Consider the following 72089-nt stretch of genomic DNA (forward strand, 5'->3'; position numbering starts at 1 on the left):
CATGGTTCAAATCTCTGTATAATCCAGCTTTTGCCATTTTTTCCGTAAAAAAATCAGTAATAGTGTCTCCCTGACTGTTCAGACACAAATATATCTGTTTAAAAGATTCTGGTGTAGGCCAGATAACTAGAACTGTGGTTTTGCAGTTCCACGGTTCAAATCTCTGTATTATCCAGCTTTTGGCCTTTTTTCCATAAAAAAAACATTAATAGCGTCTCCCTGACTGTTCAGACACAAATAGATCTGTTTAAAAGATTCTGGTGATGGCCAGATAACTACAACTGTGGTTTTGCAGTTCCACGGTTCAAATCTCTGTGTTATCCAGCTTTTGGCCTTTTTTCCGTAAAAAAAAACAGTTATAGTGTCTCGCTGACTGTTCAGACACAAATATATCTGTTTAAGAGATTCTGGTGTAGGCCAGGTACCTAGAACTGTGGTTTTGCAGTTCCACGGATCAAATCTCTGTATTATCCAGCTTTTGGCATTTTTACTGTAAAAAAAACAGTAATAGTGTCTCGCTGACTGTTCAGACACAAATATATCTGTTTAAAAGATTCTGCTGTAGGCCACATAACTATAACTGTGGTTTTGCAGTTCCACAATTCAAATTTCTGCATTATCCAGCTTTTGGCCCTTTTTCCATAAAAAAAAAAAAAAACAGTAATAGTGTCTCCCTGACTGTTCAGGCACAAATATATCTGTTTAACAGATTCTGGTGTAGGCCAGAAAACTAAAACTGTGGTTTTGCAGTACCACGGATAAAATCTCAGTATTATCCACCTTTTAGCCTTTTTTCTGTATAAAAAACAGTAATAGAGTCTCCCTGACTGTTAAGACACAAATATATCTGTTTAAAAGATTCTGGTGTAGGCCAGATAACTAGAACTGTGGTTTTGCAGTTCCACGGTTCAAATCTCTGTATTATCCAGCTTTTGGCCTTTTTTCCGTAAAAAAAAACAGTAATAGTGTCGCGCTGACTGTTCAGACACAAATATATCTGTTTAAAAGATTCTGGTGTAGGCCAGGTACCTAGAACTGTGGTTTTGCAGTTCCACGGATCAAATCTCTGTATTATCCAGCTTTTGGCATTTTTTCCGTAAAAAAAACAGTAATAGTGTCTCGCTGACTGATCAGACACAAATATATCTGTTTAAAAGATTCTGGTGAAGGCCAGATAACTAGAATTGTGGTTTTGCAGTTCCACGGTTCAAATCTCAGTATTATCCAGCTTTTGGCCTTTTTTCTGTTAAAAAAAAAACATTAATAGTGTCTCCCTGACTGTTCAGACACAAATATATCTGTTTAAAAGATTCTGGTATAGGCCACATAACTATAACTGTGGTTTTGCAGGTCCACGGTTCAAGTCTCTGTATTATCCAGCTTTTGGCATTTTTTCCGTAAAAAAAAACAGTAACAGTGTCTCCCTGACTGTTCAGACACAAATACATCTGTTTAAAAGTTTCTGGTGTAGGCCATGTAACTAGAACTGTGGTTTTGCAGTACCATGGTTCAAATCTCTCTATTATCCAGCTTTTGGCCTTTTTTCCGTAAAAAAAAACAGTAATAGTGACTCCCTGACTTTTCAGACACAAATATATGTGTTTATAAGATTCTGGTGTAGGCCAGAGATATAGAACTGTGGTTTTCCTCTTCCATGGTTCTAATCTAAGCTATTTTACGTCATTTACTATGGGCAAGGTGCGTGGCAAGGGACGTGGAACTGGACGTTCTGGTGATGGTGCGTGTAGAGGACGGGGCCGTGGCCAATGTGAAAATGTGCCGCAACAAACAGCCACATATTCTCGCTCCCACTTCTTGACCGAATTACTAGGGAAGCACACAACAACACGAGTATTGCGAACCGATCAGTGTGAACAGGTTATTAATTTGGTAGCTGATAATACTTCCAGTTACCTGGGCACCACCACCTCCGGTCTGTCTTCCACACGGTCAAGTTTTAGTAGCCATGAGTCTCGACCGCACCCTGATGCTCCTTCCTCCCACCATGCCGAGTGTCGTCAGACAGCAACTGATCCCACACTTGGACACTCTGAAGAGCTGTTCACTGGTCTATTTCCATATTTTTGCCCCTCGCCTGCTCCAATTGAAGTGGTGGAAGAGGAGATCCCATGTAGCGATGCCCAAATATTTGAACAGCCACGGCCACAGGAAGTCGACACTGGCAGTTTGTCACAAGAGGTGGACGATGACGAGACACAATTGCCACGAAGTGAGGAGGAGGATCGTTGTGTGCAAGTGGAAGAGGAGGAGGTGGTGGATGATCTAGTAGCTGACACAATGTGGCAGGAGGGCACGCAAAGCGTGGCCAGCAGCACACAGGGGGAGGGAGGCAGAGTACCCCAACAGGCAGGAAGAAGCAGTGTGGTGGCCGCACACAGAAGGCGGGCAACAGTTCCCCGTAACACCAACACTAGGGACGTTGCCAGTACAACTGGTAGGTCTTCCAGTGTCTGGAATTTTTTTAAAGACTCTGCTGATAACCCCAAAAAGGCCATTTGTACCACCTGCCATGCCAGCATCAACAGGGGTGACAAAACTACAAGCCTGACCACCACCAGTATGATCAGGCACATGTCAGCAAAGCACCCGACTTTGTGGGGCGAACCCCAGGGTCCACGACCAGTGTCAGCAGGTGTCACCACTGCTTCTTCCGCTGTAGTGCATGCAAGAGAACCCCCTGTTGTGCGTGCAAGGCTATCCCCTGTCCATACTGCATGCAAATATGCCCCCTCCTCTCAGTCTTCACTTGCTATGGCAGTTTCTCAAGAAACAGCATCAACGTCCACGTCCCACCGCAGCGTTCAATTGTCCATATCCCAGACGTTTGAACGAAAGCGCAAATTCGCAGCCAACGCCCCACAGGCCACAGTCCTAAATTCGCATATTTCACAACTACTTGCGTTGGAAATGCTGCCTTTTAGGCTGGTGGAGATGGAATCCTTCCGCAACCTTATGACGGTGGCCGTCCCTCGGTACTCGGTCCCCAGCCGACACTATTTTGCCCGGTGTGCCATCCCCGCACTACACATGCATGTGTCCCAAAACATCTGCCGTGCCCTCAACAACACAGTTACTGGGAGAGTCCACCTGACAGCGGACACATGGACAAGTGCTTGTGGCCAGGGATGGTACATCTCCCTGAAGGCACACTGGGTAAACATAGTGGAAGCCGGGACTCAGTCGGACCTTGGGACGGAACACATCCTCCCCACACCGAGGATTGCGGGCCCTATGTCAGTCAGAGTTGCCCCCACAGTGTGCAGCTCCTGGGCATCATCCTCCTCCTCATGTTCAGCCTCCATCTCAAATATCACCACATCAGTTACAAGCTGGAAGCACTGCAGTACTGCCTCAGGCAAGCGGCAACAGGTTGTGCTGAAACTCATAAGCTTAGGTGATAATTAGTGTTGAGCATTCCGATACTGAAATATCGGGTATCGGCCGATATTCACTGTATCGGAATTCCGATACTTAATTCCGATACTTTTATAATATCGAATACCGGAATCAGAAGTTCCCATAATGCCTGCGCTCTGCAGTGTCTGTGAAGGATGACAAGCTGGATGGCAGCGCTCAGCTGCGATCCAGCTTGTCATCAGAATGCCATCCCAGCGTGGGAGAATTCTCCTGATTGTTTAAAAGCCGGCGGGCGGTAAAAAGCCGCCGGCTTTTAAACAATCACACAGCCCCATACTGCTTCCCCGCAGCCTCCCACCCCGATCCTCCGCTCCCCTCGCCACCTCCAATCCCAATCGTAAATTAGGACCGGGCGGGGAGCGCAGCACCAAGGAGCGAAGGACCCGGGCGGGGAAGCCGGCAGTGAAAAGACTTCACCGCCGGCTTTCCCGTTCTGTGCTGCGCTTTCCCGCCGGTTATTTCAAATGAACAGCTGAGGTATCAGGTGATGCCGATCAGCTGTTCATTTGAAGTAGCCGCGGTGCCCTCAGAGGGTTCATGTGAGTTCATGCTTGACTGCATGAACTCACATGAACTTTCCCACGGCCGCACAGGTCAGCCTCACCTCCCAGACCCGTCATGATTAGTGTGTGCGGGGTGTGTGTGTGCGGGGTGTGTGTGTGTGCGGGGTGTGTGTGCGGGGTGTGTGTGTGCGGGGTGTGTGTGTGTGCGGGGTGTGTGTGCGGGGTGTCTGTGCGTGCAGGCAGACATAGGCCGATGTGACACTACTACTCCCATCGGCCTATGTCTGTCCCCCGTCCACTCGTGCCAGCAGGATCAGCTCGATGGGAGCAGTAGTTCCCATCAGCCTGATCCTGCTATATAAATTGCCCTACTGTGTCCCCAATAAATGTTAGATACATGTCATTGGTGGCCAGTGGTTACCTAAAAGAAATTAGTTTATACATTACCTGTCCCCGCCGATCGTCACCTAAAATAAAGTAAAAAATAAAAAACTACACCTATACTCACCTAGACACCTAATTCCCCGAAGCCATCGATCTCCTGTAATAAAATATAAAATAATAAACCACAACCTTATCCTTACCCCTCCGTAGCAGTCCACGAGTGTCCCACGAAGATCTCCAGTTCAGAGCAGCCACATAGAATGTGACCGCTCTGAACCGCTGCCGCCGCTAGAATGACGGGGCCGTAAGGGTTCACCAGAGTTAAGGCAGCGCTGCTCCGGTTAGCTGCTTTACGGCACTGCTGTATCGTGAGAAATTCCCACGGTACAGCACTGCCGTAAAGGAGGTCTCCGGAGCTGCGCTGCCTGAATGCACTCCGGTAACTTCAGTCAGTGGCTCCCGCTGCCGGGAGCGGACGTGTTCCCGGCAGCGTGAGCTTACAGCAGCCATGCACAGCTGTCACCATCTCCAGATGTGACAGCTGTGCATGGGAGATCAGCGCAGGAACGTGGACAGGTAACTATTTTTTTTTAGTAAACTAAGAATTAAATAAAATGGTGTTTTATTTCAAATAAATTATTTTTTTCTGGGTGTAGTGTGTTTTTTCTTTTTAACACTTTGTAGGTTAGTAATGGGGGTGTCTTATAGACACCCATCATTACTAACCTGGGCTTCATGGCAGCTGGCGCTGACATGAACCCCACCACTATTACCCCCTGCCACCGCACCAGGGCAGCGTGGAAGAGCGAGGCTAAGTGCCAGAATTGGCGCATCCTATGGATGCGCCATTTCTGGGGCGGCTGACGGCTGGTGTTTCTAGCCTGGGAGGGGGCCAATATTCATGGCACCCTTCCTGAGCTATTAATATCAGCCCCCAGCTGTCTGCCTAGCCTTTGCTAGCTATTAAAATAGGGGGGACCCCACGTCATTTTTTTTGGGGGGGTCCCCCATTTTAATAGCTAGTAAAGGCTAGGTATTCAGCTGGGGGCTGATATTAGTAGCCTGGGAAGCTCCGTGGGTTTTACCCCCTTCCCAGGCTTCAAACATCTGCCCCAGCCGTCTGCTTAACCTCCGCTAGAGACTAAAATTATGGGGGATCCCACGCCATTTTTTTTTAAAATAAATCCTTTATTTTAACACTAAATGACATTTGAGGACTTAATAAAGATGCAGTCCCTAAATTATTATTTATTTTTTAATAAATTTTTCCCAAAACTTTTGACGTGGGCTTCGCCATATTTTTGTATGCCAGCCAGGTACAGCATCCAGCTTCTATGAACGCGCCATTTTCCGGGGCGGCCGCGGACTGCAATTTTCAGCGGGGGGCAGAAAGCTTGGGCCTCCCTGCGCTGCAGATTCCATCCCCCAGCTGCCTAGTTGTACCTGGCTGGACACAAAAATAGGGAGAAGCCCCACGTTTTTTTTTTTTTAATTATTTCATGAAATTCATGGAATAATTAAGAAAAAAAGGGCTTCCCTATATTGTTGTGTCTGGCCAGGTACAAATAGGCAGCTGGTGGTTGGGGGCAGCCCGTTCCTGCCTGCTGTACCTGGCTGGACACAAATATAGTGTGAAGCCCCACGTCAATTTTTTTTTAATTATTTCAGGAAATTCATGAAATAATTAAAAAAAAATTATGTGGGGCTTCGCCCTATATTTGTGTCCAGTCAGGTACAGCAGGCAGGAACGGGCTGCCCCCAACCACCAGCTGCCTATTTGTACCTGGCCGGACACAACAATATAGGGAAGCCCTTTTTTTCTTAATTATTCCATGAATTTCATGAAATAATTAAAAAAAAATTGACGTGGGGCTTCGCACTATATTTGTGTCCAGCCAGGTACAGCAGGCAGGAACGGGCTGCCCCCAACCACCAGCTGCCTATTTGTACCTGGTTGGACACAACAATATAGGGAAGCCCTTTTTTTCTTAATTATTTCATGAATTTCATGAAATAATTAAAAAAAAAAAATACGTGAAGCTTCTCCCTATTTTTGTGTCCAGCCAGGTACAACTAGGCAGCTGGGGGATGGAATCTGCAGCGCAGGGAGGCCCAAGCTTTCTCCCCCCCCCCCCCCCCGCTGAAAATTGCAGTCCGCAGCCACCCCGGAAAATGGCGCGTTCATAGAAGCTGGATGCTGTACCTGGCTGGCATACAAAAATATGGCGAAGCCCACGTCAAAAGTTTTGGGAAAAATTAATTAAAAAATAAATAATAATTTAGGGACTGCATCTTTATTAACTCCTCAAATGTCATTTAGTGTTAAAATAAAGGATTTATTTTAAAAAAAATTGACGTGGGGCTTCGCCCTATATTTGTGTCCAGCCAGGTACAGCAGGCAGGAATGGGCTGCCCCCAACCACCAGCTGCCTATTTGTACCTGGTTGGACACAACAATATAGGGAAGCCCTTTTTTTCTTAATTATTCCATGAATTTCATGAAATAATTAAAAAAAAAAATGCTTGGGGCTTCGCCCTATTTTTGTGTCCAGCCAGATACAACTATGCAGCTGGGGGCTGGAATCCGCAGCGCAGGGAGACCCAAGCTTTCTGGGCCACCCCCGCTGCAAATTGCAGTCCGCAGCCGCCCCAGAAAATGGCGCGTTCATTGAAGCGCCATCTTCTGGCGCTGTACCCAACTCATCCAGGGCCCTGGTGCGGTGGCTCACTGGGTAATAAAGGGGTTAAGGCCAGCTTGGTATTATCAGCTGGCCCTAAGCCCAAAATTCATGGGGTCACGCCAATATTAGACATGACCACCATGAATTTCTAGTAAAGTATTTAAAAAAACACAACACCCAGAAAAAAGTCCTTTAATTGAAATAAACACACAATTCTTTATTGTTCTAAATTAAACCATACTTACCATCACGCCCATTCCAGCTGAAGCCAACGATCTCCTGCAATAAAAGTAAAATAATAAAGCAACCTCATCCTTACCTTTCCATGGCTCCCACGACAGCTTCAGCTCTGCTACATCGAGATGACAGGCTGGACCGCAGCAGAACGCTGCCATCCATCCTGTCATCCCGCAGACACTGAGAAGCACAGGCATGCTTGTGCTCCTCAATGTCTGGCTGTGACGGCATAAAGATGAGCCGAGGTCATGTCCAATGAACTCAGCTCACCTCATGTACGTCACTGACAGCGTGGGAAAATTCTCCTGCACTCAGCACTTCAGCGTGAGAATTTTCCCACACTGTCAGTGACGTGCATGAGGTGAGCTGAGTTCATTGGACATGACCTCACCTCATGTATGTCACTGACAGCGTGGGAGAATTCTCACGCTGAAGCGCTGAGTGCAGGAGAACTTTCCCACGCTGTCAGTGACGTGCATGAGGTGAGCTGAGTTCATTGGACATGAACTCGGCTCATCTGGATGACGTCACAGAGAGACACTGAGGAGCGCAAGCATGCCTGCGCTTCTCAGTGTCCGCGGGATGACAGGCTGGATGGCAGCTTTCTGCTGCGGTCCATCCTGTCATCTCGATGTAGCAGAGCTGGAGCTGTCCTGGGAACCATCGAAAGGTAAGGATGAGGTTGCTTTATTATTTTTCTTTTATTGCAGGAGATCGTTGGCTTCAGCTGGAATGGGCGTGATGGTAAGTATGGTTTAATTTAGAACAATAAAGAATTGTGTCTTTATTTCAATTAAAGGACTTTACTCTGGGTGTTTGTGTTTTCTTTTAACTTTGACTATGGGGTTAGTAATGGGGGTGTCTTATAGACGCCTCTCCATTACTAACCTGGGCTTGATGTCAGCTGGCATTATAAGCTGACATCAACCCCAACCCTATTACCCCCTGCCACCGCACCAGGGCAGCGTGGAAGAGCGAGGCTAAGTGCCAGAATTGGCGCATCCTATGGATGCGCCATTTCTGGGGCGGCTGACGGCTGGTGTTTCTAGCCTGGGAGGGGGCCAATATTCATGGCACCCTTCCTGGGCTATTAATATCAGCCCCCAGCTGTCTGCCTAGCCTGTGCTAGCTATTAAATTAGGGGGGACCCCACGTTATTTTTTTGGGGGGGTTCCCCCATTTTAATAGCTAGTAAAGGCTAGGTATTCAGCTGGGGGCTGATATTAGTAGCCTGGGAAGCTCCGTGGGTATTACCCCCTTCCCAGGCTTCAAACATTTGCCCCAGCTGTCTGCTTAACCTCCGCTAGAGCCTAAAATTAAGGGGAACCCCACGCCAATTTTTTTTTAAATAAATCCTTTATTTTAACACTAAATGACAAGTACAGTAATCAACACTGTCACTGTACTTCATATATATGTGACTGACATGTTTCTATCTATCTAATCTATGTGTGATTCCCTATTCTGTCTGTTATAAATTGTCGGGTACCGCTGCTGAATTGCCGGCCGGCTTTCTTAAAGAGACGGTGCATGAAAACACTATTATTTTTTTAAATAAATCCTTTACACTAAATGACAAGTACAGTAAGCAACACTGTCACTGTACTTCATATATATGTGACTGACATGTTTCTATCTATCTAATCTATGTGTGAAGCTCTATTCTTTCTGTTATAAATTGTCGGGTACCGCTGCTGAATTGCCGGCCGGCTTTTTTAAAGAGACGGTGCACGAAAACACTAATATTTTTTTTAATAAATCCTTTACACTAAATGACAAGTACAGTAAGCAACACTGTCACTGTACTTCATATATATGTGACTGACATGTTTCTATCTATCTAATCTATGTGTGATGCTCTATTCTTTCTGTTGTAAATTGTCGGGTACCGGTGTATGCCGCTGATGAATTGCCGGCTTTTCATGTCATTCTACATTATTCTTAGTTGTTTTACTTCATGTAGAATTAACCTACAAGGAAAGAAAGGGTTTATTTTCATTCCGATATTTGTGTCCCATTGACTTGCATTGGTTTCCGGTATCGGAATCGGCGATATCCGATACTTTTTGGGTATCGGCCCGATCCAATCCGATACGATATTTCCTGATATCGGAAGGTATCGCTCAACACTAGTGATAATCATCACACTGTTTGTGAGTTGTGGACAGCTGTGAAAGAGCAGGCAGATCTGTGGCTGAGATCGCTGAACCTACATCCAGGCATGGTCTTGTGTGACAATGGCCGTAACCTGGTGGCGGCTCTGAGGCAAGGCGAGATCACACACGTGCCATGCCTGGCTCATGTGCTTAACCTCGTGTTTCAGCGGTTTCTTAAATTGTACCCCGAGTTGCCAGATCTGCTCGTCAAAGTACGCCGCCTGTCAGCTCATTTTCGGAAGTTGGCTACAGCTTCCGCCGCCCTTGCTGTGTTGCAGCAGCGTTTGTAGCTTCCGGCACACCGACTGGTGTGTGATGTCCCCACTTGTTGGAACTCTACCCTCCACATGTTGCAAAGGATTTGTGAGCAGAAGAGAGCAGTTGTGGAGTACCAGCAGCAACAAGGCCATCGATATTCAGGTCAGACTCCACACATAAGACCTCAGGAGTGGACCTGGATGTCTGACATATGTACCATCCTGACAAAATTTGAGGAGTCCACCAAGATGGTGAGTGGCGATGATGCCATCATTAGCGTCAGCATCCCACTTGTCTGTCTTTTGCAACGCTCTCTGCAGAGAATTAAAGAGGAGGCATTGCAGCCAGAGTATGATGAGATGGATCAAGAAGCCATAACGGGTGATTACACACAGCCCAGCCTCATCTCATCCCAACGTGCATTGGGGGACAATGAGGGAGAGGAGGAGGAGGAAGAACAGGAGCTGGTATCATGCGCTGTAGATGGTAGTACCTGTACAACTGTCATACTGTCGGTTCAGCGTGTGTGGCCTGAGGACAGGGGGGAGGAGGAGGAGGAGAAGGAGAGCATGGTCAGTCGTCATCTTGGTGAGGACACGGAAGTCTTGCCTGTTACCAGTCTGGCACGCATGGCTGACTTTATGTTACGCTGCCTTAACCATGACCCTCGCGTTGTCAAAATGTTGGGTGACAGTCATTATTGGTTGGTGACACTTTTAGACCCCGCTACAAGGAGAACTTTCACTTTCTTATTCTTGCGGTGGAGAGGTCTACAAAAATGGGGCAGTGCCAGAAGGCCCTTGCTGCAGAACTCTTAAAAAAATTCCCATCTGAACACTCTAGCGGCAGAGGACACAGTTCGTTGCCCAACCAAGGTGTACAGGTGAGAGAGACGCAATTCCAATCCAGCTGAGGCAGGGGAACACTGTCAACGTGCTGGGACAGTTTTCTGAGACCCGCCCAGCTTACTGGCCCTATGGCGCGGGGTACTCTCACAAGGAGTGGAAAGTTTCAAAAGATGGTGAGGGAGTACCTTGCCGACCGTACCAGCGTCCTCCGTGATTCCTCTGTGCCTTTTAATTATTGGGTATCCAAGCTGGACACTTGGAATGAACTCGCTCTGTACGCCTTGGAGGTCCTGGCCTGCCCTGCCGCTAGCGTGTTATCGGAGCGTGTTTTTAGTGCCGCTGGGGGAATTATAACTGAGAAGCGCACTCGCCTGTCAACTGACAATGCTGACAAGCTGACCCTTATCAAAATGAACAAGGGCTGGATTGGGCCAGACTTCTCATCACCACCAAATGACAGCAGAGTAACATAAAGTCAAATCCACTGTGTTATTTCGGGAGGTGTATTCCCATGCACCACTTTACACCCACACATGGGTATATGCTTCCTCATTTTGGCTGTATTTTGCTTTTCTCCTTATCCTCAGCCTTCACCACCACTATACCACCAGTGAGACCGTGGTCCGTGTTGCCAGCATTGCAAGATCCTCCGTCCTAATTTTTGGCAGCTTTTGCTTCGAAGACATAGGCAAAGACTATGGGAGACCCACTCCCCAATAATGGGAATAATGTTTTTAATATGCTGTACTGCATGGCTCTTGTAAGGGGCATGAAAACTGTCTTGTTAAACCACTCTGAACTCCACAGCTCTTTCAAGGGGCATTAAAACCGTCTTCTTAAGCTACTGTGACCTCCACCACTCTTTCCAAGGGACATTGATATTGTCTTTTTATTCCACTGCGACCTCCACCACTCTTCCAAGTGGCATTAAAACTGTTTTGTTAAGCTACTGTGACCAACCCGTCTCTTCCAAGGGGCATTAAAACCATCTTGTTAAACCACTCTGAACTCCACAGCTCTTCCAAGGGGCATTGAAATGTTGTTTTTAATTACCTCTAACCTCCACGACTGTTCCAACGGGCATTGCCTTTCCTCCTAATTTTAGTCAGCTTTTGCTTTTCAATGCATAGGCGAACACTAAGGGCGACCCTCTCCCCAATAATGGGTAGAAGGTTTTTAGTACGCTGTAATCCACGTCTGTTTCAAGGGGCATTGCAGTTCCTCATAATTTTTGGAAAGCCTTCCATTCACTGCTTAGGCCAACAGTGTACAGGAGACCCAGTTGCTTTAAATGGAAAAAATGGTTTAGTTAAGGCCCTCTGACCTCCATGTCACTTCCAAGGGGCATTGGAGTGCCTCGAAATTTTTGGTAGGCATTGCACTCACTGTATGACCTATAACTGTGTAGCCGAACCGCTCCTTTTGGTACAGAAACATATCCTACAAGACATGTGTGGTTGACTGGCCTGATATTAATGTGAATGGTCCCTGTTCCTCCTGCTGTTTCTCCTTTGCCACCACCTCATTTATCATTCATCACCTGAAGCTTTGTTTTAACGGGAGTCATAGAACTGGGATAGTAGCAGGAAAACATCCAGCAATCCTCGGAGGAGGTAGGATATGTGCCAAAATGCTGACCACCTCAGGCCTAGCCGCTACTACATACATGCGCTTGCATTCCAAGGAACAGAAAGCTAAGGAGATGGATGGCCTCATGATCATGAATAATTTACTCATTGTGTAGGAGGCCGACCACTGCTGCTGTCTACCTTCTGAACTTTGTGTTGAAGTCTGATTGACTCAGGACCTGCAATCCTCTATGTCTGGAGGATGTGTTGCATCCCAGTGTCCAACTGTGTCCCTGCTTCCACAATATTAACCCAGTGTGAAGGCGTCAGTCAGATGAACCATCCCTGGCCACATTCACTTGTCCACATGTTTGTGGTTAGGCTGTCCTTCAAATAGGGGCTGCTGGGGACCGTTTATGGACACCCGGCTGCCCCCTGGCGGCTGGGGACCAAGCGTGGACACCCGGCCGCCGGGCGACTGGGAACTGAGTATGTATACCAGGCCGCCGACGCTGCCATGACGTGGTGGCCAGATTCCGCCTCCACATACCTAAAAGACTCAATTTCAAGTGCAAGCAAGCAGTATGGTATTGCAGCCTGGGGGTGGGTGGGTGGCAGGCTGCATACTTGCGCTTGCATTGCAAGGAATGGGGGAGGTACAATTGAACACTGCCCTGGGACAAGGACTTGCACGGGGATAGTTGCAAGTCTGCATCTTCTGATGCGGCAAGGATCACTTCTGATGGGCACACTTTTAGGCAGTGACCTGGATGTCAGAGATGCTTCCAGGGGTCTTCCCCATGCTGTTCCCATGTCTTTTCAGCACTGTATTCATGTGTCACGCAGCACATGGCCAGATAAGGCTGTAAAATGTTAAAATGACATTTCCCGGTGAATGCATTTGTCGCGGTTGAAAGCAATACAAAAGTGCAAAAACACATAAAAAATGCTACTTGTGAACATAGCCCAAGGTGTAGAGGAGTATTTTTGTTTTTGGTTATTTATTTTACCTTATACACAAGTCTTTACCCTGGAAAGGAAGTTCCTTAACATATTTCACAGGAAAACCGTTTCAGTTTCATTTTTGAACATTTTATTGTGAGCCCGTAAGAGTGGCTTAATACCTCTGACCACGTTGTTGACAGCAGTGACCTGGGGGTCAGAAATTCTTCCTGGGGCGATCCCCATGCTGTCCCCATGTCATTTGAACACTGTCACTATCGTTTTGGGCACTTTTTAGGCTTTCTACAGACTGCCGGGGGTGCCGCCGCAAAAATGCTCGGGTCTCCCATAGACTAACATTGGGCTCGTTGCTCGGGTCGAGCACCCGAGTATCACGGTGAGCTCGGCCCAAGCCTCGAGCACCTGAGCATTTTAGTGCTCGCTCAACACTACTTACAGCCAATGAAAACACAAAGGTCATTATCTCAGTAAATTAGAATAATTAACAAAAAACATCTGCAAAGGCTTCTTAAGCATTTAAAAAGGTCCCTTAGTCTGTTTCTGTAGGCTTCACAATCATGGGGAAGACTGCTGACTTGACAGATGTCCAGAAGGCAGTCATTGACACATTCCACAAAGTCCCAGAGTTCCAATTTTCATTTGGAAATCAAGGTCCCAGAGTCTGGAGGAAGAGTGGAGAGGCACACAATCCAAGCTGCTTGAGGTCTAGGGTGAAGTTTCCACAATCAGTGATGGTTTGGGGAGCCATGTCATCTGCTGGTGTAGGTCCACTGTGTTTTATGAAGACCAAAGTTAGCGCAGCCATCTACCAGGAAATTTTAGAGCACTTTATGCTTCCCTCTGCCAACAAGCTTTTTGGAGATGGAAATTTCATCCTCCAGCAAGACTTGGCACCTGTCCACACTGCCAAAAGTACCAATGACTGGTTTAAAAACAACAGTATCACTGTGCTTGATTGGCCAGCAAACTCGCCTGACCTTAACCCCATAGAGAATCTATGGGGTATTGTCAAGAGAAAGATGAGAGACATCAGACCCAACAATGCAGACGAGCTGAAGGCTGCTATCAAAGCAACCTGGGCTTGCATAACACCTCAGCAGTGCCACAGGCTGATCGCCTCCATGCCACACCGCATTTATGCAGTAATTGATGCAAAAGGAGCCCCGACCAAGTTTTGAGTGCATTTACTGAACATACATTTCAGTAGGCCAACATTTCGGATTTTAAAAACATTTTTCAAGCTCTTGTTATAAATTATTCTAATTTACTGAGATAATGGCATGTGTTTTCATTGGCTGTAAGCCATAATCATCAACATTAACAGAAATAAACACTTGAAATAGATCACTCTGTTTGTAATGACTCTATATAATATATGAGTTTCACTTTTTGTATTGAAGAACTGAAATCAATTAACTTTTTGATGATATTCTAATTTAGTGAGATGCACCTGTATCTGACATCGGCTTATCTCTTAGAGTAATAAGCTGTGGTACAAAGTTTGAAATGTCAGATCATTGTCTCCCTTGACATCATCAATCAGAGGCACCCATACCATCTACATTAAATTGTCGGACGAAACCATCGATATTGGTGGGTTCACCTGATATTAGTGTAACATGTATGGGTGCCATAACTACTAGTTAAAGGGTATGTGCACCCCCAGGGTATCTGCACACCTGGCAATTTTTTCAGGCAGAAGACACTTCAGGAATGCTGGCATCTTTTGTCTTAAAGCATCTTCTTTTGGGTCTTTTCGGCCATTTTTTAATACCTCTTTTCGCCGCCTGCTTTTAATTTAAAATGTAAAGAATAAACTATTGAATAGCTTACAAGCTCAAGCCACCTTAAGAATGGACCGATCACTTCTTTTAACCACTTTGAGTCTTTGGAAACCTGAAACTGACACTCAGAAGACTGAACACATGCACAGCAAGTCATTTTTACATTGCAGTGCTCCTGCAGTGTTTTTCTGAAGCATATTTCCTGACATCTTTTAGGATATCTTTTGCAGTTTTATTTTTAATTGTATACAGTATATAACATAGTGGCGGCTTCTCAGCCACCTGAAGACCAGATTTCGAAGCCTAAGGAGGTTAAAAGAAGTTACAGACAGAAGATGGAACATATTCACAGTAAGTCGTTTTGACATTGCTGTACACATGTTCAATATTTTTGCCATGTTTAGTGTTTTTTCAGGCAGATTCCAGACAAAATCTGTCTGACAAGGATTATGTGTGCCCATACCGTTAGTCTGACTTCCCAGTAGGGAGTGTGACTACTTAAAGTTCCCAGGGCTTGCATGAATGCTAAATATGGCCCTGGCTGCAGACAGACTCATTTTTTAGTTTAATTTAGAAATCACATGTAGAATGCTTAGAGACTCCATGATATGGTTTAATTGAGAACTAAAACTTTTCTAACAAAGCACAAGCCCTCACATGGATTTGTTGAGAGAAATTTTTTTTATAGCTGCTGGAAGAAGAGGAGGAAAAGTTTAGAGCACCAACAATTCAATTTGCTCAGTCTGGAAGAATTCAAAGCTATCTAAATGGAAAAATCACCACCCAGATGTTTGTAAAAAGCGAATACCTATCTATAAATCAAATTACTTTACTTCCTGTTTCAGTGCCAAGACGTCTATTCTCCATAAACACCAGTTATGACCATAGACTATAAATTTAATATGGTCTACCGCCTGGGGGAGAAGAAAACCGAATTGGTTCCAGTCCTGAGCTATTTTTTTGTGGCTAATTGGGATACTTGATTTGTTAATTATTGGTTTCATTAATCAGATGTAAATCTATAGAAAGTGATTAATAATTTTATTTTTTTTATGATTTAGCTTTTTTATTCTTCTTTTAGGTGGCCATATTGGAAACATATCCTTCGTATTAAAAATAGTAACACAAACCAAAGTTAATGCCTTTAATTGAAAGTGAGGACAATTTTTAAATTGAGATGAACGACTGCACAGGAATGTATTTCTTATTTTTCAAGCATGAGGACAGTACATCCTGTGCAGTCTGGATTTCAACATACAGCTATGTCGCGAAGGTCAAAGCGTAATGAGACAGTATGTTGTAAATTATATAAAAACTTGCTCCAGTCTAATAAAGACAGGACACTTTTGTAAAAGACTCTATGTGGTGTGGCCCCTGATCTATGTTATTTACAGACCAGAAATTCTCCAAGATATATGCTACCCATGGAGTCACATCAAATTGCTATGACACCTTCTTTTCTGTATGAGGTGTGTGCTTTATCAGTATGATTGAAAATTAAAGGGAATGTGTCATCAGAAAAGGACCTATTGTTTAATTTGTTTTAAATAAAATGATGTCTAATCTATTTTTGAAACATTTTGTATATTTTTTTTACCTTTATTATCACTCTGTTAAAATTAAATGCAAAAATCTTTACTTTGTCCACTAAGACTGACATTAAGCTCTTACTTCCTGTATATTTGCCCAGAGCACTCTCCTATAGAAGTCAATAGGTCAGAGTCTGTCTATTGCTGATGATAGAACATGAGGCTACGGAAAAGCAGTTCTCTGCATGCTGTTTACAGCAACACAGGCAAGGAAGCCCCATAATCATTTACAAAAAACAGAATAAAAAAATCTACAATCATTAAATAAAAACAGATTAGAAATATAAGAAAGCATATCACTATCTGGCTTTAATTATTAAAAATATTGCAGTTGATAAATTCCATAAATGTGTTGGAGATTAATATACACTGTGCTCCAAATTATTATGCAAATAATATTTTCTCAGATTTTCCCAATTTACCTATATGAATTGCAGTCATTGTAATTTTCCAGTCAAATAACTATTAGAGTCCAATTGAAAGGTTTTTGTACAAACTGCCTATGATAACAGTATATTTTTAAAAAAATAAAAAACTCAAACTGCACTCAAAATGCATGTTCCAAATTATTATGCACAGCAGAGTTTTCAACCTTTTCATTTTAATAAAGAACAAAAAAATGGTCATTTTTGAAATTATAAGCATTAGCAGGTTATTACAAACTGAAATCAAACAGTTTTCAACTCAAAACTTTATTCTAAGTGATGTTACATTTGCACATAGGACCCCTTGTTCGAAAGGAGCTTCTGAACTCTCTCGTCCATTGAATTTGTCAGGTTTTGGATGGTTTCTGCTTTAATTGTTTTGCATGAGGACAGAATACCCTCCCAGAGCTGTTGCTTAGATGTGAACTGCCTCCCGCCATCATAGACACTCCTTTTGATGATGCTCCAGAGGTTCTCAATGGGGTTGAGGTCAGGGGAGCAAGGGTGCCACACCATAAGTTTGTCCCCTTTTATGCCCATAGCAGCCAGAGATGCAGATGTGTTATGTGCAGCATGAGACGGGGCATTATCATGCATGAAATGATCTCGATGGTCCAGATGGATGGAGTGTAGGATGGCTGGTTGATGGACACCCCATGCAAACACAGCTATGGCGCTAACAAGGAGGAGATGGAGTAATGTTTTGGGCTGGAATCATGGGGAGAGAGATTGTCGGCCCTTTTAGGATCCCTGAAGGGGTAAAGATGAACTCCATAATGTATGTTGAGTTTCTCAAACAGCACTTCCTTCCATGGTTCAAGAAGAAGAACCGTGCATTCCGCAGCAAGATCATTTTCAGGCATGATAATGCCCTGTCTCATGCTGCACATAACACATCTGCATCTCTGGCTGCTATGGGCATAAAAGGGGACAAACTTATGGTGTGGCACCCATGCTCCCCTGACCTCAAACACAGACAAACACAGACACAATGAAAACATTGAGTCAACTTCTCTCCTTTTTATCTGTTTTCAGGTGTGATATTCATATTTCCCACATCTGTTACTTGCCACAGGTGAGTTTGAACAAGCATCCCATACTTGAAACAAAGTTGTTTAACCACAATTTTGGAAAGGTGCCAACAATTTTGTCTGGCTCATTTTTAGAGTTTTGTGTGAAATTATGTGCAAGTTGACTTTTTTCTCAGTTTTTTTGTGTTGTTCCAATACACACAAAAGAAATAAACAAGTGCATAACAAAACATTAGTGTTGAGCGAACATGCTCGACACTGCTCGGTACTCGCCCGAGCATCACGCTAATTGGGATGTTCGGCGAGCACCGAGCATTTCCGGGTTACTCGGGCGGGAGCTCGGGTCTCCGCCCTGCATGTTTGGCGCTCTTTACAGAGCCAATGAACATGCAGGGATTGCCAGCCAGTCACTGTAATGCTGCAGCCATGTTGGTTGTGGGCATTACAGTGATTGGCTGGCCGCACAGCGTCACCTCGAGTATTTAAAACCGGGCGCCGCCATCTTGGACACAGTCGCTCTGGATTAGACAGTGTAGGGACAGCGCGGCTGATTTAGGGAGAGATATAAACTGCGAAATAGTTAGTGTAGGGTATGTAAAGGCTGCCAGAACAAACAAACAGTCCTTTTCAGGACTAATATCCATCCCAGATACCAGGCAGGCATGCTGTATAGGAGACACAGTGGTTATACCAGCAAAAGCTGCATTACAGTCCTGTGTGCTCCTGTTGCTCAAATTGCTGGACTTAGCACCAGGTGTCGGGGGCCAGGAAAAATCCTTTTTTTTCACTCTAAATTCTCCTTTTTTTTCCCTCCTTCACACTGTACAAATACCCGTCTTATTAACATTTTGGTGTGTCCCCCCTCCCCCCACAAAAAAAAAGCGTGTCTCTGATTTTTCAGACACAAATATAACTGTTGAAAATAGTCTGGTGTAGGCTAGAGAAACAGAAGTGTTGTTTTGCACTTTCACGGTTCAAACCTCTGTATTATCCATTTTGGGCCATTTGTATCTAAAAAAAAAAAACAGTTTGAGTGTGTCGCTCACTGTTCAGCCGCAAATATCTCTATTTAAAAAAGTGTGGTATACCCCAGTAAACAATGACTGTGGTTTTGCCATCCCACGGTAAAAAATCTCTATTTTTCAGCTTTTGTTAGTTTTTTCCGTAAAGAAAAACAGTAGTGTCTCCTGACTGTTGTGACACAAAAATATATCTGTTGAAAATAGTCTTGTGTAGGCCCGACATCCCAGTGTGGTTTTGCAGTTCCACGGGTCAAATCGCTGTACTTTCCAGTTTTGGGCCTTTGGTATCTAAAAAAAAAGCAGTTTGAGTGTGTCGCTCACTGTTCAGCCGCAAATATCTCTATTTAAAAAAGTGTGGTATACCCCAGTAAACAATAACCGTGGTTTTGCCATCCCACGGTAAAAAATCTCTATTATTCAGCTTTTGGTAGTTTTTTCCATAAAGATAAACAGTAGTGTCTCCTGACTGTTGTGACACAAAAATATATCAGTTGAAAATAGTCTTGTGTAGGCCCGACATCCCAGTGTGGTTTCGCAGTTCCACGGGTCAAATCGCTGTACTATCCAGTTTTGGGCCTTTGGTATCTAAAAAAAAAAGCAGTTTGAGTGTGTTGCTCACTGTTCAGCCGCAAATATCTCTATTTAAAAAAAGTGTGGTATACCCCAGTGAACAATAACTGTGGTTTTGCCATCCCACGGTAAAAAATCTCTATTATTCAGGTTTTGGTATTTTTTTCCGTAAAGAAAAACAGTAGTGTCTCCTGACTGTTGTGACACAAAAATATATCTGTTGAAAATAGCCTTGTGTAGGCCCGACATCCCAGTGTGGTTTCGCAGTTCCACGGGTCAAATCGCTGTACTATCCAGTTTTGGGCCTTTGGTATCTAAAAAAAAAGCAGTTTGAGTGTGTCGCTCACTGTTCAGCCGCAAATATCTCTATTTAAAAAAGTGTCGTCTAGCCCAGTAAACAATAACTGTGGTTTTGCCATCCCACGGTAAAAAATCTCTATTATTCAGCTTTTGGTAGTTTTTTCCGTAAAGAAAAACAGTAGTGTCTCCTGACTGTTGTGACACAAAAAATATATCTGTTGAAAATAGTCTTGTGTAGTCCCGACATCCCAGTGTGGTTTTGCAGTTCCAAGGGTCAAATCGCTGTACTATCCAGTTTTGGGCCTTTGGTATCTAAAAAAAAAGCAGTTTGAGTGTGTCGCTCACTGTTCAGCCGCAAATATCTCTATTTAAAAAAGTGTGTTATACCCCAGTAAACAATAACTGTGGTTTTGCCATCCCACGGTAAAAAATCTCTATTATTCAGGTTTTTGTAGTTTTTTTCGTAAAGAAAAACAGTAGTGTCTCCTGACTGTTGTGACACAAAAATATATCTGTTGAAAATAGTCTTGTGAAGGCCCGACTTCCCAGTGTGGTTTCGCAGTTCCACGGGTCAAATCGCTGTACTATCCAGTTTTGGGCCTTTGGTATCTAAAAAAAAAGCAGTTTGAGTGTGTCGCTCACTGTTCAGCCGCAAATATCTCTATTTAAAAAAGTGTGGTATACCCCAGTAAACAATAACTGTGGTTTTGCCATCGCACGGTAAAAAATCTCTATTATTCAAGTTTTGGTAGTTTTTTCCGTAAAGAAAAACAGTAGTGTCTCCTGACTGTTGTGACACAAAAATATATCTGTTGAAAATAGTCTTGTGTAGGCCCGACATCCCAGTGTGGTTTCGCAGTTCCACGGGTCAAATTGCTGTACTATCCAGTTTTGGGCCTTTGGTATCTAAAAAAAAAGCAGTTTGAGTGTGTCGCTCACTGTTCAGCCGCAAATATCTCTATTTAAAAAAGTGTGGTATACCCCAGTAAACAATAACTGTGGTTTTGCCATCCCACAGTAAAAAATCTCTAATATTCAGCTTTTGGTAGTTTTTTTCGTAAAGAAAAACAGTAGTGTCTCCTGACTGTTGTGACACAAAAATATATCTGTTGAAAATAGTCTTGTGTAGGCCCGACATCCCAGTGTGGTTTTGCAGTTCCACGGGTCAAATCGCTGTACTTTCCAGTTTTGGGCCTTTGGTATCTAAAAAAAAAGCAGTTTGAGTGTGTCGCTCACTGTTCAGCCGCAAATATCTCTATTTAAAAAAGTGTGGTATACCCCAGTAAACAATAACCGTGGTTTTGCCATCCCACGGTAAAAAATCTCTATTATTCAGCTTTTGGTAGTTTTTTCCGTAAAGATAAACAGTAGTGTCTCCTGACTGTTGTGACACAAAAATATATCAGTTGAAAATAGTCTTGTGTAGGCCCGACATCCCAGTGTGGTTTCGCAGTTCCACGGGTCAAATCGCTGTACTATCCAGTTTTGGGCCTTTGGTATCTAAAAAAAAAGCAGTTTGAGTGTGTTGCTCACTGTTCAGCCGCAAATATCTCTATTTAAAAAAGTGTGGTATACCCCAGTGAACAATAACTGTGGTTTTGCCATCCCACGGTAAAAAATCTCTATTATTCAGGTTTTGGTATTTTTTTCCGTAAAGAAAAACAGTAGTGTCTCCTGACTGTTGTGACACAAAAATATATCTGTTGAAAATAGCCTTGTGTAGGCCCGACATCCCAGTGTGGTTTCGCAGTTCCACGGGTCAAATCGCTGTACTATCCAGTTTTGGGCCTTTGGTATCTAAAAAAAAAGCAGTTTGAGTGTGTCGCTCACTGTTCAGCCTCAAATATCTCTATTTAAAAAAGTGTGTTATACCCCAGTAAACAATAACTGTGGTTTTGCCATCCCACGGTAAAAAATCTCTATTATTCAGGTTTTTGTAGTTTTTTTCGTAAAGAAAAACAGTAGTGTCTCCTGACTGTTGTGACACAAAAATATATCTGTTGAAAATAGTCTTGTGAAGGCCCGACTTCCCAGTGTGGTTTCGCAGTTCCACGGGTCAAATCGCTGTACTATCCAGTTTTGGGCCTTTGGTATCTAAAAAAAAAGCAGTTTGAGTGTGTCGCTCACTGTTCAGCCGCAAATATCTCTATTTAAAAAAGTGTGGTATACCCCAGTAAACAATAACTGTGGTTTTGCCATCGCACGGTAAAAAATCTCTATTATTCAAGTTTTGGTAGTTTTTTCCGTAAAGAAAAACAGTAGTGTCTCCTGACTGTTGTGACACAAAAATATATCTGTTGAAAATAGTCTTGTGTAGGCCCGACATCCCAGTGTGGTTTCGCAGTTCCACGGGTCAAATTGCTGTACTATCCAGTTTTGGGCCTTTGGTATCTAAAAAAAAAGCAGTTTGAGTGTGTCGCTCACTGTTCAGCCGCAAATATCTCTATTTAAAAAAGTGTGGTATACCCCAGTAAACAATAACTGTGGTTTTGCCATCCCACAGTAAAAAATCTCTAATATTCAGCTTTTGGTAGTTTTTTTCGTAAAGAAAAACAGTAGTGTCTCCTGACTGTTGTGACACAAAAATATATCTGTTGAAAATAGTCTTGTGAAGGCCCGACTTCCCAGTGTGGTTTCGCAGTTCCACGGGTCAAATCGCTGTACTATCCAGTTTTGGGCCTTTGGTATCTAAAAAAAAAGCAGTTTGAGTGTGTCGCTCACTGTTCAGCCACAAATATCTCTATTTAAAAAAGTGTGGTATACCCCAGTAAACAATAACTGTGGTTTTGCCATCCCACGGTAAAAAATCTCTATTATTCAAGTATTGGTAGTTTTTTCCGTAAAGAAAAACAGTAGTGTCTCCTGACTGTTGTGAAACAAAATTATATCTGTTGAAAATAGTCTTGTGTAGGCCCGACATCCCAGTGTGGTTTTGCAGTTCCACGGGTCAAATCGCTGTACTATCCAGTTTTGGGCCTTTGGTATCTAAAAAAAAAGCAGATTGAGTGTGTCGCTCACTGTTCAGCCGCAAATATCTCTATTTAAAAAAGTGTGGTGTACCCCAGTAAACAATAACTGTGGTTTTGCCATCCCATGGTAAAAAATCTCTATTATTCAGCTTTTGGTAGTTTTTTCCGTAAAGAAAAACAGTAGTGTCTCCTGACTGTTGTGAAACAAAATTATATCTGTTGAAAATAGTCTTGTGTAGGCCCGACATCCCAGTGTGGTTTTGCAGTTCCACGGGTCAAATCGCTGTACTATCCAGTTTTGGGCCTTTGGTATCTAAAAAAAAAGCAGATTGAGTGTGTCGCTCACTGTTCAGCCGCAAATATCTCTATTTAAAAAAGTGTGGTGTACCCCAGTAAACAATAACTGTGGTTTTGCCATCCCATGGTAAAAAATCTCTATTATTCAGCTTTTGGTAGTTTTTTCCGTAAAGAAAAACAGTAGTGTCTCCTGACTGTTGTGACACAAAAATATATCTGTTGAAAATAGTCTTGTGTAGGCCCGACATCCCAGTGTGGTTTCGCAGTTCCACAGGTCAAATCGCTGTACTTTCCAGTTTTGGGTCTTTGGTATCTAAAAAAAAAAGCAGTTTGAGTGTGTCGCTCACTGTTCAGCCACAAATATCTCTATTTAAAAAAGTGTGGTATACCCCAGTAAATAATAACTGTGGTTTTGCCATCCCACGGTAAAAAATCTCTATTATTCAAGTTTTGGTAGTTTTTTCCGTAAAGAAAAACAGTAGTGTCTCCTGACTGTTGTGACACAAAAATATATCTGTTGAAAATAGTCTTGTGTAGGCCCTACATCCCAGTGTGGTTTCGCAGTTCCACGGGTCAAATCGCTGTACTATCCAGTTTTGGGCCTTTGGTATCTAAAAAAAAAGCAGTTTGAGTGTGTCGCTCACTGTTCAGCCGCAAATATCTCTATTTAAAAAGGTCTGGTATACCCCAGTAAATAATAACTGTGGTTTTGCCATCCCACGGTAAAAAATCTCTATTATTCAGCTTTTGGTAGTTTTTTCCGTAAAGAAAAACAGTAGTGTCTCCTGACTGTTGTGACACAAAAATATATCTGTTGAAAATAGTCTTGTGTAGGCCCGACATCCCAGTGTGGTTTCGCAGTTCCACGGGTCAAATCGCTGTACGATCCAGTTTTGGGCCTTTGGTATCTAAAAAAAAAGCAGTTTGAGTGTGTCGCTCACTGTTCAGCCGCAAATATCTCTATTTAAAAAAGTGTGGTATACCCCAGTAAACAATAACTGTGGTTTTGCCATCCCACAGTAAAAAATCTCTATTATTCAGCTTTTGGTAGTTTTTTTCGTAAAGAAAACAGTAGTGTCTCCTGACTGTTGTGACACAAAAATATATCTGTTGAAAATAGTCATGTGAAGGACCGACATCCCAGTGTGGTTTCGCAGTTCCACGGGTCAAATCGCTGTACTATCCAGTTTTGGGCCTTTGGTATCTAAAAAAAAAGCAGTTTGAGTGTGTCGCTCACTGTTCAGCCGCAAATATCTCTATTTAAAAAAGTGTGGTGTACCCCAGTAAACAATAACTGTGGTTTTGCCATCCCACGGTAAAAAATCTCTATTATTCAGCTTTTGGTAGTTTTTCCGTAAAGAAAAACAGTAGTGTCTCCTGACTGTTGTGACACAAAAATATATCTGTTGAAAATAGTCTTGTGTAGGCCCGACATCCCAGTGTGGTTTCGCAGTTCCACAGGTCAAATCGCTGTACTATCCAGTTTTGGGCCTTTGGTATCTAAAAAAAAAGCAATTTGAGTGTGTCGCTCACTGTTCAGCCGCAAATATCTCTATTTAAAAAGGTCTGGTATACCCCAGTAAACAATAACTGTGGTTTTGCCATCCCACGGTAAAAATCTCTATTATTCAGGTTTTGGTAGTTTTTTTCCGTAAAGAAAAACAGTAGTGTCTCCTGACTGTTGTGACACAAAAATATATGTGTTGAAACTAGTCTTGTGTAGGCCCGACATCCCAGTGTGGTTTCGCAGTTCCACAGGTCAAATCGATGTACTATCCAGTTTTGGGCCTTTGGTATCTAAAAAAAAAGCAGTTTGAGTGTGTCGCTCACTGTTCAGCCACAAATATCTCTATTTAAAAAAGTGTGGTATACCCTAGTAAACAATAACTGTGGTTTTGCCATCCCACGGTAAAAAATCTCTATTATTCAAGTTTTGGTAGTTTTTTCCGCAAAGAAAACAGTAGTGTCTACTGACTGTTGTGACACAAAAATATATCTGCTGAAAATAGTCTTGTGTAGGCCCGACATCCCAGTGTGGTTTCGCAGTTCCACGGGTCAAATCGCTGTACTATCCAGTTTTGGGCCTTTGGTATCTAAAAAAAAAGCAGTTTGAGTGTGTCGCTCACTGTTCAGCCGCAAATATCTCTATTTAAAAAAGTGTGGTGTACCCCAGTAAACAATAACTGTGGTTTTGCCATCCCACGGTAAAAAATCTCTATTATTCAGCTTTTGGTAGTTTTTTCCGTAAAGAAAAACAGTAGTGTCTCCTGACTGTTGTGACACAAAAATATATCTGTTGAAAATAGTCTTGTGTAGGCCCGACATCCCAGTGTGGTTTCGCAGTTCCACAGGTCAAATCGCTGTACTATCCAGTTTTAGGCCTTTGGTATCTAAAAAAAAAGCAGTTTGAGTGTGTCGCTCACTGTTCAGCCGCAAATATCTCTATTTAAAAAGGTCTGGTATACCCCAGTAAACAATAACTGTGGTTTTGCCATCCCACGGTAAAAAATCTCTATTATTCAGGTTTTGGTAGTTTTTTTCCGTAAAGAAAAACAGTAGTTTCTCCTGACTGTTGTGACACAAAAATATATCTGTTGAAAATAGTCTTGTGTAGGCCCGACATCCCAATGTGGTTTCGCAGTTCCACAGGTCAAATCGCTGTACTATCCAGTTTTGGGCCTTTGGTATCTAAAAAAAAAGCAGTTTGAGTGTGTCGCTCACTGTTCAGCCACAAATATCTCTATTTAAAAAAGTATGGTATACCCCAGTAAACAATAACTGTGGTTATGCCATCCCCCGGTAAAAAATCTCTATTATTCAGCTTTTGGTACTTTTTTCCGTAAAGAAAAACAGTAGTGTCTCCTGACTGTTGTGACACAAAAATATATCTGTTGAAAATAGTCTTGTGTAGGCCCGACATCCCAGTGTGGTGTCGCAGCTCCACAGGTCAAATCGCTGTACTATCCAGTTTTGGGCCTTTGGTATCTAAAAAAAAAGCAGTTTGAGTGTGTCGCTCACTGTTCAGCCGCAAATATCTCTATTTAAAAAAGTGTGGTATACCCCAGTAAACAATAACTGTGGTTTTGCCATCCCACAGTAAAAAATCTCTATTATTCAGGTTTTGGTAGTTTTTTCCGTAAAGAAAAACAGTAGTGTCTCCTGACTGTTGTGACACAAAAATATATCTGTTGAAAATAGTCTTGTGTAGGCCCGACATCCCAGTGTGGTTTCAAAGTTCCACGGGTCAAATTGCTGTACTATCCAGTTTTGGGCCTTTGGTATCTAAAAAAAAAGCAGTTTGAGTGTGTCGCTCACTGTTCAGCCGCAAATATCTCTATTTAAAAAAGTGTGGTGTACCCCAGTAAACAATAACTGTGGTCTTGCCATCCCACGGTAAAAAATCTCTATTATTCAGGTTTTGGTAGTTTTTTTCGTAAAGAAAAACAGTAGTGTCTCCTGACTGTTGTGACACAAAAATATATCTGTTGAAAATAGTCTTGTGAAGGCCCGACTTCCCAGTGTGGTTTCACAGTTCCACGGGTCAAATCGCTGTACTATCCAGTTTTGGGCCTTTGGTATCTAAAAAAAAAGCAGTTTGAGTGTGTCGCTCACTGTTCAGCCGCAAATATCTCTATTTAAAAAAGTGTGGTGTACCCCAGTAAACAATAACTGTGGTTTTGCCATCCCACGGTAAAAAATCTCTATTATTCAGCTTTTGGTAGTTTTTTCCGTAAAGAAAAACAGTATTGTCTCCTGACTGTTGTGACACAAAAATATATCTGTTGAAAATAGTCTTGTGTAGGCCCGACATCCCAGTGTGGTTTCGCAGTTCCACAGGTCAAATCGCTGTACTATCCAGTTTTGGGCCTTTGGTATCTAGAAAAAAAGCAGTTTGAGTGTGTCGCTCACTGTTCAGCCGCAAATATCTCTATTTAAAAAGGTCTGGTATACCCCAGTAAACAATAACTGTGGTTTTGCCATCCCACGGTAAAAATCTCTATTATTCAGGTTTTGGTAGTTTTTTCCGTAAAGAAAAACAGTAGTGTCTCCTGACTGTTGTGACACAAAAATATATCTGTTGAAAATAGTCTTGTGTAGGCCCGACATCCCAGTGTGGTTTCGCAGTTCCACAGGTCAAATCGCTGTACTATCCAGTTTTGGGCCTTTGGTATCTAAAAAAAAAGCAGTTTGAGTGTGTCGCTCACTGTTCTGCCACAAATATCTCTATTTAAAAAAGTGTGGTATACCCCAGTAAACAATAACTGTGGTTTTGCCATCCCACGGTAAAAAATCTCTATTATTCAGGTTTTGGTAGTTTTTTTCGTAAAGAAAAACAGTATTGTCTCCTGACCGTTGTGACACAAAAATATATCTGTTGAAAATAGTCTTGTGAAGGCCCGACTTCCCAGTGTGGTTTCGCAGTTCCACGGGTCAAATCGCTGTACTATCCAGTTTTGGGCCTTTGGTATCTAAAAAAAAAGCAGTTTGAGTGTGTCGCTCACTGTTCAGATGCAAATATCTCTATTTAAAAAAGTGTGGTATACCCCAGTAAACAATAACTGTGGTTTTGCCATCCCACGGTAAAAAATCTCTATTATTCAAGTTTTTTTCGTTTTTTCCGTAAAGAAAAACAGTAGTGTCTCCTGACTGTTGTGACACAATAATATATCTGTTGAAAATAGTCTTGTGTAGGCCCGACATCCCAGTGTGGTTTTGCAGTTCCACGGGTCAAATCGCTGTACTATCCAGTTTTGGGCCTTTGGTATCTAAAAAAAAAAACAGTTTGAGTGTGTCGCTCACTGTTCAGCCGCAAATATCTCTATTTAAAAAAGTGTGGTGTACCCCAGTAAACAATAACTGTGGTTTTGCCATCCCACGGTAAAAAATCTCTATTATTCAGCTTTTGGTAGTTTTTTCCGTAAAGAAAAACAGTAGTGTCTCCTGACTGTTGTGACACAAAAATATATCTGTTGAAAATAGTCTTGTGTAGGCCCGACATCCCAGTGTGGTTTCGCAGTTCCACAGGTCAAATCGCTGTACTATCCAGTTTTGGGCCTTTGGTATCTAAAAAAAAAGCAGTTTGAGTGTGTCGCTCACTGTTCAGCCACAAATATCTCTATTTAAAAAAGTGTGGTATACCCCAGTAAACAATAACTGTGGTTATGCCATCCCACGGTAAAAAATCTCTATTATTCAGCTTTTGGTACTTTTTTCCGTAAAGAAAAACAGTAGTGTCTCCTGACTGTTGTGACACAAAAATATATCTGTTGAAAATAGTCTTGTGTAGGCCCGACATCCCAGTGTGGTTTCGCAGTTCCACAGGTCAAATCGCTGTACTATCCAGTTTTGGGCCTTTGGTATCTAAAAAAAAAGCAGTTTGAGTGTGTCGCTCACTGTTCAGCCACAAATATCTCTATTTAAAAAAGTGTGGTATACCCCAGTAAACAATAACTGTGGTTATGCCATCCCACGGTAAAAAATCTCTATTATTCAGCTTTTGGTACTTTTTTCCATAAAGAAAAACAGTAGTGTCTCCTGACTGTTGTGACACAAAAATATATCTGTTGAAAATAGTCTTGTGTAGGCCCGACATCCCAGTGTGGTTTCGCAGTTCCACGGGTCAAATCGCTGTACTATCCAGTTTTGGGCCTTTGGTATCTAAAAAAAAAGCAGTTTGAGTGTGTCGCTCACTGTTCAGCCGCAAATATCTCTATTTAAAAAAGTGTGGTATACCCCAGTAAACAATAACTGTGGTTTTGCCATCCCACAGTAAAAAATCTCTATTATTCAGGTTTTGGTAGTTTTTTCCGTAAAGAAAAACAGTAGTGTCTCCTGACTGTTGTGACACAAAAATATATCTGTTGAAAATAGTCTTTTGTAGGCCCGACATCCCTGTGTGGTTTCGCAGTTCCACAGGTCAAATCGCTGTACTATCCAGTTTTGGGCCTTTGGTATCTAAAAAAAAAGCAGTTTGAGTGTGTCGCTCACTGTTCAGCCACAAATATCTCTATTTAAAAAAGTGTGGTATACCCCAGTAAACAATAACTGTGGTTATGCCATCCCACGGTAAAAAATCTCTATTATTCAGCTTTTGGTATTTTATTCCGTAAAGAAAAACAGTAGTGTCTCCTGACTGTTGTGACACAAAAATATATCTGTTGAAAATAATCTTGTGTAGGCCCGACATCCCAGTGTGGTTTCGCAGTTCCACGGGTCAAATCGCTGTACTATCCAGTTTTGGGCCTTTGGTATCTAAAAAAAAAGCAGTTTGAGTGTGTCGCTCACTGTTCAGCCGCAAATATCTCTATTTAAAAAAGTGTGGTATACCCCAGTAAACAATAACTGTGGTTTTGCCATCCCACAGTAAAAAATCTCTATTATTCAGGTTTTGGTAGTTTTTTCCGTAAAGAAAAACAGTAGTGTCTCCTGACTGTTGTGACACAAAAATATATCTGTTGAAAATAGTCTTGTGTAGGCCCGACATCCCAGTGTGGTTTCAAAGTTCCACGGGTCAAATCGCTGTACTATCCAGTTTTGGGCCTTTGGTATCTAAAAAAAAAGCAGTTTGAGTGTGTCGCTCACTGTTCAGCCGCAAATATCTCTATTTAAAAAAGTGTGGTGTACCCCAGTAAACAATAACTGTGGTCTTGCCATCCCACGGTAAAAATCTCTATTATTCAGGTTTTGGTAGTTTTTTTCGTAAAGAAAAACAGTAGTGTCTCCTGACTGTTGTGACACAAAAATATATCTGTTGAAAATAGTCTTGTGAAGGCCCGACTTCCCAGTGTGGTTTCACAGTTCCACGGGTCAAATCGCTGTACTATCCAGTTTTGGGCCTTTGGTATCTAAAAAAAAAGCAGTTTGAGTGTGTCGCTCACTGTTCAGCCGCAAATATCTCTATTTAAAAAAGTGTGGTGTACCCCAGTAAACAATAACTGTGGTTTTCCCATCCCACGGTAAAAAATCTCTATTATTCAGCTTTTGGTAGTTTTTTCCGTAAAGAAAAACAGTATTGTCTCCTGACTGTTGTGACACAAAAATATATCTGTTGAAAATAGTCTTGTGTAGGCCCGACATCCCAGTGTGGTTTCGCAGTTCCACAGGTCAAATCGCTGTACTATCCAGTTTTGGGCCTTTGGTATCTAGAAAAAAAGCAGTTTGAGTGTGTCGCTCACTGTTCAGCCGCAAATATCTCTATTTAAAAAGGTCTGGTATACCCCAGTAAACAATAACTGTGGTTTTGCCATCCCACGGTAAAAATCTCTATTATTCAGGTTTTGGTAGTTTTTTCCGTAAAGAAAAACAGTAGTGTCTCCTGACTGTTGTGACACAAAAATATATCTGTTGAAAATAGTCTTGTGTAGGCCCGACATCCCAGTGTGGTTTCGCAGTTCCACAGGTCAAATCGCTGTACTATCCAGTTTTGGGCCTTTGGTATCTAAAAAAAAAGCAGCTTGAGTGTGTCGCTCACTGTTCTGCCACAAATATCTCTATTTAAAAAAGTGTGGTATACCCCAGTAAACAATAACTGTGGTTTTGCCATCCCACGGTAAAAAATCTCTATTATTCAGGTTTTGGTAGTTTTTTTCGTAAAGAAAAACAGTAGTGTCTCCTGACTGTTGTGACACAAAAATATATCTGTTGAAAATAGTCTTGTGAAGGCCCGACTTCCCAGTGTGGTTTCGCAGTTCCACGGGTCAAATCGCTGTACTATCCAGTTTTGGGCCTTTGGTATCTAAAAAAAAGCAGTTTGAGTGTGTCGCTCACTGTTCAGCTGCAAATATCTCTATTTAAAAAAGTGTGGTATACCCCAGTAAACAATAACTGTGGTTTTGCCATCCCACGGTAAAAAATCTCTATTATTCAAGTTTTGGTCGTTTTTTCCGTAAAGAAAAACAATAGTGTCTCCTGACTGTTGTGACACAATAATATATCTGTTGAAAATAGTCTTGTGTAGGCCCGACATCCCAGTGTGGTTTTGCAGTTCCACGGGTCAAATCGCTGTACTATCCAGTTTTGGGCCTTTGGTATCTAAAAAAAAAACAGTTTGAGTGTGTCGCTCACTGTTCAGCCGCAAATATCTCTATTTAAAAAAGTGTGGTGTACCCCAGTAAACAATAACTGTGGTTTTGCCATCCCACGGTAAAAAATCTCTATTATTCAGCTTTTGGTAGTTTTTTCCGTAAAGAAAAACAGTAGTGTCTCCTGACTGTTGTGACACAAAAATATATCTGTTGAAAATAGTCTTGTGTAGGCCCGACATCCCAGTGTGGTTTCGCAGTTCCACAGGTCAAATCGCTGTACTATCCAGTTTTAGGCCTTTGGTATCTAAAAAAAAAGCAGTTTGAGTGTGTCGCTCACTGTTCAGCCGCAAATATCTCTATTTAAAAAGGTCTGGTATACCCCAGTAAACAATAACTGTGGTTTTGCCATCCCACGGTAAAAAATCTCTATTATTCAGGTTTTGGTAGTTTTTTTCCGTAAAGAAAAACAGTAGTTTCTCCTGACTGTTGTGACACAAAAATATATCTGTTGAAAATAGTCTTGTGTAGGCCCGACATCCCAGTGTGGTTTCGCAGTTCCACAGGTCAAATCGCTGTACTATCCAGTTTTGGGCCTTTGGTATCTAAAAAAAAAGCAGCTTGAGTGTGTCGCTCACTGTTCTGCCACAAATATCTCTATTTAAAAAAGTGTGGTATACCCCAGTAAACAATAACTGTGGTTTTGCCATCCCACGGTAAAAAATCTCTATTATTCAGGTTTTGGTAGTTTTTTTCGTAAAGAAAAACAGTAGTGTCTCCTGACTGTTGTGACACAAAAATATATCTGTTGAAAATAGTCTTGTGAAGGCCCGACTTCCCAGTGTGGTTTCGCAGTTCCACGGGTCAAATCGCTGTACTATCCAGTTTTGGGCCTTTGGTATCTAAAAAAAAGCAGTTTGAGTGTGTCGCTCACTGTTCAGCTGCAAATATCTCTATTTAAAAAAGTGTGGTATACCCCAGTAAACAATAACTGTGGTTTTGCCATCCCACGGTAAAAAATCTCTATTATTCAAGTTTTGGTCGTTTTTTCCGTAAAGAAAAACAATAGTGTCTCCTGACTGTTGTGACACAATAATATATCTGTTGAAAATAGTCTTGTGTAGGCCCGACATCCCAGTGTGGTTTTACAGTTCCACGGGTCAAATCGCTGTACTATCCAGTTTTGGGCCTTTGGTATCTAAAAAAAAAACAGTTTGAGTGTGTCGCTCACTGTTCAGCCGCAAATATCTCTATTTAAAAAAGTGTGGTGTACCCCAGTAAACAATAACTGTGGTTTTGCCATCCCACGGTAAAAAATCTCTATTATTCAGCTTTTGGTAGTTTTTTCCGTAAAGAAAAACAGTAGTGTCTCCTGACTGTTGTGACACAAAAATATATCTGTTGAAAATAGTCTTGTGTAGGCCCGACATCCCAGTGTGGTTTCGCAGTTCCACAGGTCAAATCGCTGTACTATCCAGTTTTAGGCCTTTGGTATCTAAAAAAAAAGCAGTTTGAGTGTGTCGCTCACTGTTCAGCCGCAAATATCTCTATTTAAAAAGGTCTGGTATACCCCAGTAAACAATAACTGTGGTTTTGCCATCCCACGGTAAAAAATCTCTATTATTCAGGTTTTGGTAGTTTTTTTCCGTAAAGAAAAACAGTAGTTTCTCCTGACTGTTGTGACACAAAAATATATCTGTTGAAAATAGTCTTGTGTAGGCCCGACATCCCAATGTGGTTTCGCAGTTCCACAGGTCAAATCGCTGTACTATCCAGTTTTGGGCCTTTGGTATCTAAAAAAAAAGAAGTTTGAGTGTGTCGCTCACTGTTCAGCCACAAATATCTCTATTTAAAAAAGTATGGTATACCCCAGTAAACAATAACTGTGGTTATGCCATCCCCCGGTAAAAAATCTCTATTATTCAGCTTTTGGTACTTTTTTCCGTAAAGAAAAACAGTAGTGTCTCCTGACTGTTGTGACACAAAAATATATCTGTTGAAAATAGTCTTGTGTAGGCCCGACATCCCAGTGTGGTGTCGCAGCTCCACAGGTCAAATCGCTGTACTATCCAGTTTTGGGCCTTTGGTATCTAAAAAAAAAGCAGTTTGAGTGTGTCGCTCACTGTTCAGCCGCAAATATCTCTATTTAAAAAAGTGTGGTATGACCCAGTAAACAATAACTGTGGTTTTGCCATCCCACAGTAAAAAATCTCTATTATTCAGGTTTTGGTAGTTTTTTCCGTAAAGAAAAACAGTAGTGTCTCCTGACTGTTGTGACACAAAAATATATCTGTTGAAAATAGTCTTGTGTAGGCCCGACATCCCAGTGTGGTTTCAAAGTTCCACGGGTCAAATCGCTGTACTATCCAGTTTTGGGCCTTTGGTATCTAAAAAAAAAGCAGTTTGAGTATGTCGCTCACTGTTCAGCCGCAAATATCTCTATTTAAAAAAGTGTGGTGTACCCCAGTAAACAATAACTGTGGTCTTGCCATCCCACGGTAAAAAATCTCTATTATTCAGGTTTTGGTAGTTTTTTTCGTAAAGAAAAACAGTAGTGTCTCCTGACTGTTGTGACACAAAAATATATCTGTTGAAAATAGTCTTGTGAAGGCCCGACTTCCCAGTGTGGTTTCACAGTTCCACGGGTCAAATCGCTGTACTATCCAGTTTTGGGCCTTTGGTATCTAAAAAAAAAGCAGTTTGAGTGTGTCGCTCACTGTTCAGCCGCAAATATCTCTATTTAAAAAAGTGTGGTGTACCCCAGTAAACAATAACTGTGGTTTTGCCATCCCACGGTAAAAAATCTCTATTATTCAGCTTTTGGTAGTTTTTTCCGTAAAGAAAAACAGTATTGTCTCCTGACTGTTGTGACACAAAAATATATCTGTTGAAAATAGTCTTGTGTAGGCCCGACATCCCAGTGTGGTTTCGCAGTTCCACAGGTCAAATCGCTGTACTATCCAGTTTTAGGCCTTTGGTATCTAAAAAAAAAGCAGTTTGAGTGTGTCGCTCACTGTTCAGCCGCAAATATCTCTATTTAAAAAGGTCTGGTATACCCCAGTAAACAATAACTGTGGTTTTGCCATCCCACGGTAAAAAATCTCTATTATTCAGGTTTTGGTAGTTTTTTTCCGTAAAGAAAAACAGTAGTTTCTCCTGACTGTTGTGACACAAAAATATATCTGTTGAAAATAGTCTTGTGTAGGCCCGACATCCCAGTGTGGTTTCGCAGTTCCACAGGTCAAATCGCTGTACTATCCAGTTTTGGGCCTTTGGTATCTAAAAAAAAAGCAGCTTGAGTGTGTCGCTCACTGTTTTGCCACAAATATCTCTATTTAAAAAAGTGTGGTATACCCCAGTAAACAATAACTGTGGTTTTGCCATCCCACGGTAAAAAATCTCTATTATTCAGGTTTTGGTAGTTTTTTTCGTAAAGAAAAACAGTAGTGTCTCCTGACTGTTGTGACACAAAAATATATCTGTTGAAAATAGTCTTGTGAAGGCCCGACTTCCCAGTGTGATTTCGCAGTTCCACGGGTCAAATCGCTGTACTATCCAGTTTTGGGCCTTTGGTATCTAAAAAAAAGCAGTTTGAGTGTGTCGCTCACTGTTCAGCTGCAAATATCTCTATTTAAAAAAGTGTGGTATACCCCAGTAAACAATAACTGTGGTTTTGCCATCCCACGGTAAAAAATCTCTATTATTCAAGTTTTGGTCGTTTTTTCCGTAAAGAAAAACAATAGTGTCTCCTGACTGTTGTGACACAATAATATATCTGTTGAAAATAGTCTTGTGTAGGCCCGACATCCCAGTGTGGTTTTGCAGTTCCACGGGTCAAATCGCTGTACTATCCAGTTTTGGGCCTTTGGTATCTAAAAAAAAAACAGTTTGAGTGTGTCGCTCACTGTTCAGCCGCAAATATCTCTATTTAAAAAAGTGTGGTGTACCCCAGTAAACAATAACTGTGGTTTTGCCATCCCACGGTAAAAAATCTCTATTATTCAGCTTTTGGTAGTTTTTTCCGTAAAGAAAAACAGTAGTGTCTCCTGACTGTTGTGACACAAAAATATATCTGTTGAAAATAGTCTTGTGTAGGCCCGACATCCCAGTGTGGTTTCGCAGTTCCACAGGTCAAATCGCTGTACTATCCAGTTTTAGGCCTTTGGTATCTAAAAAAAAAGCAGTTTGAGTGTGTCGCTCACTGTTCAGCCGCAAATATCTCTATTTAAAAAGGTCTGGTATACCCCAGTAAACAATAACTGTGGTTTTGCCATCCCACGGTAAAAAATCTCTATTATTCAGGTTTTGGTAGTTTTTTTCCGTAAAGAAAAACAGTAGTTTCTCCTGACTGTTGTGACACAAAAATATATCTGTTGAAAATAGTCTTGTGTAGGCCCGACATCCCAATGTGGTTTCGCAGTTCCACAGGTCAAATCGCTGTACTATCCAGTTTTGGGCCTTTGGTATCTAAAAAAAAAGCAGTTTGAGTGTGTCGCTCACTGTTCAGCCACAAATATCTCTATTTAAAAAAGTATGGTATACCCCAGTAAACAATAACTGTGGTTATGCCATCCCCCGGTAAAAAATCTCTATTATTCAGCTTTTGGTACTTTTTTCCGTAAAGAAAAACAGTAGTGTCTCCTGACTGTTGTGACACAAAAATATATCTGTTGAAAATAGTCTTGTGTAGGCCCGACATCCCAGTGTGGTGTCGCAGCTCCACAGGTCAAATCGCTGTACTATCCAGTTTTGGGCCTTTGGTATCTAAAAAAAAAGCAGTTTGAGTGTGTCGCTCACTGTTCAGCCGCAAATATCTCTATTTAAAAAAGTGTGGTATACCCCAGTAAACAATAACTGTGGTTTTGCCATCCCACAGTAAAAAATCTCTATTATTCAGGTTTTGGTAGTTTTTTCCGTAAAGAAAAACAGTAGTGTCTCCTGACTGTTGTGACACAAAAATATATCTGTTGAAAATAGTCTTGTGTATGCCCGACATCCCAGTGTGGTTTCAAAGTTCCACGGGTCAAATCGCTGTACTATCCAGTTTTGGGCCTTTGGTATCTAAAAAAAAAGCAGTTTGAGTGTGTCGCTCACTGTTCAGCCGCAAATATCTCTATTTAAAAAAGTGTGGTGTACCCCAGTAAACAATAACTGTGGTCTTGCCATCCCACGGTAAAAAATCTCTATTATTCAGGTTTTGGTAGTTTTTTTCGTAAAGAAAAACAGTAGTGTCTCCTGACTGTTGTGACACAAAAATATATCTGTTGAAAATAGTCTTGTGAAGGCCCGACTTCCCAGTGTGGTTTCACAGTTCCACGGGTCAAATCGCTGTACTATCCAGTTTTGGGCCTTTGGTATCTAAAAAAAAAGCAGTTTGAGTGTGTCGCTCACTGTTCAGCCGCAAATATCTCTATTTAAAAAAGTGTGGTGTACCCCAGTAAACAATAACTGTGGTTTTGCCATCCCACGGTAAAAAATCTCTATTATTCAGCTTTTGGTAGTTTTTTCCGTAAAGAAAAACAGTATTGTCTCCTGACTGTTGTGACACAAAAATATATCTGTTGAAAATAGTCTTGTGTAGGCCCGACATCCCAGTGTGGTTTCGCAGTTCCACGGGTCAAATCGCTGTACTATCCAGTTTTGGGCCTTTGGTATCTAGAAAAAAAGCAGTTTGAGTGTGTCGCTCACTGTTCAGCCACAAATATCTCTATTTAAAAAGGTCTGGTATACCCCAGTAAACAATAACTGTGGTTTTGCCATCCCACGGTAAAAATCTCTATTATTCAGGTTTTGGTAGTTTTTTCCGTAAAGAAAAACAGTAGTGTCTCCTGACTGTTGTGACACAAAAATATATCTGTTGAAAATAGTCTTGTGTAGGCCCGACATCCCAGTGTGGTTTCGCAGTTCCACAGGTCAAATCGCTGTACTATCCAGTTTTGGGCCTTTGGTATCTAAAAAAAAAGCAGTTTGAGTGTGTCGCTCACTGTTCTGCCACAAATATCTCTATTTAAAAAAGTGTGGTATACCCCAGTAAACAATAACTGTGGTTTTGCCATCCCACGGTAAAAAATCTCTATTATTCAGGTTTTGGTAGTTTTTTTCGTAAAGAAAAACAGTAGTGTCTCCTGACCGTTGTGACACAAAAATATATCTGTTGAAAATAGTCTTGTGAAGGCCCGACTTCCCAGTGTGGTTTCGCAGTTCCACGGGTCAAATCGCTGTACTATCCAGTTTTGGGCCTTTGGTATCTAAAAAAAAAGCAGTTTGAGTGTGTCGCTCATTGTTCAGCTGCAAATATCTCTATTTAAAAAAGTGTGGTATACCACAGTAAACAATAACTGTGGTTTTGCCATCCCACGGTAAAAAATCTCTATTATTCAAGTTTTGGTCGTTTTTTCCGTAAAGAAAAACAGTAGTGTCTCCTGACTGTTGTGACACAATAATATATCTGTTGAAAATAGTCTTGTGTAGGCCCGACATCCCAGTGTGGTTTTGCAGTTCCACGGGTCAAATCGCTGTACTATCCAGTTTTGGGCCTTTGGTATCTAAAAAAAAAAACAGTTTGAGTGTGTCGCTCACTGTTCAGCCGCAAATATCTCTATTTAAAAAAGTGTGGTGTACCCCAGTAAACAATAACTGTGGCTTTGCCATCCCACGGTAAAAAATCTCTATTATTCAGCTTTTGGTAGTTTTTTCCGTAAAGAAAAACAGTAGTGTCTCCTGACTGTTGTGACACAAAAATATATCTGTTGAAAATAGTCTTGTGTAGGCCCGACATCCCAGTGTGGTTTCGCAGTTCCACAGGTCAAATCGCTGTACTATCCAGTTTTGGGCCTTTGGTATCTAAAAAAAAAGCAGTTTGAGTGTGTCGCTCACTGTTCAGCCACAAATATCTCTATTTAAAAAAGTGTGGTATACCCCAGTAAACAATAACTGTGGTTATGCCATCCCACGGTAAAAAATCTCTATTATTCAGCTTTTGGTACTTTTTTCCGTAAAGAAAACCAGTAGTGTCTCCTGACTGTTGTGACACAAAAATATATCTGTTGAAAATAGTCTTGTGTAGGCCCGACATCCCAGTGTGGTTTCGCAGTTCCACAGGTCAAATCGCTGTACTATCCAGTTTTGGGCCTTTGGTATCTAAAAAAAAAGCAGTTTGAGTGTGTCGCTCACTGTTCAGCCACAAATATCTCTATTTAAAAAAGTGTGGTATACCCCAGTAAACAATAACTGTGGTTATGCCATCCCACGGTAAAAAATCTCTATTATTCAGCTTTAGGTACTTTTTTCCGTAAAGAAAAACAGTAGTGTCTCCTGACTGTTGTGACACAAAAATATATCTGTTGAAAATAGTCTTGTGTAGGCCCGACATCCCAGTGTGGTTTCGCAGTTCCACGGGTCAAATCGCTGTACTATCCAGTTTTGGGCCTTTGGTATCTAAAAAAAAAGCAGTTTGAGTGTGTCGCTCACTGTTCAGCCGCAAATATCTCTATTTAAAAAAGTGTGGTATACCCCAGTAAACAATAACTGTGGTTTTGCTATCCCACAGTAAAAAATCTCTATTATTCAGGTTTTGGTAGTTTTTTCCGTAAAGAAAAACAGTAGTGTCTCCTGACTGTTGTGACACAAAAATATATCTGTTGAAAATAGTCTTTTGTAGGCCCGACATCCCTGTGTGGTTTCGCAGTTCCACAGGTCAAATCGCTGTACTATCCAGTTTTGGGCCTTTGGTATCTAAAAAAAAAGCAGTTTGAGTGTGTCGCTCACTGTTCAGCCACAAATATCTCTATTTAAAAAAGTGTGGTATACCCCAGTAAACAATAACTGTGGTTATGCCATCCCACGGTAAAAAATCTCTATTATTCAGCTTTTGGTATTTTTTTCCGTAAAGAAAAACAGTAGTGTCTCCTGACTGTTGTGACACAAAAATATATCTGTTGAAAATAGTCTTGTGAAGGCCCGACTTCCCAGTGTGGTTTCGCAGTTCCACGGGTCAAATCGCTGTACTATCCAGTTTTGGGCCTTTGGTATCTAAAAAAAAAGCAGTTTGAGTGTGTCGCTCACTGTTCAGCTGCAAATATCTCTATTTAAAAAAGTGTGGTATACCCCAGTAAACAATAACTGTGGTTTTGCCATCCCACGGTAAAAAATCTCTATTATTCAAGTTTTGGTCGTTTTTTCCGTAAAGAAAAACAGTAGTGTCTCCTGACTGTTGTGACACAATAATATATCTGTTGAAAATAGTCTTGTGTAGGCCCGACATCCCAGTGTGGTTTTGCAGTTCCACGGGTCAAATCGCTGTACTATCCAGTTTTGGGCCTTTGGTATCTAAAAAAAAAAACAGTTTGAGTGTGTCGCTCACTGTTCAGCCGCAAATATCTCTATTTAAAAAAGTGTGGTGTACCCCAGTAAACAATAACTGTGGTTTTGCCATCCCACGGTAAAAAATCTCTATTATTCAGCTTTTGGTAGTTTTTTCCGTAAAGAAAAACAGTAGTGTCTCCTGACTGTTGTGACACAAAAATATATCTGTTGAAAATAGTCTTGTGTAGGCCCGACATCCCAGTGTGGTTTCGCAGTTCCACAGGTCAAATCGCTGTACTATCCAGTTTTGGGCCTTTGGTATCTAAAAAAAAAGCAGTTTGAGTGTGTCGCTCACTGTTCAGCCACAAATATCTCTATTTAAAAAAGTGTGGTATACCCCAGTAAACAATAACTGTGGTTATGCCATCCCACGGTAAAAAATCTCTATTATTCAGCTTTTGGTACTTTTTTCCGTAAAGAAAAACAGTAGTGTCTCCTGACTGTTGTGACACAAAAATATATCTGTTGAAAATAGTCTTGTGTAGGCCCGACATCCCAGTGTGGTTTCACAGTTCCACAGGTCAAATCGCTGTACTATCCAGTTTTGGGCCTTTGGTATCTAAAAAAAAAGCAGTTTGAGTGTGTCGCTCACTGTTCAGCCACAAATATCTCTATTTAAAAAAGTGTGGTATACCCCAGTAAACAATAACTGTGGTTATGCCATCCCACGGTAAAAAATCTCTATTATTCAGCTTTTGGTACTTTTTTCCGTAAAGAAAAACAGTAGTGTCTCCTGACTGTTGTGACACAAAAATATATCTGTTGAAAATAGTCTTGTGTAGGCCCGACATCCCAGTGTGGTTTCGCAGTTCCACGGGTCAAATCGCTGTACTATCCAGTTTTGGGCCTTTGGTATCTAAAAAAAAAGCAGTTTGAGTGTGTCGCTCACTGTTCAGCCGCAAATATCTCTATTTAAAAAAGTGTGGTATACCCCAGTAAACAAAAACTGTGGTTTTGCCATCCCACAGTAAAAAATCTCTATTATTCAGGTTTTGGTAGTTTTTTCCGTAAAGAAAAACAGTAGTGTCTCCTGACTGTTGTGACACAAAAATATATCTGTTGAAAATAGTCTTTTGTAGGCCCGAAATCCCTGTGTGGTTTCGCAGTTCCACAGGTCAAATCGCTGTACTATCCAGTTTTGGGCCTTTGGTATCTAAAAAAAAAGCAGTTTGAGTGTGTCGCTCACTGTTCAGCCACAAATATCTCTATTTAAAAAAGTGTGGTATACCCCAGTAAACAATAACTGTGGTTATGCCATCCCATGGTAAAAAATCTCTATTATTCAGCTTTTGGTATTTTTTTCCGTAAAGAAAAACAGTAGTGTCTCCTGACTGTTGTGACACAAAAATATATCTGTTGAAAATAATCTTGTGTAGGCCCGACATCCCAGTGTGGTTTCGCAGTTCCACGGGTCAAATCGCTGTACTATCCAGTTTTGGGCCTTTGGTATCTAAAAAAAAAGCAGTTTGAGTGTGTCGCTCACTGTTCAGCCGCAAATATCTCTATTTAAAAAAGTGTGGTATACCCCAGTAAACAATAACTGTGGTTTTGCCATCCCACAGTAAAAAATCTCTATTATTCAGGTTTTGGTAGTTTTTTCCGTAAAGAAAAACAGTAGTGTCTCCTGACTGTTGTGACACAAAAATATATCTGTTGAAAATAGTCTTGTGTAGGCCCGACATCCCAGTGTGGTTTCAAAGTTCCACGGGTCAAATCGCTGTACTATCCAGTTTTGGGCCTTTGGTATCTAAAAAAAAAGCAGTTTGAGTGTGTCGCTCACTGTTCAGCCGCAAATATCTCTATTTAAAAAAGTGTGGTGTACCCCAGTAAACAATAACTGTGGTCTTGCCATCCCACGGTAAAAAATCTCTATTATTCAGGTTTTGGTAGTTTTTTTCGTAAAGAAAAACAGTAGTGTCTCCTGACTGTTGTGACACAAAAATATATCTGTTGAAAATAGTCTTGTGAAGGCCCGACTTCCCAGTGTGGTTTCACAGTTCCACGGGTCAAATCGCTGTACTATCCAGTTTTGGGCCTTTGGTATCTAAAAAAAAAGCAGTTTGAGTGTGTCGCTCACTGTTCAGCCGCAAATATCTCTATTTAAAAAAGTGTGGTGTACCCCAGTAAACAATAACTGTGGTTTTGCCATCCCACGGTAAAAAATCTCTATTATTCAGCTTTTGGTAGTTTTTTCCGTAAAGAAAAACAGTATTGTCTCCTGACTGTTGTGACACAAAAATATATCTGTTGAAAATAGTCTTGTGTAGGCCCGACATCCCAGTGTGGTTTCGCAGTTCCACAGGTCAAATCGCTGTACTATCCAGTTTTGGGCCTTTGGTATCTAGAAAAAAAGCAGTTTGAGTGTGTCGCTCACTGTTCAGCCGCAAATATCTCTATTTAAAAAGGTCTGGTATACCCCAGCAAACAATAACTGTGGTTTTGCCATCCCACGGTAAAAATCTCTATTATTCAGGTTTTGGTAGTTTTTTCCGTAAAGAAAAACAGTAGTGTCTCCTGACTGTTGTGACACAAAAATATATCTGTTGAAAATAGTCTTGTGTAGGCCCGACATCCCAGTGTGGTTTCGCAGTTCCACAGGTCAAATCGCTGTACTATCCAGTTTTGGGCCTTTGGTATCTAAAAAAAAAGCAGCTTGAGTGTGTCGCTCACTGTTCTGCCACAAATATCTCTATTTAAAAAAGTGTGGTATACCCCAGTAAACAATAACTGTGGTTTTGCCATCCCACGGTAAAAAATCTCTATTATTCAGGTTTTGGTAGTTTTTTTCGTAAAGAAAAACAGTAGTGTCTCCTGACTGTTGTGACACAAAAATATATCTGTTGAAAATAGTCTTGTGAAGGCCCGACTTCCCAGTGTGGTTTCGCAGTTCCACGGGTCAAATCGCTGTACTATCCAGTTTTGGGCCTTTGGTATCTAAAAAAAAGCAGTTTGAGTGTGTCGCTCACTGTTCAGCTGCAAATATCTCTATTTAAAAAAGTGTGATATACCCCAGTAAACAATAACTGTGGTTTTGCCATCCCACGGTAAAAAATCTCTATTATTCAAGTTTTGGTCGTTTTTTCCGTAAAGAAAAACAATAGTGTCTCCTGACTGTTGTGACACAATAATATATCTGTTGAAAATAGTCTTGTGTAGGCCCGACATCCCAGTGTGGTTTTGCAGTTCCACGGGTCAAATCGCTGTACTATCCAGTTTTGGGCCTTTGGTATCTAAAAAAAAAACAGTTTGAGTGTGTCGCTCACTGTTCAGCCGCAAATATCTCTATTTAAAAAAGTGTGGTGTACCCCAGTAAACAATAACTGTGGTTTTGCCATCCCACGGTAAAAAATCTCTATTATTCAGCTTTTGGTAGTTTTTTCCGTAAAGAAAAACAGTAGTGTCTCCTGACTGTTGTGACACAAAAATATATCTGTTGAAAATAGTCTTGTGTAGGCCCGACATCCCAGTGTGGCTTCGCAGTTCCACAGGTCAAATCGCTGTACTATCCAGTTTTGGGCCTTTGGTATCTAAAAAAAAAGCAGTTCGAGTGTGTCGCTCACTGTTCAGCCACAAATATCTCTATTTAAAAAAGTGTGGTATACCCCAGTAAACAATAACTGTGGTTTTGCCATCCCACGGTAAAAAATCTCTATTATTCAAGTTTTGGTAGTTTTTTCCGTAAAGAAAAACAGTAGTGTCTCCTGACTGTTGTGACACAATAATATATCTGTTGAAAATAGTCTTGTGTAGGCCCGACATCCCAGTGTGGTTTCGCAGTTCCACGGGTCAAATCGCTGTACTATCCAGTTTTGGGCCTTTGGTATCTAAAAAAAAAGCAGTTTGAGTGTGTCGCTCACTGTTCAGCCGCAAATATCTCTATTTAAAAAAGTGTGGTTTACCCCAGTAAACAATAACTGTGGTTTTGCCATCCCACGGTAAAAAATCTCTATTATTCAGCTTTTGGTAGTTTTTTCCGTAAAGAAAAACAGTAGTGTCTCCTGACTGTTGTGACACAAAAATATATCTGTTGAAAATAGTCTTGTGTAGGCCCGACATCCCAGTGTGGTTTCGCAGTTCCACAGGTCAAATCGCTGTACTATCCAGTTTTAGGCCTTTGGTATCTAAAAAAAAAGCAGTTTGAGTGTGTCGCTCACTGTTCAGCCGCAAATATCTCTATTTAAAAAGGTCTGGTATACCCCAGTAAACAATAACTGTGGTTTTGCCATCCCACGGTAAAAAATCTCTATTATTCAGGTTTTGGTAGTTTTTTTCCGTAAAGAAAAACAGTAGTTTCTCCTGACTGTTGTGACACAAAAATATATCTGTTGAAAATAGTCTTGTGTAGGCCCGACATCCCAATGTGGTTTCGCAGTTCCACAGGTCAAATCGCTGTACTATCCAGTTTTGGGCCTTTGGTATCTAAAAAAAAAGCAGTTTGAGTGTGTCGCTCACTGTTCAGCCACAAATATCTCTATTTAAAAAAGTATGGTATACCCCAGTAAACAATAACTGTGGTTATGCCATCCCCCGGTAAAAAATCTCTATTATTCAGCTTTTGGTACTTTTTTCCGTAAAGAAAAACAGTAGTGTCTCCTGACTGTTGTGACACAAAAATATATCTGTTGAAAATAGTCTTGTGTAGGCCCGACATCCCAGTGTGGTGTCGCAGCTCCACAGGTCAAATCACTGTACTATCCAGTTTTGGGCCTTTGGTATCTAAAAAAAAAGCAGTTTGAGTGTGTCGCTCACTGTTCAGCCGCAAATATCTCTATTTAAAAAAGTGTGGTATACCCCAGTAAACAATAACTGTGGTTTTGCCATCCCACAGTAAAAACTCTCTATTATTCAGGTTTTGGTAGTTTTTTCCGTAAAGAAAAACAGTAGTGTCTCCTGACTGTTGTGACACAAAAATATATCTGTTGAAAATAGTCTTGTGTAGGCCCGACATCCCAGTGTGGTTTCAAAGTTCCACGGGTCAAATCGCTGTACTATCCAGTTTTGGGCCTTTGGTATCTAAAAAAAAAGCAGTTTGAGTGTGTCGCTCACTGTTCAGCCGCAAATATCTCTATTTAAAAAAGTGTGGTGTACCCCAGTAAACAATAACTGTGGTCTTGCCATCCCACGGTAAAAAATCTCTATTATTCAGGTTTTGGTAGTTTTTTTCGTAAAGAAAAACAGTAGTGTCTCCTGACTGTTGTGACACAAAAATATATCTGTTGAAAATAGTCTTGTGAAGGCCCGACTTCCCAGTGTGGTTTCACAGTTCCACGGGTCAAATCGCTGTACTATCCAGTTTTGGGCCTTTGGTATCTAAAAAAAAAGCAGTTTGAGTGTGTCGCTCACTGTTCAGCCGCAAATATCTCTATTTAAAAAAGTGTGGTGTACCCCAGTAAACAATAACTGTGGTTTTGCCATCCCACGGTAAAAAATCTCTATTATTCAGCTTTTGGTAGTTTTTTCCGTAAAGAAAAACAGTATTGTCTCCTGACTGTTGTGACACAAAAATATATCTGTTGAAAATAGTCTTGTGTAGGCCCGACATCCCAGTGTGGTTTCGCAGTTCCACAGGTCAAATCGCTGTACTATCCAGTTTTGGGCCTTTGGTATCTAGAAAAAAAGCAGTTTGAGTGTGTCGCTCACTGTTCAGCCGCAAATATCTCTATTTAAAAAGGTCTGGTATACCCCAGTAAACAATAACTGTGGTTTTGCCATCCCACGGTAAAAATCTCTATTATTCAGGTTTTGGTAGTTTTTTCCGTAAAGAAAAACAGAAGTGTCTCCTGACTGTTGTGACACAAAAATATATCTGTTGAAAATAGTCTTGTGTAGGCCCGACATCCGAGTGTGGTTTCGCAGTTCCACAGGTCAAATCGCTGTACTATCCAGTTTTGGGCCTTTGGTATCTAAAAAAAAAGCAGTTTGAGTGTGTCGCTCACTGTTCTGCCACAAATATCTCTATTTAAAAAAGTGTGGTATACCCCAGTAAACAATAACTGTGGTTTTGCCATCCCACGGTAAAAAATCTCTATTATTCAGGTTTTGGTAGTTTTTTTCGTAAAGAAAAACAGTAGTGTCTCCTGACCGTTGTGACACAAAAATATATCTGTTGAAAATAGTCTTGTGAAGGCCCGACTTCCCAGTGTGGTTTCGCAGTTCCACGGGTCAAATCGCTGTACTATCCAGTTTTGGGCCTTTGGTATCTAAAAAAAAAGCAGTTTGAGTGTGTCGCTCACTGTTCAGCTGCAAATATCTCTATTTAAAAAAGTGTGGTATACCCCAGTAAACAATAACTGTGGTTTTGCCATCCCACGGTAAAAAATCTCTATTATTCAAGTTTTGGTCGTTTTTTCCGTAAAGAAAAACAGTAGTGTCTCCTGACTGTTGTGACACAATAATATATCTGTTGAAAATAGTCTTGTGTAGGCCCGACATCCCAGTGTGGTTTTGCAGTTCCACGGGTCAAATCGCTGTACTATCCAGTTTTGGGCCTTTGGTATCTAAAAAAAAAAACAGTTTGAGTGTGTCGCTCACTGTTCAGCCGCAAATATCTCTATTTAAAAAAGTGTGGTGTACCCCAGTAAACAATAACTGTGGTTTTGCCATCCCACGGTAAAAAATCTCTATTATTCAGCTTTTGGTAGTTTTTTCCGTAAAGAAAAACAGTAGTGTCTCCTGACTGTTGTGACACAAAAATATATCTGTTGAAAATAGTCTTGTGTAGGCCCGACATCCCAGTGTGGTTTCGCAGTTCCACAGGTCAAATCGCTGTACTATCCAGTTTTGGGCCTTTGGTATCTAAAAAAAAAGCAGTTTGAGTGTGTCGCTCACTGTTCAGCCACAAATATCTCTATTTAAAAAAGTGTGGTATACCCCAGTAAACAATAACTGTGGTTATGCCATCCCACGGTAAAAAATCTCTATTATTCAGCTTTTGGTACTTTTTTCCGTAAAGAAAAACAGTAGTGTCTCCTGACTGTTGTGACACAAAAATATATCTGTTGAAAATAGTCTTGTGTAGGCCCGACATCCCAGTGTGGTTTCACAGTTCCACAGGTCAAATCGCTGTACTATCCAGTTTTGGGCCTTTGGTATCTAAAAAAAAAGCAGTTTGAGTGTGTCGCTCACTGTTCAGCCACAAATATCTCTATTTAAAAAAGTGTGGTATACCCCAGTAAACAATAACTGTGGTTATGCCATCCCACGGTAAAAAATCTCTATTATTCAGCTTTTGGTACTTTTTTCCGTAAAGAAAAACAGTAGTGTCTCCTGACTGTTGTGACACAAAAATATATCTGTTGAAAATAGTCTTGTGTAGGCCCGACATCCCAGTGTGGTTTCGCAGTTCCACGGGTCAAATCGCTGTACTATCCAGTTTTGGGCCTTTGGTATCTAAAAAAAAAGCAGTTTGAGTGTGTCGCTCACTGTTCAGCCGCAAATATCTCTATTTAAAAAAGTGTGGTATACCCCAGTAAACAAAAACTGTGGTTTTGCCATCCCACAGTAAAAAATCTCTATTATTCAGGTTTTGGTAGTTTTTTCCGTAAAGAAAAACAGTAGTGTCTCCTGACTGTTGTGACACAAAAATATATCTGTTGAAAATAGTCTTTTGTAGGCCCGAAATCCCTGTGTGGTTTCGCAGTTCCACAGGTCAAATCGCTGTACTATCCAGTTTTGGGCCTTTGGTATCTAAAAAAAAAGCAGTTTGAGTGTGTCGCTCACTGTTCAGCCACAAATATCTCTATTTAAAAAAGTGTGGTATACCCCAGTAAACAATAACTGTGGTTATGCCATCCCATGGTAAAAAATCTCTATTATTCAGCTTTTGGTATTTTTTTCCGTAAAGAAAAACAGTAGTGTCTCCTGACTGTTGTGACACAAAAATATATCTGTTGAAAATAATCTTGTGTAGGCCCGACATCCCAGTGTGGTTTCGCAGTTCCACGGGTCAAATCGCTGTACTATCCAGTTTTGGGCCTTTGGTATCTAAAAAAAAAGCAGTTTGAGTGTGTCGCTCACTGTTCAGCCGCAAATATCTCTATTTAAAAAAGTGTGGTATACCCCAGTAAACAATAACTGTGGTTTTGCCATCCCACAGTAAAAAATCTCTATTATTCAGGTTTTGGTAGTTTTTTCCGTAAAGAAAAACAGTAGTGTCTCCTGACTGTTGTGACACAAAAATATATCTGTTGAAAATAGTCTTGTGTAGGCCCGACATCCCAGTGTGGTTTCAAAGTTCCACGGGTCAAATCGCTGTACTATCCAGTTTTGGGCCTTTGGTATCTAAAAAAAAAGCAGTTTGAGTGTGTCGCTCACTGTTCAGCCGCAAATATCTCTATTTAAAAAAGTGTGGTGTACCCCAGTAAACAATAACTGTGGTCTTGCCATCCCACGGTAAAAAATCTCTATTATTCAGGTTTTGGTAGTTTTTTTCGTAAAGAAAAACAGTAGTGTCTCCTGACTGTTGTGACACAAAAATATATCTGTTGAAAATAGTCTTGTGAAGGCCCGACTTCCCAGTGTGGTTTCACAGTTCCACGGGTCAAATCGCTGTACTATCCAGTTTTGGGCCTTTGGTATCTAAAAAAAAAGCAGTTTGAGTGTGTCGCTCACTGTTCAGCCGCAAATATCTCTATTTAAAAAAGTGTGGTGTACCCCAGTAAACAATAACTGTGGTTTTGCCATCCCACGGTAAAAAATCTCTATTATTCAGCTTTTGGTAGTTTTTTCCGTAAAGAAAAACAGTATTGTCTCCTGACTGTTGTGACACAAAAATATATCTGTTGAAAATAGTCTTGTGTAGGCCCGACATCCCAGTGTGGTTTCGCAGTTCCACAGGTCAAATCGCTGTACTATCCAGTTTTGGGCCTTTGGTATCTAGAAAAAAAGCAGTTTGAGTGTGTCGCTCACTGTTCAGCCGCAAATATCTCTATTTAAAAAGGTCTGGTATACCCCAGCAAACAATAACTGTGGTTTTGCCATCCCACGGTAAAAATCTCTATTATTCAGGTTTTGGTAGTTTTTTCCGTAAAGAAAAACAGTAGTGTCTCCTGACTGTTGTGACACAAAAATATATCTGTTGAAAATAGTCTTGTGTAGGCCCGACATCCCAGTGTGGTTTCGCAGTTCCACAGGTCAAATCGCTGTACTATCCAGTTTTGGGCCTTTGGTATCTAAAAAAAAAGCAGCTTGAGTGTGTCGCTCACTGTTCTGCCACAAATATCTCTATTTAAAAAAGTGTGGTATACCCCAGTAAACAATAACTGTGGTTTTGCCATCCCACGGTAAAAAATCTCTATTATTCAGGTTTTGGTAGTTTTTTTCGTAAAGAAAAACAGTAGTGTCTCCTGACTGTTGTGACACAAAAATATATCTGTTGAAAATAGTCTTGTGAAGGCCCGACTTCCCAGTGTGGTTTCGCAGTTCCACGGGTCAAATCGCTGTACTATCCAGTTTTGGGCCTTTGGTATCTAAAAAAAAGCAGTTTGAGTGTGTCGCTCACTGTTCAGCTGCAAATATCTCTATTTAAAAAAGTGTGATATACCCCAGTAAACAATAACTGTGGTTTTGCCATCCCACGGTAAAAAATCTCTATTATTCAAGTTTTGGTCGTTTTTTCCGTAAAGAAAAACAATAGTGTCTCCTGACTGTTGTGACACAATAATATATCTGTTGAAAATAGTCTTGTGTAGGCCCGACATCCCAGTGTGGTTTTGCAGTTCCACGGGTCAAATCGCTGTACTATCCAGTTTTGGGCCTTTGGTATCTAAAAAAAAAACAGTTTGAGTGTGTCGCTCACTGTTCAGCCGCAAATATCTCTATTTAAAAAAGTGTGGTGTACCCCAGTAAACAATAACTGTGGTTTTGCCATCCCACGGTAAAAAATCTCTATTATTCAGCTTTTGGTAGTTTTTTCCGTAAAGAAAAACAGTAGTGTCTCCTGACTGTTGTGACACAAAAATATATCTGTTGAAAATAGTCTTGTGTAGGCCCGACATCCCAGTGTGGCTTCGCAGTTCCACAGGTCAAATCGCTGTACTATCCAGTTTTGGGCCTTTGGTATCTAAAAAAAAAGCAGTTCGAGTGTGTCGCTCACTGTTCAGCCACAAATATCTCTATTTAAAAAAGTGTGGTATACCCCAGTAAACAATAACTGTGGTTTTGCCATCCCACGGTAAAAAATCTCTATTATTCAAGTTTTGGTAGTTTTTTCCGTAAAGAAAAACAGTAGTGTCTCCTGACTGTTGTGACACAATAATATATCTGTTGAAAATAGTCTTGTGTAGGCCCGACATCCCAGTGTGGTTTCGCAGTTCCACGGGTCAAATCGCTGTACTATCCAGTTTTGGGCCTTTGGTATCTAAAAAAAAAGCAGTTTGAGTGTGTCGCTCACTGTTCAGCCGCAAATATCTCTATTTAAAAAAGTGTGGTTTACCCCAGTAAACAATAACTGTGGTTTTGCCATCCCACGGTAAAAAATCTCTATTATTCAGCTTTTGGTAGTTTTTTCCGTAAAGAAAAACAGTAGTGTCTCCTGACTGTTGTGACACAAAAATATATCTGTTGAAAATAGTCTTGTGTAGGCCCGACATCCCAGTGTGGTTTCGCAGTTCCACAGGTCAAATCGCTGTACTATCCAGTTTTAGGCCTTTGGTATCTAAAAAAAAAGCAGTTTGAGTGTGTCGCTCACTGTTCAGCCGCAAATATCTCTATTTAAAAAGGTCTGGTATACCCCAGTAAACAATAACTGTGGTTTTGCCATCCCACGGTAAAAAATCTCTATTATTCAGGTTTTGGTAGTTTTTTTCCGTAAAGAAAAACAGTAGTTTCTCCTGACTGTTGTGACACAAAAATATATCTGTTGAAAATAGTCTTGTGTAGGCCCGACATCCCAATGTGGTTTCGCAGTTCCACAGGTCAAATCGCTGTACTATCCAGTTTTGGGCCTTTGGTATCTAAAAAAAAAGCAGTTTGAGTGTGTCGCTCACTGTTCAGCCACAAATATCTCTATTTAAAAAAGTATGGTATACCCCAGTAAACAATAACTGTGGTTATGCCATCCCCCGGTAAAAAATCTCTATTATTCAGCTTTTGGTACTTTTTTCCGTAAAGAAAAACAGTAGTGTCTCCTGACTGTTGTGACACAAAAATATATCTGTTGAAAATAGTCTTGTGTAGGCCCGACATCCCAGTGTGGTGTCGCAGCTCCACAGGTCAAATCACTGTACTATCCAGTTTTGGGCCTTTGGTATCTAAAAAAAAAGCAGTTTGAGTGTGTCGCTCACTGTTCAGCCGCAAATATCTCTATTTAAAAAAGTGTGGTATACCCCAGTAAACAATAACTGTGGTTTTGCCATCCCACAGTAAAAACTCTCTATTATTCAGGTTTTGGTAGTTTTTTCCGTAAAGAAAAACAGTAGTGTCTCCTGACTGTTGTGACACAAAAATATATCTGTTGAAAATAGTCTTGTGTAGGCCCGACATCCCAGTGTGGTTTCAAAGTTCCACGGGTCAAATCGCTGTACTATCCAGTTTTGGGCCTTTGGTATCTAAAAAAAAAGCAGTTTGAGTGTGTCGCTCACTGTTCAGCCGCAAATATCTCTATTTAAAAAAGTGTGGTGTACCCCAGTAAACAATAACTGTGGTCTTGCCATCCCACGGTAAAAAATCTCTATTATTCAGGTTTTGGTAGTTTTTTTCGTAAAGAAAAACAGTAGTGTCTCCTGACTGTTGTGACACAAAAATATATCTGTTGAAAATAGTCTTGTGAAGGCCCGACTTCCCAGTGTGGTTTCACAGTTCCACGGGTCAAATCGCTGTACTATCCAGTTTTGGGCCTTTGGTATCTAAAAAAAAAGCAGTTTGAGTGTGTCGCTCACTGTTCAGCCGCAAATATCTCTATTTAAAAAAGTGTGGTGTACCCCAGTAAACAATAACTGTGGTTTTGCCATCCCACGGTAAAAAATCTCTATTATTCAGCTTTTGGTAGTTTTTTCCGTAAAGAAAAACAGTATTGTCTCCTGACTGTTGTGACACAAAAATATATCTGTTGAAAATAGTCTTGTGTAGGCCCGACATCCCAGTGTGGTTTCGCAGTTCCACAGGTCAAATCGCTGTACTATCCAGTTTTGGGCCTTTGGTATCTAGAAAAAAAGCAGTTTGAGTGTGTCGCTCACTGTTCAGCCGCAAATATCTCTATTTAAAAAGGTCTGGTATACCCCAGTAAACAATAACTGTGGTTTTGCCATCCCACGGTAAAAATCTCTATTATTCAGGTTTTGGTAGTTTTTTCCGTAAAGAAAAACAGAAGTGTCTCCTGACTGTTGTGACACAAAAATATATCTGTTGAAAATAGTCTTGTGTAGGCCCGACATCCGAGTGTGGTTTCGCAGTTCCACAGGTCAAATCGCTGTACTATCCAGTTTTGGGCCTTTGGTATCTAAAAAAAAAGCAGTTTGAGTGTGTCGCTCACTGTTCTGCCACAAATATCTCTATTTAAAAAAGTGTGGTATACCCCAGTAAACAATAACTGTGGTTTTGCCATCCCACGGTAAAAAATCTCTATTATTCAGGTTTTGGTAGTTTTTTTCGTAAAGAAAAACAGTAGTGTCTCCTGACCGTTGTGACACAAAAATATATCTGTTGAAAATAGTCTTGTGAAGGCCCGACTTCCCAGTGTGGTTTCGCAGTTCCACGGGTCAAATCGCTGTACTATCCAGTTTTGGGCCTTTGGTATCTAAAAAAAAAGCAGTTTGAGTGTGTCGCTCACTGTTCAGCTGCAAATATCTCTATTTAAAAAAGTGTGGTATACCCCAGTAAACAATAACTGTGGTTTTGCCATCCCACGGTAAAAAATCTCTATTATTCAAGTTTTGGTTGTTTTTTCCGTAAAGAAAAACAGTAGTGTCTCCTGACTGTTGTGACACAATAATATATCTGTTGAAAATAGTCTTGTGTAGGCCCGACATCCCAGTGTGGTTTTGCAGTTCCACGGGTCAAATCGCTGTACTATCCAGTTTTGGGCCTTTGGTATCTAAAAAAAAAAACAGTTTGAGTGTGTCGCTCACTGTTCAGCCGCAAATATCTCTATTTAAAAAAGTGTGGTGTACCCCAGTAAACAATAACTGTGGTTTTGCCATCCCACGGTAAAAAATCTCTATTATTCAGCTTTTGGTAGTTTTTTCCGTAAAGAAAAACAGTAGTGTCTCCTGACTGTTGTGACACAAAAATATATCTGTTGAAAATAGTCTTGTGTAGGCCCGACATCCCAGTGTGGTTTCGCAGTTCCACAGGTCAAATCGCTGTACTATCCAGTTTTGGGCCTTTGGTATCTAAAAAAAAAGCAGTTTGAGTGTGTCGCTCACTGTTCAGCCACAAATATCTCTATTTAAAAAAGTGTGGTATACCCCAGTAAACAATAACTGTGGTTATGCCATCCCACGGTAAAAAATCTCTATTATTCAGCTTTTGGTACTTTTTTCCGTAAAGAAAAACAGTAGTGTCTCCTGACTGTTGTGACACAAAAATATATCTGTTGAAAATAGTCTTGTGTAGGCCCGACATCCCAGTGTGGTTTCGCAGTTCCACAGGTCAAATCGCTGTACTATCCAGTTTTGGGCCTTTGGTATCTAAAAAAAAAGCAGTTTGAGTGTGTCGCTCACTGTTCAGCCACAAATATCTCTATTTAAAAAAGTGTGGTATACCCCAGTAAACAATAACTGTGGTTATGCCATCCCACGGTAAAAAATCTCTATTATTCAGCTTTTGGTACTTTTTTCCGTAAAGAAAAACAGTAGTGTCTCCTGACTGTTGTGACACAAAAATATATCTGTTGAAAATAGTCTTGTGTAGGCCCGACATCCCAGTGTGGTTTCGCAGTTCCACGGGTCAAATCGCTGTACTATCCAGTTTTGGGCCTTTGGTATCTAAAAAAAAAGCAGTTTGAGTGTGTCGCTCACTGTTCAGCCGCAAATATCTCTATTTAAAAAAGTGTGGTATACCCCAGTAAACAATAACTGTGGTTTTGCCATCCCACAGTAAAAAATCTCTATTATTCAGGTTTTGGTAGTTTTTTCCGTAAAGAAAAACAGTAGTGTCTCCTGACTGTTGTGACACAAAAATATATCTGTTGAAAATAGTCTTGTGTAGGCCTGACATCCCAGTGTGGTTTTGGAGTTCCACGGGTCAAATCGCTGTACTATCCAGTTTTGGGCCTTTGGTATCTAAAAAAAAAACAGTTTGAGTGTGTCGCTCACTGTTCAGCCGCAAATATCTCTATTTAAAAAAGTGTGGTGTACCCCAGTAAACAATAACTGTGGTTTTGCCATCCCACGGTAAAAAATCTCTATTATTCAGCTTTTGGTAGTTTTTTCCGTAAAGAAAAACAGTAGTGTCTCCTGACTGTTGTGACACAAAAATATATCTGTTGAAAATAGTCTTGTGTAGGCCCGACATCCCAGTGTGGTTTCGCAGTTCCACAGGTCAAATCGCTGTACTATCCAGTTTTGGGCCTTTGGTATCTAAAAAAAAAGCAGTTTGAGTGTGTCGCTCACTGTTCAGCCGCAAATATCTCTATTTAAAAAAGTGTGGTATACCCCAGTAAACAATAACTGTGGTTTTGCCATCCCACGGTAAAAAATCTCTATTATTCAGGTTTTGGTAGTTTTTTTCGTAAAGAAAAACAGTAGTGTCTCCTGACTGTTGTGACACAAAAATATATCTGTTGAAAATAGTCTTGTGTAGGCCCGACATTCCAGTGTGGCTTCGCAGTTCCACAGGTCAAATCGCTGTACTATCCAGTTTTGGGCCTTTGGTATCTAAAAAAAAAGCAGTTTGAGTGTGTCGCTCACTGTTCAGCCACAAATATCTCTATTTAAAAAAGTGTGGTATACCCCAGTAAACAATAACTGTGGTTTTGCCATCCCACGGTAAAAAATCTCTATTGTTCAAGTTTTTTAGTTTTTTCCGTAAAGAAAAACAGTAGTGTCTCCTGACTGTTGTGACACAATAATATATCTGTTGAAAATAGTCTTGTGTAGGCCCGACATCCCAGTGTGGTTTCGCAGTTCCACGGGTCAAATCGCTGTACTATCCAGTTTTGGGCCTTTGGTATCTAAAAAAAAAGCAGTTTGAGTGTGTCGCTCACTGTTCAGCCGCAAATATCTCTATTTAAAAAAGTGTGGTTTACCCCAGTAAACAATAACTGTGGTTTTGCCATCCCACGGTAAAAAATCTCTATTATTCAGCTTTTGGTAGTTTTTTCCGTAAAGAAAAACAGTAGTGTCTCCTGACTGTTGTGACACAAAAATATATCTGTTGAAAATAGTCTTGTGTAGGCCCGACATCCCAGTGTGGTTTCGCAGTTCCACAGGTCAAATCGCTGTACTATCCAGTTTTGGGCCTTTGGTATCTAAAAAAAAAGCAGTTTGAGTGTGTCGCTCACTGTTCAGCCACAAATATCTCTATTTAAAAAAGTGTGGTATACCCCAGTAAACAATAACTGTGGTTATGCCATCCCACGGTAAAAAATCTCTATTATTCAGCTTTTGGTATTTTTTTCCGTAAAGAAAAACAGTAGTGTCTCCTGACTGTTGTGACACAAAAATATATCTGTTGAAAATAGTCTTGTGTAGGCCCGACATCCCAGTGTGGTTTCATAGTTCCACGGGTCAAATCGCTGTACTATCCAGTTTTAGGCCTTTGGTATCTAAAAAAAAAGCAGTTTGAGTGTGTCGCTCACTGTTCAGCCGCAAATATCTCTATTTAAAAAAGTGTGGTATACCCCAGTAAACAATAACTGTGGTTTTGCCATCCCACGGTAAAAAATCTCTATTATTCAGGTTTTGGTACTTTTTTTCGTAAAGAAAAACAGTAGTGTCTCCTGACTGTTGTGACACAAAAATATATCTGTTGAAAATAGTCTTGTGTAGGCCCGACATCCCAGTGTGGTTTCGCAGTTCCACGGGTCAAATCGCTGTACTATCCAGTTTTGGGCCTTTGGTATCTAAAAAAAAAGCAGTTTGAGTGTGTCGCTCACTGTTCAGCCGCAAATATCTCTATTTAAAAAGGTGTGGTATACCCCAGTAAACAATAACTGTGGTTTTGCCATCCCACGGTAAAAAATCTCAATTATTCAGCTTTTGGTAGTTTTTTCCATAAAGAAAAACAGTAGTGTCTCTTGACTGTTGTGACACAAAAATATATCTGTTGAAAATAGTTTTGTGTAGGCCCGACATCCCAGTGTGGTTTCGCAGTTCCACGGGTCAAATCGGTGTACTATCCAGTTTTGGGCCTTTGGTATCTAAAAAAAAAGCAGTTTGAGTGTGTCGCTCACTGTTCAGCCGCAAATATCTCTATTTAAAAAGGGGTGGTATACCCCAGTAAACAATAACTGTGGTTTTGCCATACCACGGTAAAAAAATCTCTATTATTCAGGTTTTGGTAGTTTTTTCCGTAAAGAAAAACAGTAGTGTCTCCTGACTCTTTGTGACACAAAAATATATCTGTTGAAAATAGTCTTGTGTAGGCCCGACATCCCAGTGTGGTTTCGCAGTTCCACGGGTCAAATCGCTGTACTATCCAGTTTTGGGCCTTTGGTATCTAAAAAAAAAGCAGTTTGAGTGTGTCGCTCACTGTTCAGCCGCAAATATCTCTATTTAAAAAAGTGTGGTATACCCCAGTAAAAAATAACTGTGGTTTTGCCATCCCACAGTAAAAAATCTCTATTATTCAGCTTTTGGTAGTTTTTTCCGTAAAGAAAAATAGTAGTGTCTCCTGACTGTTGTGACACAAAAATATATCTGTTGAAAATAGTCTTGTGTAGGCCCGACATCCCAGTGTGGTTTTGCAGTTCCACGAGTCAAATCGCTGTACTATCCAGTTTTGGGCCTTTGGTATCTAGAAAAAAAGCAGTTTGAGTGTGTCGCTCACTGTTCAGCCGCAAACATCTCTATTTAAAAAAGTGTGGTATACACCAGTAAACAATAACTGTGGTTTTCCTCTTCCACAGTTCTAATCTACTCTTTATTACCCTTTTTCCATTGATAGTGCAAGTGTAAGCTATTTTACTTCATTTACAATGGGCAAGGCGCGTGGCAAGGGACGTGGAAGTGGACGTTCTGGTGATGGTTCGTGCAGAGGACGGGGCCGTGGCCAAGGTGAAAATGTGCCACAACCAACAGCCACATCTTCTCGCTCCCACTTCTTGACCGAATTACTTGGGAAGCACAGAACAACACCAGTATTGAGAACTGATCAGTGTGAACAGGTTATTAATTGGATAGCAGACAATACTTCCAGTTACCTGGGCACCACCACCTCGGGTCTGTCTTCCACACGGTCAACTCTTAGTAGCTGTGAGTCTCGACCGCATACTCCTCCTCACCCTGATGCTCCTTCCTCCCACCATGCCGAGTGTTGTCAGACAGCAAGTGATCCAACACTTGGACACTCGGAAGAGCTGTTTACTGGTCCATTTCCATATTTGGGCCCCTCGCCTGATACGCTTGAAGTGGTGGAAGAGGAGATCCCATGTTGCGATGCCCAAATATTTGAACAGCCACGGCCACAGGAAGTCGAGGTTGGCAATCTGTCACAAGAGGTAGATGATGACGAGACACAATTGCCAGGAAGTGAGGAGGAGGATCGTGGAGCGCAAGTGGAAGAGGAGGAGGTGGTGGATGATCTAGTAACTGACCCAACGTGGAAGGAGGACATGCAGAGTGAGGCCAGCAGCACACAGGGGGAGGGAGGCAGAGTACCCCAACAGGCAGGAAGAAGCAGTGTTGTGGCCGCAGACAGAAGGCAGGCAACCGTTCCCCGTAACACCAACACGAGGGACGTTGCCAGTACAAGCGGTAGGTCTTCCAGAGTCTGGAATTTTTTTAAAGACTGCTGATAACCCCAAAAAGGCCATATGTTCCACCTGCCATGCCAGCATCAGCAGGGGTGACAAAACTACCAGCCTGACCACCACCAGCATGATCAGGCACATGGCAGCAAAGCACCCGACTTTGTGGGGCGAAACCCAGTGTCCACGACCAGTGTCAGCGGGTGTCACCACTGCTTCTTCCACTGTTGTGCGTGCAATAGAACCCCCTGTTGTGTGTGGAAGGCAATCCCCTGTCTACACTGCATGTAAAGATGCCCCCTCCTCTCAGTCTTCACTTGTTATGGCAGTTTCTCAAGAAACAGCATCAACGTCCACGTCCCACCGCAGCGTTCAATTGTCCATATCCCAGACCTTTGAACGAACGAGGAAATTCGCAGCTAACGCCCCACAGGCCACAGTCCTAAATTCGCACAGTTCACGACTGCTTGCATTGGAAATGCTGCCTTTTAGGCTGGTGGAGACGGAATCCTTCAACAATCTTATGGCGGTGGCCGTCCCTCGGTACTCGGTCCCCAGCCGACACTATTTTGCCCGGTGTGCCATCCCCGCACTACACAAGCACGTGTCCCAAAGCATCTGCCATGCCCTCAACAATGCAGTTACTTGGAGAGTCCACCTGACAACGGACACGTGGAGAAGTGCTTGTGGCCAGGGATGGTACATCTCTCTGACGGCACACTGGGTAAACATAGTGGAAGCCGGGACCCAGTCGGACCTTGGGACGGAACACATCCTCCCCACACCGAGGATTGCGGGCCCTATGTCAGTCAGAGTTGCCCCCACAGTGTACTGCTCCTGCGCATCCTCCTCCTCCTCCTCATGTTCAGCCTCCATCTCAGATATCACCACATTAGTTACAAGATGAAAACATTGCAGTACTGCCTCCGCCAAGCGGCAACAGGCTGTGCTGAAACTCATAAGCTTAGGTGATAAACCTCACACTGCTTGTAAGTTGTGGACAGCTGTGAAAGAGCGGGCAGATCTGTGGCTGAGACCGCTGAACCTACATCCCGGCATGGTCGTGTGTGACAATGGCCGTAACCTGGTGGCAGCTCTGAGGCGAGGTGAGATCACACACGTACCATGCCTGGCTCATGTGCTTAACCTCGTGGTTCAGCGGTTTCTTAAATCATACCCCGAGTTGCCAGATCTGCTCGTGAAAGTACGCCGTCTATCAGCTCATTTTCGCAAGTCGGCTACAGCTTCCGCTGCCCTTGCTGTGTTGCAGCAGCGTTTGCAGCTTCCAGCACACCGACAGGTGTGTGATGTCCCCACACGTTGGAACTCTACCCTCCACATGTTGCAAAGGATTTGTGAGCAGAAGAGAGCAGTTTTGGAGTACCAGCTGCAACAAGGCCGTCGATATTCAGGTCAGACTCCACACATAAGACCTCAGGAGTGGACCTGGATGTCTGACATATGTACCATCCTGACAAACTTTGAGGAGGCCACCAAGATGGTGAGTGGCGATGACGCCATCATTAGTGTCAGCATCCCACTTGTCTGTCTTTTGCAACGCTCTCTGCAGAGAATTAAAGAGGAGGCATTGCAGCCAGAGTATGATGAGATGGATCAAGAAGCCGTAGCGGGCGATTACACACAGCCCAGCCTCATCTCATCCCAATGTGCATTGGGGGACAATGAGGGAGAGGAGGAGGAGGAGGAGGAGGAAGAACAGGAGCTGCTATCATGCGTTGTAAACGGCAGTACCTGTACAAGTGTCATACCGTCGGTTCAGCGTGGGTGGCCTGAGGACAGGGGGGAGGAGGAAGAGGAGGAGGAGGAGAAGGAGGAGAACATGGTCAGTCGTCATCTTGGTGAGGACACGGAAATCTTGCCCGTTACCAGTCTGGCACGCATGGCTGACTTTATGTTACGCTGCCTTAACCGTGACCCTCGCGTTGTCAAAATGTTGGGTGACAGTCATTACTGGTTGGTAACACTTGTAGACCCCCGCTACAAGGAGAACTTTCACTCTCTTATTCCTGAGGTGGAGAGGTCTACAAAAATGGCGCAATACCAGGAGGCCCTTGCTGCAGAACTCTTAAAAAAATTCCCATCTGAACACGCTAGCGGCAGAGGTCACAGTTCGTTGCCCAACCAAGGCGTACAGGCGAGAGAGATGCAACTCCAATCCAGCAGAGGCAGGGGAACACTGTCAAAGTTCTGGGACAGTTTTCTGACACCCGCCCAGCTTACAGGCCCTGAGGCGCGGGGTACTCTCACAAGGAGTGGAAAGTTTCAAAAGATGGTGAGGGAGTACCTTCCCGATCGTACCAGCGTCCTCCGTGATTCCTCTGTGCCTTTTAATTATTGGGTATCCAAGCTGGACACTTGGAATGAACTCGCTCTGTACGCCTTGGAGGTCCTGGCCTGCCCTGCCGCTAGCGTGTTATCGGAGCGTGTTTTTAGTGCCACTGGGGGAATTATAACTGATAAGCGCACTCGCCTGTCAACTGACAATGCTGACAAGCTGACCCTTATGAAAATGAACAAGGGCTGGATTGGGCCAGACTTCTCATCACCACCAAATGACAGCAGAGTAACATAAAGTCAAATCCACTGTGTTATTTCGGGAGGTGTATTCCCATGCACCGCTTTACACCCACACATGGGTATATGCTTCCTCATTTCGGCTGTATTTTGCTTTTCTCCTTATCCTCAGCCTTCACCACCACTATACCACCAGGGTGCCAGCATTGCAAGTTCCTCCGTCCTAATTTTTGGCAGCTTTTGCTGGGAAAGCATAAGCAAATACCAATGGACACCCACTCCCCAATAATGGGACTTATGTTTGTAATATGCTGTACTGCATGGCTCTTGTAAGGGGCATTGCAAGTTGCTCCGTCCTAATTTTTGGCAGCTTTTGCTGGGAAAGCATAAGCAAATACTATGGGAGACCCACTCCCCAATAATGGGACTTATGTTTGTAATATGCTGTACTGCATGGCTCTTGTAAGGGGCATTGCAAGTTGCTCCGTCCTAATTTTTGGCAGCTTTTGCTTGCAAGGCATAAGCAAATACTATGGGACACCCACTCCCCAATAATGGGACTTATGTTTGTAATATGCTGTACTGCATGTGACGCGCCCCCTGGGCCGTGTGTACACGTGTGTGGGATACCCGGTGCCGGGTCTCTGGGGTCTGTAGTCTCCGTGGCGGTGACCCGGTCCCGTGGCTCAGGCTGGTCAAACCAGTGGCAGTGTTCCTTAGGTTTTGAGGTTAATTGTCCGACTGCGCCACCCGTGGATTGCGGTCAGGGAGTACCACCGCTGCGAGGCAGACTGCTGAGGCTGGTGTTGTGTGCACAGCATAGAATGGGATAACTCCCCTCGGGAGGAGTATAGCCTCAGGGCAGTGAGTGTGGATGATGGGGGTGATGGTGCACGAGCGCAGCAGGAACGACTCAGAGTCTTTGCAGTGCAGTTCAGGGTCTTTACTGATGATTATAAGGTAGACCCTCCCGGGAGTACTGGCTAGCATAAGAGGCCTGGTCAGTCTGTGAGCAAGCAGGAGTTCCCCTGGCCAGGTGAAGTTGTAGGCCTCCCCGTCTGTCTGCACTCTTCCTGGCTACCTTGCTGTAAGCGGGTAGAAGTAGCCCACGTCCCTGAGTGTACCGTGTAGTGCTCACCCGTATGGCTGGTGACTTGGGGCCTTCTGTTAGCCTCCGCTCCACGACGGCGGTGCTGGTCCCTTTCTTGTGACTGAGCCTCCGGGCTTTTATGGCCAGAGGACCTGAAAAACCCCTGCCGGCTGGTTTCTGCTGCTGGATATATAAGTCCTCACAGCTTCGGACTCCTGTGTCCGGTTCCTATTGTCTTCTGCCAGGGCGAGCTCTGCTCAGCTTCCAGCCCCTGGTCTTTAGCTCCTAGCTCCTACAGAGCTCCTTGCTGTTACTTTCCCTTGCTCTCACTCTGACTCTGACTGTTCTCTGACTCACTCAACCCCGCCCCAGATCCAGTTTATAAGGGCAGAATTCTCCCCTCCCAGGGCTGAGGCAGGAGGATGTTGCATGTTTAAGGGATCCTGACCGGGAAACCTCCCACTTGCTCTCCGACGTAATATCTCTATTACTGTGGTGACCAGACCCCTGGGGTGCCACACATGGCTCTTGTAAGGGGCATTGCAGTTCCTCATAATTTTTGGAAAGCCTTCCACTCACTGCTTAGGCCAACAGTGCACGGGAGACCCAGTTGCTATAAATCGAAAAAAAGGTTTAGTTAACGCACTCTGACCTCCATGTCATTTCCAAGGGGCATTGGAGTGGCTCGAAATTTTTGGTAGGCATTGCACTCACTGTATGCCCTATAACTGTGTAGCCGAACCGCTCCTTTTGTTACAGAAACATATCCTACAAGACATATCTGGTTGACTGGCCTGATATTGATGTGAATGGTCCCTGTTCCTCCTGCTCTTTCTCCTTTGCCACCACCTCATACATCATTTATCACCTGAAGCTTTGTTTTAACGGGAGTCATAGAAATGGGATAGTAGCAGGAAAACATCCAGCAATCCTCGGAGGAGGTAGGATATGCGCCAAAACGCGGACCACCTCAGGCCTAGCCGCTACTACAAACATGCGCTTGAATTCCAAGAAAACAAAGCAGATGCTAACTTCTATCATCATCATCATGCTCCTCACCTAGGCACTCTCAACTCCCCTGATGGAGAAGCCAGGGCCCACCGGAGGAGTCTGGTTCTCTGGTGGGCTCATCCAATGCTGCCCTAAAGCAGGCCAGGCTAAGAAAAGTGTGGGGGAAGGTGACAGGAGAAATCAGGGCGGCTGGGGACCGAGTATGGACACCTGGCCGCCACCTGGCGGCTGGGGACCGAGCGTGGACACCCGGCCTCCGGGCGGCTGGGGACAGAGTATGGATACCTTGCTGCCGAAGCGGCCATGAGGTAGTGGCCAGCTTCGGCTTCCTCCAAACTAAAAGGCCCAATTTCAAGTGAAAGCTAGCAGTATGGTATTGCAGCCTGCGGGTGGGTGGGTGGTTGGCTGCTTATTTTCGCTTGCATTGCAAGGAATGGGGGAGGTACAATTGAACACTGCCCTGGGACAAGGACTTGCACGGGGATAGTTGCAAGTCTGCATCTTCTGATGCGGCAAGGATCACTTCTGATGGGCACACTTTTAGACAGTGACCTGGGGGTCAGAGATGCTTCCAGGGGTCTTCCCCATGCTGATCCCTTGTCTTTTCAGTACTGTATGCATGTGTCACACAGCACATGGCCAGATAAGGTTGTAAAATGTTAAAATGACATTTCCCGGTGAACGCATTTGTCACGGTTGAAAGCAATACAAAAGTGCAAAAACGCATGAAAAATGCTACTTGTGAACATAGCCCAAGGTGTGGAGGAGAATTTTTGTTTTTGGTTATTTATTTTACCTTATACACAAGTTTTTACCCTGGAAAGGAAATTCCTTAACATATTTCACAGGAAAACCGTTTCAGTTTCGTTTTTGAACGTTTTATTGTGAGCCCGCAAAAGTGGCTTAATACCTCTGACCACGTTGTTGACAGCAGTGACCTGGGGGTCAGAAATTCTTCCAGGGGCGATCCCCATGCTGCCCCCATGTCTTTGGAGCACTGTCACTATCGTTTTGGGCACTTTTTAGGCTTTCTACAGACTGCCGGGGGTGCTGCCGCAAAAATGCTCGGGTCTCTCATAGACTAACATTGGGCTCGTTGCTCGGGTCGAGCACCCGAGTATCACGGTAAGCTCGGCCTGAGCTTCGAGCACCCGAGCATTTTAGTGATCGCTCAACACTATCAGTTGTCATCTTGGTGAGGACATGGAAGTCTTGCCCGTTACCAGTCTGTCACCCATGGCTGACTTTATGTTACGCTGCCTTAACCGTGACCCTCGCATTGTCAAAATGTTGGGTGACAGTCATTACTGGTTGATGACACTTTTAGACCCCCTCTACAAGGAGAACTTTCACTCTCTTATTCCTGAGTTGGAGAGGTCTACAAAAATGGGGCAGTACCAGAAGGCCCTTGCTGCAGAACTATTAAAAAAATTCCCATCTGAACACGGTAGTGGCAGAGGTCACAGTTCGCTGCCCAACTAAGGGACACAGGCGAGAGAGACGCAACTCCAATCCAGCAGAGGCAGGGGAACACTGTCAATGTTCTAGGACAGTTTTCTGAGACCTGCCCAGCTTACAGGCCCTGAGGCGCAGGGTACTCTCACAAAGAGTGGAAAGTTTCAAAAGATGGTGAGGGAGTACCAGCGTCCTCCGTGATTCCTCTGTGCCTTTTAATTATTGGGTATCCAAGCTGGACACTTGGAATGAACTCACTCTGTATGCCTTGGATGTCCTGGCCTGCCCTGCCGCTAGCGTGTTATCGGAGCGTGTTTTTAGTGCCGCTGGGGGAATTATAACTGATAAGCGCACTCGCCTGTCAACTGACAATGCTGACAAGCTGACCCTTCCCCTTATGAAAATGAACAAGGGCTGGATTGGGCCAGACTTCTCATCACCACCAAATGACAGCAGAGTAACATAAAGTCAAATCCACTGTGTTATTTTGGGAGGTGTATTCCCATGCATTTCTTCACACCCACACATGGGTAAACGCTTCCTCATTTCGGCTGTTTTTTGCTCTTCTCCTTATCCTCAGCCTCCACGACCACTATACCACCAGGGTGACCGTGGTCCATGTTGCCAGCATTGCAAGTTCCTATGTCCTAATTTTTGGCAGCTTTTGCTTGGAAGGCATAGGCAAAGACTATGGGAGACCCACTTCCCAATAATGAGAATAATGTTTTTAATATGCTGTACTGCATGGCTCTTGTAAGGGGCATTAAAATCGTCTTGTTAAGCTACTGTGACCTCCACGTCTCTTCCAAGGGTCGTTAATATTGTCTTTTTATTCCACTGCGACCTCCACCACTCTTCCAAGGGGCATTAAAAGCGTCTTGTTAAGCTACTGTGACCTCCACGTCTCTTCCACAGGGCGTTGATATTGTCTTTTTATTCCACTGTAACCTCCACCACTCTTCCAAGGGGCATTGATATTGTCTTTTTATTCCACTGCGACCTCCACCACTCTTCCAAGGGGCATTAAAACCGTCTTGTTAAGCTACTGTGACCTCCACGTCTCTTCCACGGGGCATTGATATTGTCTTTTTATTCCACTGTAACCTCCACCACTCTTCCAAGGGGCATTAAAACCATCTTGTTAAGCTACTGTGACCTCCACATTTCTTCCAAGGGGCATTAAAACTGACTTGTTAAACCACTCTGAACTTCACATCTCTTCTAAGGGGCATTAAAACCGTCTTGTTAAACCACTCTGAACTCCACAGCTCTTCCAAGGGGCATTGACATGTTGTTTTTAATTACCTCTAACTTCCACGACTCTTGCAACGGGCATTGCATTTCCTCCTAATTTTTGTCAGCTTTTGCTTTTCAATGCATAGGCGAACACTAAGGGAGACCCACTCCCCAATAATGTGTAGAAGGTTTTTAATACGCTGTAATCCACGTCTGTTTCAAGGGGCATTGCAGTGCCTAATAATTTTTGGAAAGCCTTCCATTCCCTGCTTAGGCCAACAGTGTACAGGAGACCCTGTTGCTATAAATGGAAAAAACGGTTTAGTTAAGGCTCTCTGACCTCCATGTCACTTCCAAGGGGCATTGGAGTGCCTCGAAATTTTTGGTAGGCATTGCATTCACTGTATGCCTTATAACTGTGTAGCTGAACCGCTCCTTTTGGTACAGAAACATATCCTACAAGACATGTGTGGTTGGCTGGCATGATATTGATGTGAATGGTCCCTGTTCCTCCTGCTCTTTCTCCTTTGCCACCACCTCATTTATCATTCATCACCTGAAGCTTTGTTTTAACGGGAGTCATAGAACTGGGATAGTAGCAGGAAAACATCCAGCAATCCTCGAAGGAGGTAGAATATGCGCCAAAAAGCTGATCACCTCAGGCCTAGCTGCTACTACATACATGCGCTTGCATTCCAAGGAACAGAAAGCTAAGGAGGTGGATGGCCTCATGATCATGAATAATTTACTCGTTGTGTAGGTGGCCAACCACTGCTGCTGTCTACCTTCTGAACTTTGTGTTGAAGCCTGATTGACCCAGGACCCGCAATCCTCTATGTCTGGAGGACGTGTTGCATCCCAGTGTCCAACTGTGTCCCGGCTTCCACAATATTAACCCAGTGTGAAGGCGTCAGTGAGATGGACCATTCCTGGCCACATTCACTTGTCCACGTGTTTGTGGTTAGGCTGTCCTTCCCACTAAATGCACTGGGGAGGGCACCGGTAATGTTTTGGTATGCGCGCTTGTGTATAAGGCGCACAGGGACAAATAGGGGCGGCTGGGGACCGTTTATGGACACCCGGTCACCCCCACGTGGCTGGGGACTGTGTGTGGGCACCCGGCCGCGGAGCGGCTGGGGACTGAGTATGAATACCAGGCTACCGACGCAGCCATGACGTGGTGGCCAGATTCCACCTCCACATGCCTAAAAGGCCCAATTTCAAGTGCAAGCAAGCTAGCAGTATGGTATTGCAGCCTGGGGGTGGGTGGGTGGCAGGCTGCATACTTGCGCTTGTATTGCAAATTATGGGGGAGGTACAATTGAACACTGCCCTGGGACAAGGACTTGCACGGGGATAGTTGCAAGTCTGCATCTTCTGATGCGGCAAGGATCACTTCTGATGGGCACACTTTTAGGCAGTGACCTGGGTGTCAGAGATGCTTCCAGGGGTCTTCCCCATGCTGTTCCCATGTCTTTTTAACACTGTATGCATGTGTCACACAGCACATGGCCAGATAAGGTTGTAAAATGTTAAAATGAGATTTCCCGGTGAATGCATTTGTCACTGTTGAAAGCAATACAAACGTGCAAAAACGCATAAAAAATGCTACTTGTGAACATAGCCCAAGGTGTGGAGGAGTATTTTTGTTTTTGGTTATTTACTTTACCTTATACACAAGTCTTTACCCTGGAAAGGATGTTCCTTAACCCCTTTCCGACCTGGTCAGTAATAGTACGCACCAGGTCGGGAAGGCCGGTTCAGCGGGGGCTCCGGCGGTGAGCCCACACTGAAGCGAGCACATGTCAGCTGATTATTGGATTCGCAATCCACCCGCGGCTGTTAACATGTTAAATCTCTGACAGTGGCATTTAACTCGCGCTTCCGGGAGTCCTAAGCCCCGCCCATCAGTGACCCCGTCACGTGATCGCGGGTCACCAATGGGTGGGCATGACAACTCAGGGTCTGCATCAGACACCTGTGGTTGTCATGTCTCAATTGCTATGAGCGCCACCTAGTGGTCAGCGCTCATAGCAAGTAAGCATTTCTCCTGCATACAAGCGATCTGCTCATCGCTTGTATGCAGTAGAAGCAATCAGACAACTGCTGCTTCTAGTCTCCTCTGGAGACTATAGAAGCAAGCAGAAAGTGTAAAAAAAAAGTTTTTAAAAAAATAAAAAAAATAAAAAATATATAAAAGTTTAAGTCACCCCCCTTTCACACCATTCAAAATAAAATATATATATATAAAAAAAAAACCACATACACATATTTCGCATCGCCGCATTCAGAATCGCCCGATCTATAAATATAAAAGAAGAATTAATACAATCAGTAAACGGCGTAACGAGAAAAAAATTTTAAACGCCAGAATTAAGTTTTTTTGGTCGCTACAACATTGCAATAAAATGCAATAACGGGCGATCAAAACATCGGATCTACCCCAAAATGGTATCAATAAAAATGTCAGCCCGGCATGCAAAAAATAAGCCCTCACCTGGCCCCAGATCCCGAAAAATGGAGAAGCTAAAGGTCTCGGAAAATGGCGTCATTTTTTTTTGTGTTTTAGCAAGCTTTGGATTTTTTTTTCACCACTTAAATAAAAAAGAACCTATATATGTTTGGTGTCTATGAACTTGTAACGACCTGGAAAATAATGATGGCAGGTCAGTTTTAGCAATCTGTGAACGTGGTAAAAAAAGGACCCAAAAAACAACTGTGGAATTGCATTTTTTTTGCAGTTTCACTGCACTTGGAATTTTTTTCCCATTTTCCAGCACAAGATATGGTAAAACCAGTGATGGTGTTTAAAACTACAACTCGTCCCGCAAAAAATAAGCCCTCACATGGCCATATTGAACAAAAATTAAAAAAGTTCTGGCTCTGGGAAGAAGGGAAGCAAAAAAGGAAAACACAAAAACAGAAAGACCCATGGTCGTTAAGGGGTTAACATATTTCACAGGAAAGCACTTTCACTTTCTTTTTTGAACGTTTTATTGTGAGCCTGTAAAAGTGGCTTAATACCTCTGACCACGTTGTTGACAGCAGTGACCTGGGGGTCAGAAATGCTTCCAGGGGCGATCCCCATGCTGTCCCCATGTCATTTGAGCACTGTCACTATCGTTTTGGGCACTTTTTAGGCTTTCTACAGACTGCCGGGGGAGCCGCCGCAAAAATGTTCGGGTCTCCCATAGACTAACATTGGGCTCGTTGCTCGGGTCGAGCACCCGAGTATCACAGTGAGCTCGGCCCGAGCTTCGAGCACCCGAGCATTTTAGTGCTCGCTCAACACTACAAAACATGCAATAATTTTCTGGGAGAAATACTTCATTTTCTGCAACAATTTCAGGGGTGCCAGCACTTTTGGCCATGATTGTATATGGTTATGTTCATATTTGTATAATATACAGTACAGACCAAAAGTTTGGACACACCTTCTCATTTAAAGATTTTTCTGTATTTTCATGACTTTGAAAATTGTACATTCACACTGAAGACATCAAAACTATGAATTAACACATGTGGAATTATATACTTAACAAAAAAGTGTGAAACAACTGAAAATATGTCTTATATTCTAGGTTCTTCAAAGTAGCCACCTTTTGCTTTGATGACTGCTTTGCACACTCTTGGCATTCTCTTGATGAGCTTCAAGAGGTAGTCACCAGAAATGGTCTTCCAACAATCTTGAAGGAGTTCCCAGGCATGCTTAGCACTTGTTGGCCCTTTTGCCTTCACTCTGCGGTCCAGCTCACCCCAAACCATCTCGATTGGGTTCAGGTCTGGTGACTGTGGAGGCCAGGTCATCTGGCGTAGCACCCCATCACTCTCCCTCTTGGTCAAATAGCCCTTGCACAGCCTGGAGGTGTGACTGGGGTCATTGTCCTGTTGAAAAATAAATGATGGTCCAACTAAACGCAAACCGGATGGAATAGCATGCCGCTGCAAGATGCTGTGGTAGCCATGCTGGTTCAGTATGCCTTCAATTTTGAATAAATCCCCAACAGTGTCACCAGCAAAGCACCCCCACACCATCACACCTTCTCCTCCATGCTTCACGGTGGGAACCAGGCATGTAGAGTCCATCCGTTCACCTTTTCTGCATTGCACAAAGACGCGGTGGTTGAAACCAAAGATCTCAAATTTGGACTCATCAGACCAAAGCACAGATTTCCACTGGTCTAATGTCCATTCCTTGTGCTCTTTAGCCCAAACAAGTCTCTTCTGCTTGTTGCCTGTCCTTAGCAGTGGTTTCCTAGCAGCTATTTTACCATGAACGCCTGCTGCATAAAGTCTCCTCTTAACAGTTGTTGTAGAGGTGTGTCTGCCGCTAGAACTCTGTGTGGCATTGACCTGGTCTCTAATCTGAGCTGCTGTTAACCTGTGATTTCTAAGGCTGGTGACTCGGATAAACTTATCCTCAGAAGCAGAGGTGACTCTTGGTCTTCCTTTCCTGGGGCGGTCCTCGTGTGAGCCAGTTTCTTTGTAGTGCTTGATGTTTTTGCAACTGCACTTGGGGACACTTTCAAAGTTTGCCCAATTTTTTGGACTGACTGACCTTCATTTCTAAAAGTAATGATGGCCCCTCGTTTTTCTTTACTTAGCTGCTTTTTTCTTGCCATAATACAAATTCTAGCAGTCTATTCAGTAGGACTATCAGCTGTGAATCCACCAGACTTCTGCACAACACAACTGATGGTCCCAACCCCATTTATAAGGCAAGAAATCCCACTTATTATACCTGACAGGGCACACCTGGGAAGTGAAAACCATTTCCGGTGACTACCTCTTGAAGCTCATCAAGAGAATGCCAAGAGTGTGCAAAGCAGTCATCAAAGCAAAAGGTGGCTATTTTGAAGAACTTAGAATATAAGACATATTTTCAGTTGTTTCACACTTTTTTGTTAAGTATATAATTCCACATGTGTTAATTCATAGTTTTGATGCCTTCAGTGTGAATGTACAATTTTCATAGTCATGAAATTACAGAAAAATCTTTAAATAAGAAGGTGTGTCCAAACTTTTGGTCTGTACTGTATGTTTGCTGTTATACAGAGAGACATATAGAACTATTTTGAAAGGAAATATGTGCTATATTTGCTACATTATAAAATTCTTAAAGCAAAAGCTATAAAATATGTGAGAAAAATATAATAAAATGTAAACATCTAATAATCTTCTTAGCAACAAAATGCCAAGTACATAATTATTTTACTTCTCAAATAAATATTACTATATGCTTAATCTGAAGTCATTACATCCCAATTTTCAAGTAAGTAAATATTTGGAGGAATCATTGCAAAACTCATTAGAAACATAAAACAATAGAATCTGATAAATTTCTTTCCATACCTGTTACTTAGTATAGGTTTTGGATTAGGAAAAACTGCAAACAAAGCAAAAAAATAATTTGGAGTATGTGTGTGTCAAGAAAACTTAACAACAAGTAATATTCCAACTTGCTAGGTAAAGAATTGGGAAGAGATAATTTTAATTGAAATAAGAAATGATTACTTTTTACGAGATTATAATTTTGGCTGTGGCTGACATCAGTGTTGGATAAATAAGTTGAATTAATTTCCAAAGCAATATTTATGCTAATGTTGATCATCTAAATACGTGTCCGACTAATACTATGTAGAAACAACAGCAGTCACAGACATATGGATACAGTATATCAAGATGCTAAGATAAATATCTCTCTATTATGTTAAGCATATTACTTTTTTTAAGGAATGGTGTAAGGATTGACAAGTTTAAAAAGAGAATAAGATAGAAATGAATAAGTGAACATGTTTTATTGAAAGTTTGTATAACTTGGGTCAACCCTAGTGATATAAAATTGTCAAAAAAATCCACAGATTGCTAGAAGGCATTTGCCGGATATGGTCTCTGAAGATGTGGAGTTACAGCCGTCACAAGCAAAAATACTATTACTGAGGAGAAGGTGAAATAGTTTACATCTGTAAACAATTTTACTTCATGAGTCGTTTTGGTATAATGGAGCGATGCCACAAATACAGGTTGATTCAATACAGAAATGGAATCTTGATCTGTTCTATAATATACTGTACTGATTTATAAGAGGGATAAAAAGGAATCTGTCAGGTTGTACATGGATAGCATCGTGTAAAGAAGGAGAAACTGAGCAGAATTATATATAGATTTATATAAGTTAAGTTTTTATTAATTTACATCCCTGGTGTTTGTATATATTTAAGTCAAGTGGAGCATACTATTTAGTGATTGACAGTTATTTCTACACTCACAGTCATGCAGGGAAAACTGTTGGCTAATGAATAGAACCATCCACTGGATGCATTAAAACACCAGGGATTTCAATGTATAAAAAGCAAGTTTCACTGAAATTTTTGCCACAAAAACTAATATCAATCTGATCAGATCCTTGTGCTCTATAACTTTGTGCCTGCAGATCGGATACCATTTTCAGCCTAAAAGGTTCCCTTAAAATGCCCTTTTGCAGACATTCAGCTTTCAAATAGATTAAAACATGTTCAGTAGCATGTAAAAATGTGGGCACCCCTGGTCAAAATTGCTGTTGTTGTGAACAGTAACGCAAGTTGAAGATGGAGTGATCTCTAAAAGGCCTAAAGTTAATTATGACACATTTCTTTTGTATTTTAGGCAAAAAAAAATAGTTTAATTTTTTACATTTTAAAAATTACTAAAAGAAAAATGCAAAATTTTTGGCACCCTTGGAGATTTGTGCGCTCAGATAACTTTGACCAAGGTTTCAGACCTTAATTAGCCTGTTAGAATTATGACTTGTTCACTATCATCGTTAGGAAAAGCCAGGTGATGCAAATTTCCCAGCTTTATAAATACCCAGCCTCCTGGGTTCTTCTAAGCAGCTGCCCAGCACTCTGAAATGAAAATGATGGAAGCCTACAAAGCAGGAGAAGGCTATAAGAAAATAACAAAGTGTTTTCAAGTTGCCCTTTCCTCAGTTTCAAAACGTAATTAAGAAATGGGAGTTAAGAGGAACAGTGAAGGTCATGATATGGTCTCGAAGACCAAGCAAAATTTCAGTGAGAGCTGCTCGTAGGATTGCTAGAGAGGCATATCAGAACCTTTGCTTGACTGCAAAAGACCTTCAGAAAGATTTAGCAGACTCTGGAGTTGTGGTACAATGTTCTACTGCTCAGAGACACCTGCACAAATATGGAAAAAGAAAAAAAGGTGGTTTGCAAGGAGCGCCAAATAGCTAGGATGAGGCAAATGAGTGGGATTAAAAAATTTATTTATTAATCACAACACGTTTCGGCGGAAAAAAAACGCCTTCATCAGGTGATAAGGGATATTATAGAGGTACAGTATTATATAGCTGAAGACAATTACAAGGGGAGGGGGAATAAAATTAACCCCTGAAGACAATTACAAGGGGAGGGGGAATAAAATTAACCCCGGAAGACAATTACAAGGGGAGGGGGAATAAAATTAACTCCAAAGGGTCCAAGGCAAATGTAGAGAAAAGGAGATAAAATTTAC

The sequence above is a fragment of the Phyllobates terribilis genome, unplaced genomic scaffold, assembly GCF_046119375.1.
Source record: "Phyllobates terribilis strain yellow unplaced genomic scaffold, ASM4611937v1 Scaffold_1__5_contigs__length_1240528914, whole genome shotgun sequence".
NCBI lineage: Eukaryota > Metazoa > Chordata > Amphibia > Anura > Dendrobatidae > Phyllobates > Phyllobates terribilis.